Source organism: Hibiscus syriacus, unplaced genomic scaffold (assembly GCF_006381635.1).
Source record: "Hibiscus syriacus cultivar Baekdansim isolate YM2019G1 unplaced genomic scaffold, ASM638163v2 tig00004013_pilon, whole genome shotgun sequence".
NCBI lineage: Eukaryota > Viridiplantae > Streptophyta > Magnoliopsida > Malvales > Malvaceae > Hibiscus > Hibiscus syriacus.
In genome coordinates, this window is record NW_024061992.1 from 395,285 (window position 1) to 467,373 (window position 72,089).

Genomic DNA, 72,089 nt, shown 5'->3' on the forward strand with positions numbered 1-72,089 from the left:
GCTCGGAAGAGTGCTAGTAGTTCTTTTTTTCATAGGTGGAGTAATTCAGTTATGTGCCTTTTAACTTCTAGCTAAAGGAAGCGAAATGATTTTTTTTGTATGAGTACTACACATATGCCTCTTCCTAAAACATCCCATTCTAGTTCAAAAGTGTTACAAAAATCGGGAAGGTGAAGAATGGATGCAGAACATAACTTACGTTTGAGTAGGTGGAATGCATCTTGTTGTTGTGGAACCTATTTGAATTCAATTGATTTTTTTTATTATTTCCACTAATAGTGCGACAATAGTGGAAAATCCTTGACAAAACGGTGCTAGAAGCTTGATAAGCCATTGAAGGATCTTACGGTCGACACTCGTTTTTCGTCTCGCTTTTATTATTATATTATTAATTATTATTAATATTTTTATTTTTTATTTCTCTTGCAGGCTTTACAACGACCCGTATCCAGACCCGGTTATAACACTACAACCGAGCTGCCTACGTGAAATCTACAACAAATCCACAAAAGTCAAAAAATCATTCATCCACCGAAAGTTTAAGCAATTTTCAAAGTCAAAAGCAAAATACCTAATCCATTACCTACCCTCACTATTCCTACCTAATGATGCAACAAATGAAGAAAAAAGGAGAAAAGACAAGATGGCATTCAATGATAAAATGAAGAGGAAATTATGATGGTGAAGGGGGGGAAAGATCAGATCACAGGGGAATCCTATTCGAAGGACTGGTAACAAAGAGAGGGGTGTTTATTTTTTCTTGAAGAAAATAACTGTAATAGGGGAAATATTTCATCTCTCCATTCGAAAGCAATAAAATCATTTTTGAGGTAATCCTAGTTTGGTTTTCAATTTCTAGTATATGTTCTTTATTTGTTTTTTATTTCGAACCCAAATCAACAGTAGAACAATATGTTCTCTATGTTTGTAATTATTTTCATATTCCATTAACTAACCCAAAGAAATCAATGCATGATTCGATCATAAGCAAAATAGTTAGGTTGATATAAAAATCATAATAAAACAAAGATGTTTTGGGATGGATTTACCTGAGTCGTTCAAATTCTAGTCGGTAATTCCATGCTATGGTCGTTCGGGTCCAGTTGCCAAAGAAGAAAATAAGGTGAGATGGTGTTTGGAAGAGGATAAGCGACGCATAGAGTGGAGAAAAGTTTAGGTTTCACGTGGTTTTGTTTTTAAATTAAAATATTAGTCTTTAGTTGGTACATCAAAACAACAGTGTTTAGTCTAGGAGAGTTTGATTATTTGCGTATGGGTTATCTATTTTAGGGGCCATCCAAATTTTCAGTTTCACGCGTTTTGATCCTTAAATCATTGTTTTTTTGTTCCAATTATGTCTCCATATTTTATCCGTATTCAATTCCAGTCCCGTGTATCATTATATTTAATTATGGTTGTTTTAGACATTTAACTTTTAATTTTCTGCATGTTTCTTTTTAGTCCTACATATTTAAGGTTATTTTGATGTTAGTCCCTTAGAATGGTATTTTGTTTTGTTTAAGTTCCATTTTTATTTATAGTATAATATTTTTTTTATTATTTTGTTTACATTTAAGACAGTAAGTTGTATTTAGTCCTTATTTTAATAAGTACAATTATTTTCTAAGATTTATAATTTGAGATGTTATGTTTTTATTTGGTATGTTTAAGTCACATTTATTTATTACATATTGATATATCTAGTTTATAATTTAGAGTATAATTAAAATATGTGTATAATTTTTATATTAAAATGTCACATTATATGATAATTTTAATATAAATACTTGTTTAATTAATTTTGGCATGACATCCCTTTTGTACAATTTGTATGTTACCCTCATGTACATAATTCAACTTGATCACATAATCGGATTAAGGGTAATATTTTTTAAAATTTAAAATTGTTGGAATATCATTTCTTAACTTACAGGAAAGTTGTTCTTGACGATTTTAAATTACAAGTGTATCCCGTCATTGTCACTAAAAAATTTGACTCTCCACTTTAAAATTTGGGAGTGAAAGAAAAAGAAATGATCGGCTATTTAAATTTGTTGAGAAAAGGTCGTTAGAACTAACCTAAAGATCTAGTCTCAATATTTTTAAATAATCGAATATTCTTTATCTTTCCAATGGCTTGGTAATTTTAATTTAACATATTTCGTTGCTTTTGAATGTTATAAAATTCACATTCTTGTTGTTTTAAGGGATCAAAAATTAAATTAAAAATTCGAACTTATGAAATTCGTTGCAAAGACATTAATTAATCGGCTAGGTACCGATTTATGGCGTTGTGGGGGTGCTAATCCTTCCCCACACGTAACTGACTCCCGAACCCATTTTCTGGTAACACAAACCTCAATTTATTTTTTTAATTAAAATTATTTATTATTTTAAAATTATTTTTTATTTAAAATGACAATTTTTTGGGTGCCCAATCACACCCTAATCAAATATTGGTGGCGACTTCTCGAACCATATGTTTTTTTATCGTAAAGGAATTTCTAAATTTTTGAAATGAGAGGTTTTCTAAAATCACATTGTTTTTAATTAAAAATTAATCACAAAGAGACTAATTAAAAATGAGGTGTTTTTTTAAAATCTCGCACCCCCACTTAAAAATCGTTTCGACAGCTTGGCAACTCCGCTAGAGACTTTTTTTAGAGAGTTAGGCTGATAGTCGATTAATTAATTGTCCTTGCAAATGAAAGTTATAAGTTCATTTTAATTTGATTTTTGTTTCCTTGTTTGTTTGAAATTTTCTGTTTGCATTCTAAGTTGTGGTTTGATTAAAGAATAAATAGTTGTACTAACGTGTGATTTACATGTTTCAGTTTTTTGACCTTCATTTTGGTTTGTTGTGTTTCTTGGATCGAGGCAAAGGATTATGGGTTTCCCCTTACTGTCGCTATAACCATTCGATATTAAGAGCCTTCTAACTATGTTCTGTCCCGTTAGGTAGGGGTGAACGCTACGCTTACGTGAGAAAAATTATTTTTCTCCGCATGGGCTTTAGCAAGTAACCTCTGGGGTATATGCCTTATGTTTACGAGTGAAACATTGAGTTTCCTTGCATGGACATAGGGAAATGTATCCTCTCTAATTGAACTTTATCCGTTTTAAGCCTATAATGGGTGAGGATCGAGGGTCTGGCAAGCCCAAGGGCACACCAGTAAAGGACAATTTGAGGACCCTTTTAGTGATACCGAAACTCTGCCCATATTGTGTTGAATCTATGTCCGTAGACACAAAGGGGAAACTCATTCTAATCTTTCCCTCGAATTTATTTTTGCAATAAGTATGAAAACTAGAAAAGCATGCGGTTTAGGTTTTATATTTTCATACAAAGCATGTGAATTAGATACCATGCGATTAAGATTTTTTGTTAATGACAAAGCATGTGGGTAGATATCATGTTGGGTAGGATCTACTAAAGCATGATTGGGTAGCCAGCATGTGAGGGTAGGTTTTATTTGATGTTTCGGTATCCACTATCTTATTGTTTATCTTATGTGCACTAACCCATTTTTGTTCTATGTCTATTTTATTGTGATTTTATTGCATTTGCATCCTCATGTCATCAAGGGGTGTTAATTCGCAAGTGATTGACTAACAAGAAGGTTGAGCATATTGAGGCAAGAAATTCTCCACCATGTAGTCAAAACCAGGAGATCCAGAGATGTTCAAACGATCCATGAAGAAGGACGCCCGATGAATGAAGAGATCTGAAGCTGATTGAAGAATTCCTTTAAAAGTGAAAATGTGAAGATGTTGACTCAAAGGATAGATACAGTCATACCAAGGACGAGAAGACCATTCGTAAAGATGAGAAGACCATTCATAAAGACATGAAGACCACTTTGCATTGGAGGTAAGAATGAAGATTTCAAGATTCAATTTAAGGACATCCGACTTCATCAAAGGTGATGGAATGCGCCGACGATTTTGGAGGTGCAATACCAGATCCCATGAAGAGTACGACTCAAGGAAATGAAGAGATGAAGAGTCACATATGTATTTTGACTACATGGTGTACTTACTGAATTCTAGTTGTCTAAGTGAACTGTTGTTCTATAAGTGGTCACTTTCAGAATTAACACCTCGTGCATTTGCATCTGCAATTGCATTCTTATTTTTTGCATTTACTTATTAATTTATTTTTCTATTGTTGCTTTTTGTCATTTTGTTACCTTATTTGTACTGAACTTTTCTTACGTTGTCTGCATTGCATGATCATGACATAATCAAAATGTGCCGATTTGTGAGTGGTCAGTATAGTATAAGGTTTTCATAACGGAAAAGGGGTTTTGTGATCAAGCAGACTATAACACATATGAGAAATGGCATCTTAAGAAAGCTTCCAGAATAGTGGAAAGATCTGCACCAGAAGATCGCATGGCTAAGGAAGAACAAAAGGAGATAAGAGAGATAAAAAAGATGTACAGGATGATGGATAGGATAGATGCTTTGTCCAAAGGAAGAGAGACTTCTACGACAGAGCTCGATAGAAGTAACCTTGAGGTGTCAAAGATGCAAGAGACTACTTTAGAGCCTGCTGATTATAGCCAGTATGAGAGGCCACACACAATCATTGTTCGTATGTTTGGAACACCAAAAAATAGTGGCAACTATAGAAATTCAGAAGATGAAAAAAAGCCATGCAACCAGAACTCGGTGGTATTTGATAGTTTACTCCAGACATCGGGGGAAGTAAAACTTGAAACTGCAGTTCAACCCAAGCTGAAATGTTGCTCTCATTTTAATTCTATCCCAATATCATATAAAGAGTTGTATGATGCATTGTTAGAAGCCCAAGAAGTGGCCTCGTATTATGTGAAGCCTTTGCAGCCTCTGTATCCAAATCGGTATGACGTCAGTGTTCATTGTGAATATCATGTTGGGGTTCAAGGAAATTCCATTAAGAATTGCACCACCTTCAAACATCGAGTCCAACATCTTCTGGATCATGGAGTATTGGAATTTGAATTGAAAGGACAACACACTTCAGTAGCAGCTTATCCTATTGAGTCTGAACCAAAAGTGACGAAAGGTAGGGTATCATTGAGGACATCCAAGAAGAATATAGTTTGCCAAGATATGAAGCTCAGATTTGTCATTTAAGGAGCGAAAATGATAGATTGAGAAGAGAGATGGAAGCCATGCGAGATAGTTTTCAAAGGATCAGCCAAGCCTTTAAATTTTTTGGCATAGGGAGTGTCCCAGAGGAGTGGATAGCAGGGGTCGCTAAACTGAAAAATGACGCTGAACAGTGGAAAAAGAATTGCAAGATGCACGAAGGTCAAGCCGAGAAGTTTTATCATGATCTACAGATTGTAGAGAAAACATGTGATACAACTATCAATGATTTGGGTAGATATCAGGTTGAAAATCAGACGTTGAACATGTCCATTTCCAATATGGAAATTTCATATCAACGCCATAAGTGGGAGACTGACACTGAGCTAGAAGTCACTAGAGCCAAAAACAAGAAGTTGAAGAAGATGGTGGATGACTGTAGTGGTCTTATGAAGGAGTTTCATAACCACAATGATTTTATTACAAGGAAAAATCAACAGCAGTGTTTGCAACTCCGAGAATTGACGCTCAAGATAGAGAAAAGGGACAAAGTCATGAAAGAAGTTATGACCCAAGCAAGCAATGTGGCTCACAAATGAGTTGATTTAGCTGGCTTTGCAAGAGAATTGAAGCAGATCGACAACTCAACCCCCGAACATGAGTGGAAGTTACTTTGTCTTTCGAATGAGATAGAAAAGTTAGGAGTGAAAGCCATTCTTTATTTGTAAAGTTTGTTGATGTACCGAGACCTTTGTGCTCAATGAAGTTGTTTTAAAGATGGTCACTCTGGAATGACACCTTTGTAATTGCATTTAGCATTTGCATTTGCATTGCATATATTATTTAAGCATTTATATGCATTAATTATGAAAATATGGAAATAACTTATGGAAGATTATATGACTGTAATAACAAGATCATTCATTCATACTACTTCATCATCATCATGGACAAACAAATGGAAGCAATGGAGCAATTTAATAAGGAATCGCAAGATCAGTTGGTCGGGTTACAACAAGGTACGAGGAATCAAGTATCGGGTTCTCTGCAAGGTGCATCGAATTAAATGATCCAGGTGTCGGCACCACGAGCTTGGGAAAGAAAAATTTGGATGATAAAAGAAATCAATGTCAGCATACAAATGCGTCAAGAGTGATAATTTGCCCGAACCATCTAACTCAAACCAAGGGAAGAGTCTCATCAATTTTGAGCAATTTAAAGACGAATTCAAGTGGTTGAATGAAGCCATTAATGATGAAGGTTGTTAATGCCTCCCAAAAGGAGTTAGAAGCTAGGAACTCGGTATGGTTCCTGATTTGGTCATCCCACATGAATTAGGGTGCCTAGCTTTGAAAATATGATGGCACTAGTTGTCCCCTAATACATTTGAGGATGTTTTGTAGAAAGATGGAAGGGTACTTAAATAATGATAACTTGATGATTCATTTTTTCCATGATAGTCTTGCTGGTCCAGCTATAGTATGGTATAACTGGTTGAACAGAGAACAGATCAAGACATGGGTCAACCTAGTGATGCTTTCTGGGCAATATCAATATGTTAAAGGCTTAGCCCCAAAACGTCATGACCTTCAAAGGATAAGGATGAAAGCTACTGAGAGCTTTAAAGAATATGCCCTAAGATGGAGAGGGGTGGCAGCACAAGTTCAACCTCCTTTGTTAGAAGAAGAAATATCATGTATGTTTCATGATTCTCTCCCAGCTCCTTACTTTGAGTTAATGTGGGAATTTCGATGATTGGCTTCAATGATCTTATGGTGGCTGGAGAATCAATTGAAGATGCAATCAACAAAGGAAACTTGAAGGTCACTTCCAAACGTCCAACCGGCCAAGAGGGAAAAGTTGATGAGGTGAATTAATGTCACATCCAGAGCTCCCACAACGTAAAAGAAAAGGGGCAGCAAGTTACTCGAGTAGTCCAAAGAAAGTCCCAAGATCAAAAAATACTTTGAAAGTGTTCCAAACTTCTATCTCGGATTTGTATCCCCATTTGGTTAAAGGTCAATACCTTACACCGAGGCCAGTGAAAGTGAAACCAACCCTTATTCTCACAGCTATGATCGAGATAATGCCTGTGATTTTCACTTGGGGTATTGGGGCATTCTACTGGAAATTGTAGGCCGCTGTTAAAGGAGATAGAGATGCCTGTGGAAAATGGGACATTGACACAAGAATTGGTGAAAATGGATGACGAGCTCAAGTGGGGCACCAAAGCACAATGTGTAGCACCTGATTAAATCAAACCACTGCATCAGAAGAATAATGGGGCCTATGACTGCGCAGAAATCATTTTGTTATCATGAAATTTTTATCATTTGCAACATCTTGTTTGAACATGTTTTTTTTTTGGACTTTCTCATCAGTTTTTGTGATATTTTAAATGATTCATGTTACTTTAAGATGGTGAGCATCGAATAATGACTTGAAATTCTTTGAATATCAATTGAATTAAAAGTTCTTTAATAATGATGAGTTATAAATCTTGACAAGATGACAAGGTGAAACCTGATAAACAAGGACCCGGACCTTACCCCCAGAAGATACACTCGAACACCATGCCTTTATTGCAGGGACCGATATAGCCTTCTCTTATCATAAAGGATGAACCATAGGCTTGGTATTTAGGTATGCATAGGAGTGGATAACATGAGGCATCTTTAGTATGACATCACAAAACTCTCTAGACCATACTTTTTGACGACGTTTAATGATGATTATCTTTACGGATGTAATAGTCGAGTAGATGAATCTAGTTTAGGTCAATGCTTGGAAATTGAGCTCTAACGATGAGATTTCTGACTTTCCAACACTTAGACTATGACAGGTTCTTCTTGACTTGCTTAAGAAATTGAATCCACATACCCAACAAAATATATATATGTATAATATATGTGTATACAATAAAGCTGAGCTATTCCACTAAGGCAATTGGTTATAGAGGAAACTCGAAAGCCCTGGCTTTATGAATAGATTATATTCAAACCATGACCTTGAGGGTACCTGGCAATTCGTGTATGCTCACTGTGATTGTCAAGTCAAAGACTTTGTGATGAGATGAACCCTTCAGCTAGCCCGATAAAGGTAAAATTACAATAAAGCTGATTCCAGCTAGCCAAAAAATGGCAAATTAAATCATTTTATGAATAAGGAGTTTCGGTAAAGATGGACTAAGCGAGTTAAGGAACACCTGTTATAGTCAATTTCACACAACACTCAGAAATTTTTTTTAGAACGATATTTCTGCAGTGCCTTGGTTAGAAAAGTCTACGAAGCTTGAAACTGGAAGATTTCAGAGAATTAAATAGAAGTGTTCTAGAGAGTCTAGTAAGGATTATGCTAGTTGCGTCATTTTGTCTGCATCCGATTAAAATACCAAGCCAAGAAGAATGGCATGTTGCGATATTCATAATGATCAAAAGAAATGACATTCTGGTGGTCGAAACCTTAGAAAATGGAAGCCAACCTCTCAATTTTGATACTTGTCAAAGAGCTATAACCCTGAAAACATTAAAGAGTTATTAATTCTTTTGATATTTTGTGAACTCATGTTATGATTTGATTTGATTGAGCCTGAGTTAGGGAGCATTTTTATAAAATTCTTTCATTCGTTGATCCTTAAAATAAGAGATAGGGGAAAACATTTTTAAATAGGACTGTTCAAATGTGAAAAGTCCTGAAGCTGGTGAGGCTCATTGTGCCTCCATTGGAGAGAGGAATAAGCAATTCCAGAATATGAAGCATTATGCAATCTTGAAGTAGACGATCCAAGAGATTAGAACGGGAAGGATAGAACTGGCAACATTTCCTTGTTACGTTGTCAGTAACCCACCAAGAAGGAGATGACCTCATGGTTCAGAAGGGACATATTACAACTTGTATAAAATGCAAGACATTTGGTTAGAAAAATGGATAACTCTTAAGTGTTTGTGGCAACATGAAGAGAAGCCTCAAGATATTTGGCAATACTGCTGTGAAGTAACACCAGAATGAGAACATTCAAGTTAGGATATGTTGGGGCATGGTTGAAGCCACATGTTGATATGACCAAATTCAAAACAAGTAGGCATTGAGAATAAGCCTTACAATTTGAGGTGATGGGGAATTTTGAAGGTCCGTACCAGTATAAGATAATGTTGGGGCACGACTGAACCCACATCATGTTGAGATGACAAGATTCAGACCAAGAAGTTATTGAGAATGAGTCTCGCAAACTTGAAGTGTCAGCGGCAGACCGTGAATTTGAGCAGAGTTTACCTTGTAAACAAATCAATTGAGCATCGTCAATGGAGTCCTGGAAGAGGAACTCTGAAAACGTAATTGAACTAAGGGCAGAAATGGGCAGCACAATCATACTTGACTATAGCAAGAAGTTGAGAGAGAAAACACTTCTCCGAAACAAAGATGAAAAGAAGATAGAACAAGATCAGAGGGATCTTCCAAAATGAAAATTGAAAATTATGAGTCGTTGCAGATATGTAGAACAAACCTTGGAAAATAATGATCAAATGGAAGAAGATCAAGCTCACTATACTGTAGCCAAGTGAAGATTGATTTAACATTTATGCATTCATGAAATATCATTTGCATAAATAAAATGCATACACTGGTACATTGAATTACATTCGTGTTTCTTGCATAAATACATGATTTTTGCAGGTCCAACGAAAAGAGAGGATGCAGAATGTTAAAATACCGATAATTAAAAGGAAGATTTAAAACCCCAAACACAAAGAGTTATATTTAAAGAGGCATACCCTAAAAATAGAGAGGTCTAATCCACAGAAGAAACATTGTTCTGAAGTGAAGACCATCAGATGTAGAAGAAAAAACAAAGATTTTTGTGTATGAAGAAGTGAATCGATCATTTGGAAGGACTTGCACACTGAAATTGGGGCAAGTCAATCTTAAGCCTTCACTGAAGAGTAGTGAAGCAAACCATCTTAAGCCTTCACTAGAGGTAGTGAAGTAAACTCATCTATAAGCCTTTAGGTCAAGATGATAAGTCCTTCGGGCCATCCATAAACCTTCGGGTAGGATGTTTTCACATGAATTTGAAAATGAAAAATGATGTTTTATGAAGATGGAATTTTGAAAACTAAGAATGCGATTTTCAAAATTTCACAATTTATAAGTCTTCGGGCATCAGTAAGTCTTCGAGCATGATGCTTAAACCCTTCGGGTCATCTGTAAGCCTTTAAGGAAAGATGATAAGTCCTTCGGGCCATCCATAAGACCTTCGGGTAGGATGTTTTCACATGAATTTGAGAATGAAAAATGACGTTTTATGAAGATGGAATTTTGAAAATAGAATGCGATTTCAAAATTTCACTATTAATAAGTCCTTCGGGCCATCAGGTCATCTGTAAGCCTTTTGAGCAATGACAAGTCTTGCGAGCCATCCATAAAACCTTCGGGTAGGATGTTTTCACATGAATTTGAAAATGAAAAAGTGATGTTTTAAGAAGATGGAATTTTTGAAAATGAAGAATACGATTTTCAAAATTTTACAATTTATAAGTCCTTCGGGCTATTAGTAAGTCTTTCGAGCATGATGCTTAAACTCTTCGGGTCATCTGTAAGCCTTTTGAGCAAGATGATAAATCTTTGGGCCATCCATAAAACCTTCAGGTAGGATTTTTTCACATGAATTTGAAAATGAAAAAAGTGATGTTTTAAGAAGATGGAATTTTTGAAAATGAAGAATGAGATTTTCAAAATTTCACAATTTATAAGTCCTTCGGGCCACTAAGTCTTTGTGCATGATGATGAAATCCTTCGGGTCATGTAAGTCTTTAGAGCAAGATGATAAGTCCTTCGGGCCATTTAACCTCCTTGAAAGGAATAGGGACCGAACCCATTTCAGAAGATTTCTTGAGTTCTATACTCTCTGAAAGGAATATGGAGCAAACCCGTTTTAAGAAAATTTCTGAGTTCTATACTCCATGAAAGGAACAGGGAGCACGTTTGCTGAAGATTATTCTAGTCTTATACTCTCTGAATGAATAGGGAGCAGACACGATTGTTAAAGATAGTTTGAGTTTCTACTCCTTGAAGGAATAGGGTGTGAATGTTTCCGAAGATTTCTCAAGTTTCACTTACCCCAGAGGAGGAGTCGAACAAATCTCGTATCATATCTCAAACTTTGAAGATTCACTGGTCGACACTCGTTTTTCGTCTCACTTATTATTATATTATTAATATTTTTATTTTTATTCTCTTGCAGGCTTTACAACGACCCTAATCCAGACCAGGTTATAACACCACAACCGAGCTGCCTACGTGAATCTGCAACAAATCCACCAAGTTAAAAAATCATTCATCCACCGAAAGTTTAAGCAATTTTCCAAGTCAAAAGCAAAATACCTAATCCATTACCTACCCTCACTTCCTACCTAATGATGCAACAAATGAAGAAAAAAGGGAAAAAGACAAGATGGCATTCAATGATAAAATGAAGAGGCAATTATGATGGTGAAGTGGGGAAAGATCATCACAGGGGAATCCTATTCGAAGGACTGGTAACAAAGAGGGGTGTTTATTTTTTCTTGAAGAAAACAACTGTAACAGGGGAAATATTTCATCTCTCCATTCGAAAGCAATAAAATCATTTTTGAGGTAATCCTAGTTTGGTTTTCAATTTCCAGTATATGTTCTTTATTTGTTTTTTATTTCGAACCCAAATCAGCAGTAGAACAATCTGTTCTCTATGTTTGTATTATTTTCATATTCCATTAACTAACCCAAAGAAATCAATGCATGATTCGATCATAAGCAAAATAATTAGGTCGATATAAAAAATAATAAAACAAAGATGATCTGGGATGGATTTACCTGAGTCTTTTAAATTCCAGTCTGTAATTCCATGCTATTGTCGTTCGAGTCCAGTTTCCAAAGAAGAAAATAAGGTAAGTGGTGTTTGGAAGAGGATAAGCGGCGCATATAGCGGAGAAAAGTTTAGTTGCACGTGGTTTTGTTTTTAAGTTAAAATATTAGCTTTAGTGATTTCACGTGGTTTTGTTTTAAGTTAAAATATTAGTCTTTAGTTGGTACATCAAAACAACAGTTTTAGTCTAATGGAGTTTGATTATTTGCGTATGGGTTATCTATTTTAGGGGCCATCCAAATTTTCAGTTTCACACGTTTTGATCCTTAAACATTGTTTTCGTGTTCCAATGTCTCCATATTTTACCCGTATTCAATTAGTCATGTATATATATTTAATTATGCTGTTTTAGACATTAACTTTTAATTTCTGCATGTTTCTTTTAGTCCTACATATTTAAGGTTATTTGATGTTAGTCCCTTAGAATGGTATTTTTTTTGTTTAAGTTCCATTTATTAATAGTATAAATTTATTTTTTATTATTTTGTTTACATTTAAGTTAGTAAAGTTGTATTTAGTCCTTATTTAATAAGTACAATTATTTTCTAAGATTTATAATTTGAGATGTTATGTTTTTATTTGGTATGTTTAAGTCACATTTATTTATTACATATTAATATATCTAGTTATAATTTATAGTATAATTAAAATATGTGTATAATTTTTGTATTAAAATGTCACATTATATGATAATTTAATAAATACTTGTTTAATTAATTTTGGCATGACATCCCTTTTGTACAATTTGTGTTACCCTCATGTACATAATTCAACTTGATACATAATCGGATTAAGGGTAATATTTTTTTAATTTAAAATTGTTGGAATAGCATTTCTTAACATACAGGAAAGTTGTTCTTGACGATTTTAAAATACAAGTATATCCCGTCATTGTTACTAAAAATTTGACTCTTCACTTTAAATTTGGAAGTGAAAGAAAAGAAATGTTCGGCTATTTAAATTTGTTGAGAAAAGGTCGTTAGAACTGTAAAGATCTAGTTTCAATATTTTTAAATATCGAATATTCTTATCTTTCTAATGGCTTGGTAATTTTAATTTAACATATTTCGTTGCTTTTGAATGTTATAAAATTCACATTCTTGTTGTTTTAAGGGATCAAAAATTAAATTAAAATTTGACTTATGAAATTCGTTGCAAAGATATTAATTAATCGACTAGGTACCGATTTAGGGCGTTGGGGGTGCTAATCCTTCCCACGTGTAACCGGTTCCCGAACCCATTTTTTGGTAATGCAAACCTCAATTTGTTGGTTTAATTAAAATTAATTTTATTTTAAAATTAATTTTTATTTAAAATGATAATGTTTGGGTGCCTAATCAGCCTAATCAAAGATTGGTGGTGACTCCGAACCATATTTTTTTATTGTAAAGGAATTTACAAATTTTTGAAATGATATTTTCTAAAATCACATTGTTAATTAAAAATCAATCACAAAGAGAATAATTAAAATGATGTGGTTTTTTAAAATCTCGCACCCCACTTAAAATTGTTTGACACTTACCTTGGTGGGAAGATGGTGTGGGTCATTCTTGGATTGGCTTCATGATGTAGGGTAGATTACCTGTTGATTGGGATCTAGGAAGGAATCAAACAACCTGAAAAAGTAAGTGAATGGATTCTAATCAGAATGGCTTGGATGGTTGATGAAGTGTGATGTATGTTGTCTTGAAATGATAAAGTGAAGCACTAGTTTAATATTATGGTCGTGGGCATGGTATGAAGAAAAAGGAGTGATTGTGAAGGTAGTATCTTGATGAAAAGGCTCAAAAAGAACCTATAGTAAGGAGTATAGACCCAACCTTTATATGCTCTTTTCAAGGGGTGGTAAATAAGGACTTGGATCACTAGATATAAGATCTAGGAACCACAAGTATGAATAAAAATGAAAGAAGGATGACCCCAATATTGCTACTTGATAAGTTGATAAAGTCAAATGACTAAGGAAAAAATGTTGACCTCTCAACTGTATTAATGTTCAAAGATGGATGCCTTACAAATCCAAGGCATTGGATATTTATAAAAATAAAGAGACCGAATTTGTATGGATTCAACAAGGGTACTTTCTATGGAAGTACATTTTTACATAATTAGTTACAACCTTGGTGATGAATAGGTAAGGTAATAGTTCGGCTGGCCTTTCACAAGCCTTAGGACTCTTCTTGGTTGAATAGATAGCATGGTTTGACCTTGGGACGCTTGAATGGGGTGTACTTTGCTTGGGTGAATAGGCTTGTTCCTCTTCATCCTAGGCACCCAAATGTGGTTGTAAGTTCTTGTCCGAATGGTTATAACTCCATTGAGAATGACTCCTAGTTTGAATTCAAAAGTAAGACACATGTTTTTAATGAAGTACATGTCTCCTTCTTGATGTGCTCATCCACGCCTCGCTTATGGTGTTCCTCTGCCACATACTTCTCACATGGTATGTGCGCATAAAATTTTAAATAAAGATCAAATGCTTGCTATTTCTCTTTGTGACCTTCATCTTCATGATTAAAAACATGTCTCTCCCTCGAACCATGTTCTTTCACTCGTGCCTCCTCAAATAGGCATTATTCAAAAGGTGACTTTTTGTTTGGAAAATCTTACCAACAGGTACCTTTTTGAAAATATCTTCTTCAAATGACATGCCTCTTGAAAGTGGCCCTTCATGTAATTCAACTTGAAAAATGAAAGACACGGTTTGTTGAGTTTAAAGGGTACTTACCTTTTGGAGTTTTGGATTTGAATCATCTTGAGTATTCACTTCAAATAATATCCTTTGGCTCCAATTGTCACATTTTCACAAAGGTTCTAACTTCTTCACCTTCTTCTAATGAATCAAAACATCCTTGTGAAGATGTTAGACTTTGTGACTTGATCAATATTTGGTTGGGATCATGTTGATTCCTCCTCATGGCCTACACGCTTTTCTTTATATGTATTTGATCATGTTGCACTTCTATGGGCGTCATTGGTACTAGTGTGATCTTATGTCCTTCATTAAAAGTGTATTGATTGGTGTAACAATCATGAATGGTCTTCTTGTCATATTGTCATGGTCTCCCATGTAGAATATTATTTTGTGCATAGGGACCACTTCACATAATACCTCATACTTGTATCTTCTAATTCAGAATGAAACTAGGACTTGCTTGATTACAATCAACTCTGCCTTCATAAAGCCATTATAGCCTGTATGGAATTGGATGCTTAAGAGTTCCATTCCAAGTTTATCCATAATGGAACTTGCTACATTCATACAACTTCCTACATCTATGATGATATATACCTTTTCATTGACATGGCACCTAGTGTGGAAAATGTTTTCTTGTTGTAACTCTTAATTGGCCATTTGGTGTTAAGGTACTTTTTCATGACATGGTTCTCTCCACGAACATAAATTTTCTCTTAAACTATTTCTTCTATTCTTTTTCTTGAATATTTTTTTCAGTCATAAGCAACTTCCTCTTTTCAAAAGCATCATAGTGTTTCGATTTGTACATTGGCTAGCAGCATCACCTTTAATGCATTTAAAGCATTTTATGTCTCTTGACCAATCAAAAGTGTTGGTTTGCTTCTCTTTGCCTCAGTTGTTCCATATCTGTTTTGGCTTTGAACTTTCTATATTCTCCTTAATTTGCACTGGATTTTTTCCTAAAGTTGCTTTCTTGTCTCCACTTTATTGAAGTAGTGTTGCCTCGGTTTATAGATCTCCTTTTAAGTTTTCTTCAATCTTCATGGCCGTGAAACATTCTTCAATCTCCACATAGTGTTGCAATTCAACTAAGTTAGAAATTAGGATTTAAACCGTATATTGCCATTGTTGTTTCTCTTTCTTCTTCAACATTGGTTCTAATAATGGGTATCAATTTCCTTGAAGTAGTCTTCAATAGTTTTCTCCCTTGTTTAAGATTCTGGAGTTTGTGGAATAGGTTCTGTGATAATAGACTGGTATGAACGTCCATCTCATGATGGCCTTCATGTCATTCTAATTGTTGTCCATTTCTTCTAGTACTCACCAATTAATTCCACCAAACAAGAGCATAATCAATGAACTCCATGACTACCATCCAAACTGATGTGATCCTGACTATGCGCCTTACATCATTTTCTACAATCTCCTTGAGACCATTTGATTGAGGCAAGTTGTTTACATTTGAGAAGCTTCAAGAAGCTTATTCGAACTTAATATGGTAATTTTAAACCACTTTCATACTTTTAGAAGCCTTTTTCTATCCAAAAGAAGAACCTCCACCATCATACTCAAGGTTGGAACATGAAGAAGGAACAACCAAGTTTAAGGGAGGATTTCATCTTTTACTTGTGCACGAATTTACATGACATTAAATTGCATAAATTAATAAGCATGCTGCTTTATTTAAGCATATATTTCATTTAAGAAAGAGTTCATTAAAGTGTGTAGGCTATTTTGAAAGCTACTTCATTAAGTATATTGCTTCATTCCATAAAGCTTGTTCACTAATTAAACTAGTTCATTCATTAAACTAGTTCATTAATTAAACTATATCATTTATGTTTTACATGGAATGTTTTTATTTATTTATTTTTAGCATGAACATTTGCTTGTTTTGTGTCAAGGTGCATGAAGTTAGATGAACAGTCACAACACATGAAATAATTTCACTTAGTTTGATTTTAATTTCTTGATTCGATACATACGTGTTTGGTTCCTAAAATAAATTGAAAATTATTCCTCTATCTCTTATCTTTCTAACACTTTTTGAATCACCTCAATCCGATAATGGGAGCTTGAGTATGATCGATTTACCGAAGATAGTGCAGGCTAGAATTTTTATTACGGGAATTATATGCATGGATGATTTGGATGAGTTTGAGACAAGGAAGAGACCTTTTCAACGTCATCCAAGATACAAGACATTGAAGGCCTTATTAATTCACACATTCATGGCATTCAAGGCTCAATTATCATCCATTTTCAAGGGCTGTTCAAATTCTTCTCGAGACATGCAATAACAAGCCTTCAAACCATGCATTCAAGGCCATGTTTATCATCTTTTGAAGGATATTCATGTTCTAACAAGGAGACAAACAATTAAGGCTGATTTTAATTCACTAATTAACATATTCAAGTATGAAAATATCATGGAATACGAAGGGACACAACAACGTGGACGAAAAGGGTGTCTACATTCATGCAAAGTCCATATTCATCCCCCTTTTGTTCATAAACAAGTAAAGCAAGGCAGCCCAAGAGCCTATCACCCCTTGGACTAAAATAATGATAAATTCATCATGAAATTGTATAGATTCATTCCCAAAATGATCTAGAATATTGAACCAATATTAAAGATAAGAAAGGCAAAGCATTTAATTAAATTCAAGTGCATTAAGATGAGCATTCATCCTTCTTTTGTAAACCTTTCATATGGTGTCTATCAACATTATAAATAGGGACCTCCATTGTATTTGTAATTAGAACCTTTTGGCATATATAGAAATCATTTGAGAATATTTACTTCATTCTAGTTCTTTGAGAACATTATCGGCTTCAAGTTGATCTTCTTGTCTTCATCCATTCCATTTGTTATAGCGTTGGTTCCTAGCTCTCTTATAGCTAGTGGTTCAAGTTCATATATCTACCACTTTGATTCCATATCATTATATTTTTGGTTCCTAACTACATATAGTTATAGGTTCACAATATTCTCTTTTAAAAACCACCACACTTCACGCCTACACCATTCATCCTTCACCAATATCCTTTCATCCTTCATTACCACAACACCCATCACTCATCCAACATCCCTAAACCAGTTCATCAACATCCATATCCTTCAATTTCGTTCTTTATATATTTATTTCTTACTTACAACATTATTTGTGCAATTTTAGAACTCTATCAAAAGCACTGCGGAGTTTCTTACTATAATAACGATCGAGCAATCTCATATATGACTGAGAACATAAATCTGGGATCATATCATGAACCTTCTTCTACTATGAGTAATTATGACATTAAAAAACGTGTTCCACCTTAGTTTCCCAATCAAGATAAGATTTTGGATCCATCTTTCCTTGGAATGGAGGGATGTTTGCTCTAATGTTTTTTAGGTTGTCATCAAAGAAATAACAGCCTCCCTATTCCCTCGAATGATTCCTCCTCGATGGAAATGAGATTTGGTCAAATTCAGCATTGTCTACATCTTCAACTTCTTCTTAATATTGTCTTTGTTGGGGATGCCTCCCTGGAATGCCAAAAGATGCTTCTATTTGATTAATCCACTCATGAATAGGTTTAATCTCCAATCTAATTAATATTTTCATCTCTTGCATGATTTCTTGTGTTTTTAAGTTTGGTTCATCTCAACGGGGTGACTAACATGATTCTCGAGACACGGTTAGTGAAATAAGAAAAATATTTGTGTATAAAGACCTTACCAAAAAGCACTCTCACAAAGCCTCACGAGGATACTCCAATAATTTGAAATGTCACTCAATCCACTCATGTTTACACTCTATGACTCAATGTCTTTTACACATCCTCTTTTGATCTCACATATTCAAGACTTTTTCCACTCGATCTCTTCTTTCCAAGGTTCTTTGTAGACTTACTCAAAACTTCTCAAGTAGTTTTCACTTATTGTGTATCGGCTGTGAAAGGGTTAGTAGGAATGGAAAAACAAATAAATTTATAGGGTGGTTTAGAAATAGAAAGAAAAGGTTACTTACAAAGGAAGTTACTTACAACCCCACTATCACTAAAATCAAGTCTTCAAATGATTCTTACTTGGATTGATGGTTGAATTTGATGTTCCTTGTGCCTTTCACCCTTATGTGTGCTTTCCTTTTGAAGTTTCTTTTATTTGAAATCTTGAACTCCTTTTTTTGTTTATGGAGTTTCATATACTTGAACTTCACTTTTCTGCACTTTCTTTTTGTATTTTATTCTTTTGATTGATATATAGGGCTTCAATTGTTATTGTTGTTGTTGGTATTTGCTTCTTCTACCATTACTCTGAATACCACTTCATCTAAGGTCTACTACCTCTTGATATTAGATATAGGAAGGAAGCAAACAACCTACAAAAGTAAGTAAATGGATGCTAATCAAAGTGGCTTGGATAGTTGATGAAGGGTGATGAGGATGGGCTTGAGATGATGAAATGAATGGTTGGTTTTGATGTTATGGTCGTGGGGTATGGTTTTGAAGAAAAAAAAGTGAAAGTGAAGGTGAGTGTATTACATTAAAGAAAGGCTCAAAGAATAACCTATACTAAAGAGTATTCTCTCTTTAAGGGGTGCTAAATAAGGGCTTAGACCCACTAGATATAAGATCTAGGAACCAAAAGTATCAATGAAAATGATAGAGGGATAAAGCCACAAGTATTGTTACTTGATAAGTCGATAGAGTCACAAAAGAATAAGGAAAAATAACTAAACTCTCAATTGTATTAATTCAAAGATGGATGCCTTACAAAGTCAATACATTCGCTATTTATAAAAAATGAAAAGACTAGGCCGAATGGTTATGTATGGATTCGACAAGGGTGCTTTCTATAGAAGTATATGTTTATTTCATGAATAATTACAACCTTTGGTGATGAATAGGTAAGGTGATAGATATGCTAGCCTTTCATAAGCCTTAAAACTCTTCTTGGTCGAATAGATAACATGGTTCGACCCTTGGGAAGCTTGAATGAGAAGTGTGCTTTGCTTGGCCTGTAATACCCAAAAATTTTGGTTAGTAACTATAATGTAAATTTTTAAATTTTTGGTAGCCAAAGTAGAAAATTGGGAAATGTTTAAGGACTTAAGTTTTAATTTTTCCAAAAGTAATTTTTATTCCATAAATGCATTGTTTACTCTTGAGAATGGGGTTTTATTGAAATTATATTTTTGATCTTGAAATTGTGTTAAAAACTAGAAAATGTTAAAGTCCGATAAAAATTCGGTAAATAAAATTGAATAGAAAATTTGAGAAAATTTTAAGCATGATAAATTAAGCTTAGAAATATTATTTCCACATGTTAAATGATGGAAAATAATATGGACCATTGGATTTGAGAAATTTATTTCCACGTTCAATTTGGATCATTGGATGAAAAATGTTAAGATTGAAATTTTGGAAGGATTGCATGGGTAAACTTGTAAATGGTGAAATATTTTGTTCATCTTTCATTTTGGAAAGATGATAAGGTTATATGACTTGGTATTATTGTAAATATCAAGTTTCATTAATGGTAAAATGAACATTTCACATTAAATGGTTTTTTAATTCACATAAGCTTAATATAAGGTAAATTAACATGAAATTAATTAGAAATTTTATGAAAACTTAGTCATTTTCAGCTCCATTTCGTGCTCCCGTGACCAAGGTAAAAGAAATTTTATTTTTCATTTTTGAGCAATTTTATTTGGATTTTGGATCATGCCGTGAAATAGAAAATTATTCTATTCGAAAAACACTATCTTTTGGTACCATTATTGCTTGCTAATTTGGTTTGTGTTCAAAGATCCCAAATTATAGGGTTTATGTTCATATTAGGATTTATGGAATTGATGTTGAATTTTGATGTTATTAATGTTGTAGAATCATTTCCAATCATGACTAATGATTAAATTCAATTTTAATCGAATCACCATTCGCCAAGGTAAGAATATGAAATGGATTTGATTGATCATTAATAAGCAATGACACATGAAAACATTGTAGATCTTGTCCATTTCGGGAGACAAAAGCTAACTGATAAAATCTATCAAGGATCAATACTTCTCGAACTCTATCCAAACCGTAATACTTCCTTACAACGCGATACTTTCAGAAACACTTTATCTCTTTGTTGCTACTCAACTACTTTTCTCTTTAGTATTTCAAAAATCTCTTGGCCCTTTTTCGTTTTACAAAAAGAAACATCTCTTTAAAACATGATTAGTAGCAAAGCTAACGTCGAAAAGTTTTTCACTAACCTTCTATAGTAAACAACAAGCCACAAAGAAATCCAAACTTCAAGATTATTCTTTGGGAGTTCCCAATTTACTACAACATGAGTTTTTCTTAAGATCTACTCTTATACCTTATGCTGAAACAACATGGTCAAAGAAAACCATCTCTGCTAAACAAAATTTCACATTTGAATAGTTAGGAAACCAAGTTTTCTTTCGAAGAGTCTTATTTAACTATAAAAAATCTATGTATAACCACATAGATTTCTTTCTTTCACTAATAACACACATACTTCCCAAGATGAAATACTCGAGTTGATAAAACTTTGATAAATCAAATCTTATAATTTATTCTTTAATTCTCTTTACTCGCTTAAGTCATTTAATACTAAATCACAAAACATGTTCAATACCTTAATAACTATTAACCTTGAATTCCACCTTTCGATATGGAGGTAACTCAATAAATTTACCTGAGAAGAGACTATAAATTCCCAAATTTTTATGAAATTATCCAACAATTATACTTAATTATTTAAGTATATATCACATTAACCACAAAAGATATATATATATATATCTGACATCATTCCTCACAATCATTATCGATATCACCTTGAACGATGATTTACTTTCATTATAAACTATAATTTCCATAACCTCTACATCTTTCTGAAATAATCGTCTCTGAAGACAAAAAACTTATATTCAATATGATTTTAACTCATCAAATGATAATTTCATCAGGTTCACCGGGAATAGCCCTGGAATCTTTATCAATTGTTTATTGTTCAATTCATCTCTACATCATGACCATTAGGGTTTACTACTATCATATCATTCGAGATTAAGTTACTTTTATTTTAAAATCTTTCATTTCCTTCTTGAGAAATCGTATAACTTTCCATATCCTTTAAAATATTTTCGAGCAATGGAAACATTTTCTCTTCAACTATGAAAGTTAATTATCCACATCATTAAGTAAAAGGAATTGAATACTTTGTAGCAATAACCTCATAGCAGTTAAAGCAAAAATTAGACTAGTAACCAAATTTACTCTTAAAGAAATTCTAATCATTTAATCCTAATAATTCATCTTTCTATAGGCTTTAGTCATGTATTTACCGTTACTCCTTTCCTCTTACTCAAATTAACAACACTTTGAACAATTTAATGTTTCACTTAAATATTTCTCCATTAATTAAGCTTACCTGAAGATATCTCGGAATCATCACTAGATTCAGAAATCTTCTCTGAATCCTTGTCCAATTCAACTTCTCTTGTAAACCGTTCAAACTTTTTAATAGATTCCTCAATTGCAGAATCATTTTAAACACTGGGGCATTCTTCCACTAAATGGAAGAAAATCCCAAACAACTTCTACCCTTTTTCGGCATGATTCTAAAATCATGTAAAATTCTTGGGTTGATTTTGATATCAACCTTTTTTTCAATACCATCATCTACTTTCTTACCTTTATCATCGGTTTCCGACATCTATTAGGACATCAATAAGAATAACACTCAAGTTAATAATGAATGACATCAATCACCCTCTAATTGACACCATATCAGTAACTTTGACAGTCTTAGTGGTGTGTAATCCTTTTTACATTAAAATACATTCGAATTTGGCTAATAATCGGCTAAACCTATAGCTTAGATGCCAATAAATGTAGCACATATATCTCGTATACCTTTTTGTACACGAAATACAAATGTCACGTTACTTTTCAAATTTTTCCTCTTTTAAAAACCCGTAAAATTTTGTTTCCAGATTTTCTTAAAACATAACATTTTTAATATAAAGCAAAACATTAACTGGAATATGAAAAGTGGTTCTTCTTAATTACAATTCAGAGCATTTTTCATACTTTAATTACATGCCAACTAAAGCTTTCCAAAAACAAACCAGAATTTGCTATAGTTAGTGACGAGTCAACCTTAATGGATGATATCCGTTGCTACTGCTGCACTCCTTATTTGATTTGTCTCTTCTTTACATACACGTGGAGGCAACACACGTTAAGAATTTACTTAGTGAGACATAATATTGTAAAGAAATCCATATGTATACATAAGTATGTCATATTTATTTAGTTCGTACTAAATCGTATATTCTTTAAGGATCCTATAATCCTCCTCAGTTAGACCATATTTCATTCATCATTATCTTAATTATTTTTATTATGCCTATAATACCTATCATTCTTTATATTTTTCTTTCATTTTTTATCCCTTTAGTCATTTTTTTTTATTTTCAGTAAGAACATTCCTTCATACTTACAATACACCATTATGCATTTTCATTTATACCATTTTTTCATGCCAATAATGCACCAATATGTATTTCAATTATGGCATCTTTTTATGCCGATAATGCACCCTTATGTATTTCCTTTATGGAATCCTTTCATGCCGATAATGCACCCATATGCATTTCATTTATGGCATCCTTTCATGCCGATAATGCACCCATATCCATTTTCTTTATGGCATCATTTCATGCAGATAATGCACCTATATGTATTTCATTAATGGAATCCTTTCATGACAATAATGCACTCGTATGCATATTTCATTAATGGTATCCTTTCATGACGATAATGCACTTGTATGCATTTCATTTATGGAATCCTTTCATGCCGATAATGCACCCATATTCATTTCATTTATGGCATCCTTTCATGCTGATAATACACCTATATGCATTTCATTTATGTCATCCTTCTATGCCTTTTACACTACTATACATTTATTTATGCCTTTATTTGCCTTTTATACACTATTATACATTTCATTTATGGCATTCTTTCATCTAACTGAAACGATTGATACCTTTCATTCAAATGCATAGCTAGGCCACAAAGGCACATAGTCTTTCATCTAACTGGCATTATTGACACCTTTCTGTCAAATGCACAGCTAGGACTCAAAGGAACCTAACCTTTCATCTAACTGGCATAATTGACACCTTTCTGTCAACTGCACACCATGGCATCAGAGGTACTTAGCCTTTCATCTAACTGACATAATTGACACATTTCTATAAAATGCATAGCTAGGCCTCAAAGGCACTTGGCCTTTTATCTAACTGGCATAGTTGACACCTTTCTATCAAATGCACAACGAGGCCATTAATCTGTTATTTTAGCACAGTTTCTACTATCATAATTATTCATAATATCAATTAACTCTTTCAAATCGTTATACACTCTATGGTTTATCTCTATAGTGCCAATGCAATAATTCCACAATATTCTTATAATTTACGTAGGTTGCACCCACAATACCAATAAAGTAATTCATATAATTTATTAGTTTTTGCACATAAAGTTATTATACAAAAATTCATAAACAAATTATTAATTTCTTAACTTTTTGCACCCGAAGTGCCCATACTGAAATTCATAAACAAATTATAAATTTCTTAACTTTTTGCACACAAAGTTCCCATACGGAAATTCATAAACAAATTATAAATTTCTTAACTTTTTACACACAAAGTGCCCATTCGAAAATTCATAAACAAATTATAAATTTATTAACTTTTAGTACACAAAGTGCCCATACGAAAATTCATAAACAAATTATGAATTTCCTAACTTTTTGTACACTTAGTACCATTATGTAATCACCATACATATATCAGTCACTTATACATCTATGACTACCGTAACATATACATACATACCAAATATACTTACCTGGATTGTCTCGCTAATGTATCCAAAACGCAACGTTGATTACTCATGAACTTTTCCTTTAGTTTTGCTTGACTTGGGAGTTTGATTTCGATCAACTCAAGCATCCAACAAAGACATGTACAAATTTAATTGTAAGTATATTTCCTAATAATTATACTTAAACATTACTCAATAGTATATATTATTCTATTTTCTTTAACAATCTTAGTTTATCTTCACAATTATGGCTCAATAGTTTCGATACCCTTACCATGGTATCGATATTACTATAATATGTTATCGATACCCTATTATGGTACCGATGCCATTTATGCATTATGTTAACAATGGTATCGATACCATCTTCACAGTGTCGATACTCCTGTCTTGGCATCGATACCACTTGAATCAGTATTGATACTACTTATTGAATTATCGGTTGTGTTCTATCTGTACCTTTACCCATATTTTACATTTTTTAGCCCGAAAGTTACCCAATTTTAGTCAAATTCCCTATGTTTACCCTTAACAATACTATTAAACTCCTCTTTACTTAACCCTACTAACTTTCCTTCATTTGGCTTCTTAAAACATCTAAAATACATCAAGCTCACTTAAATCTAAGAATCACACCATATTTTCTAACTTATTTTTAAACTCATCAAATGTTTCTAATCTCTTATTTACTTCATTGACAAGTCAAATCTACTAGTAAACATCAACAAACACTCGTGTTATAACATATCATTACAAAACCCCTTATTTTAAATCTCCCATATTTCATCCATCTTTTAGGTTTACTCCTATTTAATCCTTCCTTAAGCCTCTATAATAGTCAATGATTTAAAAACCAACCAAAAATGGAAGAAGAAACTATCCAAATAAATCCTCACATTTGATATGGGGGATAACTTGTTCACAGGTAGGAGAATAAAAGAGAAATAGCTTTTTGGCTATCTTCCTTTCATATTTACCTTACTTCAATACCCTATTAAGGAAAATTAATTTAAAATTTATTTTACTTTAAAGGACCAAAATGCCCTCTTTATCCTCTATTTATACAATTTAGTCTAACACTATTCCAAATCATTTCCTCATCTTTTACCATTTATTCAATTAAAATTCAAATCTGTTTAATACAGTCCCTGACCTAATACTTTGGGTATTACAATTCTCCCCTTAAGTGAAATTTGTCCTCGAATTTAAAGAATTTATGTGTTTACCATAATACTTCAACTACATAAATCGTTTTGTTATGCATTTTCTGGATTTCTCTAGTCCAAATATGTTTTGGTTCTTTTTCATAATTCAATTTTAATCGAATCTCCATTTTGCCAAGTAAGAATACGCAATGGATTTATTGATCATTAATAAGCAATGACAGATGAAAACATTGTAGGTCTTGTCCAATTCGGGAGACAAAAGGTAACTGATAAAATCTATCAAGGATCAATACTTCTCGAACTCAATCCAAACCACAATACTTCCTTCAAACGCGATACTTTCAGAAAAACTTTATCACATTCTTGCTACTCAACTACTTTTCTCTTTAGTATTTAAAAAATCTCTTGACCCTTTTTCGTTCTACAAAAAGAAACAACTCTCTTTAAAACTTGGTTAGTAGCAAAGCTAACGTCGAAAAGTTTTTCACTAACCTTCTATAGTAAACAAAAAGCCACAAAGAAATCCAAATTTGGGAGTTCCCAATTTACTACAACATGAGTTTTTCTTAAGATCTACTCTTATACCTTATGCCGAAACAACATGGTCAAAGAAAACCATCTCTGCTAACAAAAATTTCACATTTGAATAGTTTGACAAACAAATTATTCTCTCAAAGACTGTTTTTTAACTATAAAAATATATGTATAACCACATAGATTTATCGTTCTTTTCGCTAATAACACACATACTTCCCAAGATGAAATACTCGAGTTGATAAAACTTTGATCAATCAACTCTTATAATTTAGTCTTTAATTCTCTTTGCTCGCTTAAGTCATTTAATACTAAATCATAGAAACATGTTCAATACCTTAATAACTATTAACCTTGAATTCCACCTTTCGATATAGAGGTAACTTAATAAATTTACCTGAGAAGACAACGATAAATTCCCAAATTTTTGTGAAATTATCCAACAATTCTACTTTAATTATTTGAGTATCTATCACATTAACCACAAAAGCTATATATATATATATATATATATATATATATCTGACATCATTCCTCATAATCATTATCGATATCACCTTGAATGATGATTTTAATTTCTCACTAAAAACTATAATTTCCATAACCTCTGCATCTTTCTGAAATAATCGTCTCTGAAGACAAAAAACTTATATTCAATATGATTTTAACTCATCAAATGATAATTTCATCATGTTCACCGGAAACATAGTCCTTGGAATCTTTATCAATTGTTTATTACTTGTTCAACTCATCTCTACATCATGAACTATTAGGGTTTACTACTATCATCTCACTCGAGATTAAGTTACTTTTATTTTAAAATCTTTCATTTCCTTCTTGAGGAAATACGTATAACTTTCCATATCCTTATAAAATATTTTCGAGCAATGGAAACATTTTCTCTCTCAACTATGAAAGTCTAATTATCCACATCATTAAATAAAAGGAATTGACAACTTTGTAGCAATAACCTCATAGCAGTTAATGCAAAAATTACACTAGTAACCAAATTTACTCATAAAGAATTCTTAATCACTTAATTCGCTAATAATTCATCTTTCTATAGGCTTTTAGCGGTCATGTATTTACCGTTTACTCCTTTCCTTTTACTCAAATTAACAACACCTTGAACAATTTAATGTTTCACTTAAATATTTCTCCATTAATTAAGCTTACCTGAAGATATCTCGGAATCATCACTAGATTTAGAAATCTTCTCTGAATCCTTGTCCAATTCAATTTCTCTCGTAAACCGTTCAAACTTTTTAATAGATTCCTCAATTGCAGAATCATTGTTAAACACTGGGGCATTCATTCCACAGAATGGAGGAAAATCCCTAACAACTTCTACCCTTTTTCGGCATGATTCTAAAATCATGTCAAATTCTCTTGGGTTGATTTTGATATCGACCTTCTTTTCAATACCATCATCTACTTTCTTACCTTTATCATTGGTTTCCGACATCTATTAGGACATCAATAAGAATAACACTCAATTAATGAGTGACATCAATCACCCTTTAATTGATACCATATCAATAACTTTGAAAATCTTAGTGGCGTGTAATCCTTTTTACATTAAAATACATTCGATTTCGGCCAAGAATCGGCTAAGTCTGTAGCTCTGATACCAATAAATGTAACACATATATCTCGTATACCTTTTCGTACACGAAATACAATGTCACGCCACTTTTAAATTTTTTCCTTTTTTAAAAACCCGTAAATTTTTGTTTCCAGATTTTCTTAAAACATAACATTTTTAATATAAAGAAAAACATTAACTGAAATATGAAAAGAGGTTATACTTAATTACAATTTAGAGCATTTTCATACTTTAATTACATACCAACTAAATCTTTCCAAAAAGAAACCAGATTATCCTACAGTTACTGACGAGATAACCTTAATGGATATATTCGTTGCTACGGATGCACTCTTTATTTGATTTGTCTCTTCTTTACCTACAGGTGGAGGCAACACATGTTAAGTATTTACTTATTGAGACATAATACTATAAAGAAATCCATATGTATACATAAGTATGTCATATTTATTTAGTTCCTACTAAATAGTGAATTCTTTAAGGATCCTATAATCCTCCTAAGTTAGACCATATTTCATTTACCATTATCTTAATTATTTTAAGTATGCCTAGCATACCTATCTTTTTATCTTTTTATTTTATTTTATTATCTCTTTAGTCATTCTTCTTTATTTTCAGAAAGAGCATTCCTTCATACTTATAATGCACCATTCTGCATTTTCATTTATGCCATTTTTTCATCCCAATAATGCACCCATATGCATTTCAATTATGGCATCCTTTCATATCGATAATGCACGCATATTCATGTCTTATATGGCAACTTTTCATACCGATAATGTTATCATATGCATTTCATTTATGGCATCATTTCATGCCGATAATGCATCCATATGTATTTCATTTATGGCATCCTTTCATGCCGATTATGCACCCATATGCATTTCATTTATGGTATCCTTTCATGCCGATAATGCACCCATATGCATTTCATTTATGGCATCCTTTCATGCCGATAATGCACCCATACGCATTTCATTTATCGAATCCTTTCATGCAGATAATGCACCCATTTGCATTTCATTTATGGTATCCTATCACGCCGATAATGCACCCATATTCATTTCATTTATGGCATCCTTTCATGCCGATAATGCACCCATATTCATTTCATTTATGGCATCATTTCATGTCGATAATGCACCAATATGGTTTTCATTTATGGCATCCTTTCATGCCTATAATGCACCCACATTCATTTCATTTGGCATCCTTTCATGCCGATAATGCACCCATATGCATTACATTTATGGCATCCTTTCATGCCTTTAATACACTACTATACATTTCATTTATAGCACCCTTTCATGCCTTTTACACACTATTATACATTTCATTTATGGAATCCTTTAAACTAATTGGCATAATTGACACCTCTTTGTCAAATACACAGCTAGGCCTCAAAGGCAGTTTGTCTTTAATATATCTGGCATAATTGACACCTTTTTGTTAAATGCATAACTAGGCCTCGAAGGCACGTAGCCTTTCATCTAACAGGTATAATTGACACCTTTCTGTCAAATGCACAGCTAGGCCTCAAAGGCAATTAGCCTTTCATCTAACTGGCATAATTGTCACCTTTCTGTCAAATGCATAGCTAGGCCTCAAAGGCACCTAGCCTTTCATCTAACTGGCATAATTGACACATTTCTTTCAAATGCACAACTAGGCCATTAATCTTTTATTTTAGCACTGTTACTTCTATAATAATCGATCATAATATCAATTAACACTTTGAAATCATTATACACTCTATGGTTTATCTCTATTTTGCCAATACAAGAATTCCATAATATTTCTATAATTTTTGGCTTGCACCCATAATACCAATAAAGTAATTCATATAATTTCTTAGTTTTTGCACATAAAGTTCTTATACGGAAATTCATAAACAAATTATGAATTTCTTAACTTTTTGCACCCAAAGTGCCCATACAGAAATTCATAAACAAATTATAAATTTCTTAACTTTTTGCACACAAAGTGCCCATACGGAAATTCATAAACAAATTATAAATTTCTTAACTTTTTGCACACAATATGCCCATATGGAAATTTATAAACAAATTATGGATTTCCTAACTTTATGTACACTCAATACCGTTATGCAATCACCAGACATATATCAATCACTCATACATCTGTGACTATCGTAACATATATGTACATACTAAATCTACTCACCTGGATTGTCTCGCTAATGTTATCCAAAATGCAATGTTGATTACTGAGGTATTCTTCCTTTAGTTTTGCTTGACTCGGGAGTTTGATTTCGATCTACTCAAGCATCCAACAAAGACATGTACAACATTAATTGATAGTATATTTCCTAACAATTATACTTAAACATTATTCAATAGTACATATTATTATATTTTCTATAATAATCTTAGTTTATCTTTACATTTCTGGCTCAATAGCATCGATACCATTACCATGGTATCGATACTACTATACTATGGTACATATACCCTATTATGGAATCGATATCATTTTGTATTCTGTTAACAATGGTATCGATACCATCTTCATTGTATCAATACTCCCCTCTTGGTATTGATACCACTTGAATCGGTATCGATACTACTCAGTGAATTCTACGAATTTTAAGCCTATAGTATCGGTATTGTTCTATCAGTACCGATACCATTTCCTATATTTTACATTTTTATGCCCAAAACTTACCCAAGTTTGGTCAAATTTCCTTATATTTACCCCAACAATACTATTAAACTCTTCTCTACTTAACCCTACTAACTTTCCTTCATTTAGCTTCTTAAAACATCTAAAATCCCTCAAGCTCACTTAATCTAAGAATCACACCATATTTTCTAACTTATTTTTAATCTCATCCAATTCTTCTAATCTCTTATTTACTTTATTGACAAGTTAAATCCACTAGTAAACTTCAATAAACACTCATATCATAATATATCATTACGAAACCCATTTCTTTAAATCTCTTATATTTCATTTATGTTTTAGGTTGCTCCTATTCAATCCTTCCTTAAGCCTCTATAATAGTCAATGCTTCAAAAACAAACCAAAAATGGAAGAATAAACTATCCACATAAAACCTCACATTTGTTATAAGGGAGAGCTTGTTCCACAGAAAGAGGAAAGAAAAGAGAAATAGCTTTTTTGGCTATCTTCCTTTGCCTTTTCCCTTACTTTAATAACATATTAAAGAAAATAAATTTAAAATTCATTTTCTTTTAAAGACCAAAATGCTCTCTTTGTCCATTATTGGTACAATTTAGTCTAACACTATTCCAAAGCATTTCCTCATCTTTTACCATTTATTCAATTAAATTTCAAATCTGCTCAATACATTCCATGACCTAATGTTTTGGGTATTACAGAATGCATATAAGAAACAAACACCTTTGCAAAAGAAGGAGAATGCAGACACTTCAAAGTTAAAGCAAACTGTCGTGGAAGGAAAAGGCAAAGAGAAGCAAACATCAAGTTCCGAGATATCCAGAGATATTAAATGCTTTAAATGCCTATGGATAGGGCACGTTGCAAACCAGTACCTCAACCGCAATACTATGTTACTACTTGACTATAGAGATGCTACATCCAACCTTAAAAAATACAATAATGAAGACAACATTGAGGAGGAGGAGGAAGAATCCGAAGATGCTCAAGGGAGAGAACTCTTAGTAGTTAAAAGACTTTTGAATGCCCAGTTAGCAGAGGATGAACAACAATGATATAACATCTTTCACACCAGATGAAAAGTGGAAAGAAATGTATTCCTAATGATCATTGATAGTGGCAGTTGTAGTAACATTGCTAGTTCTATCATGGTTGAGAAATTAAGGTTGAAGACTAAAAAACATCTTAATCGTTACAAGTTGCAATGATTGAAAAATGGAAATAAATCAGAGTCACTCAACAAGTGATTTTCCTATTTTTAATAAGCAAGTACAAGGATGAGGTCCTATACGACGTGGTACCGATGCATTCCAGCCACATATTGCTTGGAAGACCATATCAATACAACAAAAGAACTGTGCATGATTGTTATACTAACTAGTAAATAGTCAAATATAAATGAATATAAATCATCTTGAAGCCTATGTCACCAAAGAAGGTGCTTATGGATAAAAAAAACATGAAGGAATCATTCAAGGAGGCCCCATCAATATCCAAAATCGAGGAGAGTATTGAGAAGACCAACCTATTGGCACATAAGTTTATTGAACGAGAGTTACCAATTGAAGAAATGTATTTTTTCCAAGGACAATGATAATTCAATTCAAGAATAAAGCACCCTTTTGAAGTATCACAACTTTTTAATATGATACACCTTATTTTGTGAAAAGATGTGATTATACAATTAAAAGACATGATGTTTTAAGGGAGGGACAATAAGAGATTTGTCCTATCATCAAGAAACACAGTGATATCAAATAGACACTTTCAAGAGTTTGTATGTATCAATGCGAACAAAATGTTTCACCAAATAATTACATGTTCATTCACTTAGAGAAACTCGAAAAACATTTCCCTTAATCTTGAAGGACACCACGGTTCATGAAAAGGTACGCACCTCTACTTTGCATTTATCGAAAGAATATCTAATAAAAAAAATTTAGAAGAGAACTCTTCATATAAGGTACCTTTTGGTAACATTGATTCCAAATAAAGGCCTTCAAAGAAGATAATCTTCTCAAATTATCATTTAGATGATATCATGCATGAAAAGAATATAAAAGAAGATTTTTATGTTATGAAGGTGGTATATTTGGCTCTCTCTATGAAGAACAAGTCCAAGATATAAATGAATCTCGATTTAAGGACAAACCATATTAAGAAAGGGGGATGATGTGATCCTACTTCTGCACCTTCTACTTTTTATCTTTCTTTCTTCTAGTGTGGAACTCATCAAGGACCAAGGCTTTTTTACTATCTTCTTCTTATATTTCTTTAAGTATTTTTTGTCCATATAACATGAACTCATACTATGCTTTGCATTCATATCTTAAAATGTTAAACATATTGTTAGAATACTTTAATATGATATTCATACCTAATATATTCATCTTATCACATACTTAGTTGAATTCATAACTCTTATACTTTATATATTGAGATATAGAGACTAGCATACTTTACTTAGCATTAAATATGAATTTCACATCTTTACTTAGTCTATTTTATGATTATGCATAATATCTTAGCTCATGTCATTCATACACATTGTATTCTAGCTCATCTTATGTGTTTGAAGTCATTTCTAGCTCATACCTAGGTAATCATATGCATAACATTCATTTACATATATTTCACAACACATTCTTGTGTTTTCATTACCTTTGTAGGTTCTAAGGGCGTTTGGGAACCTTTTGCTAGCTCATTGGAATCTCACCCATATTTTGGTAGCTTACACCAGCTCAACATGGACTTAAAGAAGATCATTATAGCTCACATTATCTCACTTTAGCTCGTGGAACCAAGAAGGTAACTGACACTAGCTGGAAGGTAGCTGAACAGTAGCTGGATGGTAGCTGAGGACTCAAGGCAGCTGAAGGAAGTTGAAGTGACAGTAGGTGCCTAGCTAAACACCCATTCACCTAGCTAGCTTACTTTACTAGCCACTTATGCCATCTTAAAGTAACCACATGCATCATGTGCTAGTCATGTGGCTGATGATGCACCATAGCAAGGTATGGAGGAGCATATTCAATCGGGGTCATGCGTTTTCATTAAAAAGGCACGTGACTTCCTTTTGAATTCTAACAAGGTATCCCATACCAGTAATTTTGGCAGAAACTATGAAGAGAAACATAACCATTCGGCCAAGGCTCCTACACCACTCATTTAAACACCCCAATGCTAAAAATCATCACCATTTGGCTAGAAAATGGACCAAGGCTAACCAAACCAATACCAGGCTTATTCATTGCCTAGGATTATAATTTTTAATTCTAACATTATGTACATTCATAGGAAATGCTTTTGCCAAAACATCACTTGTATTTTTGTCCAAAACCCTTTATTTCCTATAAACTTTCAATGTCATGGAATTTGTAAGGCATCTCTCTTTGGACATCAAATATACTTGTGAGGTTTTCCTCTTTTCTTAAGTTATTTTGAACTTTTATCGGCTTATCAAGTTCCTTGGGATCTTGTGGCATCAACCCCTACTTCCATTAATAATTTAGGTCATTTTGATTCAAAATATAAAAGTGGTCAATATCCTTTACTATCACACCTTGTTCAACTTATAAGGTTTGGTGTAGGCTTTGATATAACCTAGTTTCTACCTTAGTTGCTCAAGATACTTTCCATCTATCACCACACCCAGACACTTACGTGATCCTCTCACTTTATATTCATCACAAATAGCCCATCATTTAACCCTTACATTAACTACCAAGCCTTCCATTTGAGCCTATATTCTTGTAAAAACTTGATCTTTCACTAGATCCACAATCAAAGGCAAAAGTGCCTTACATCACTTTGTATCCATGTCTTAACCTGTTAAACATACTGATAGAATTCTTCAACATGAAATTTATGCCCAGTATAATTAATCTTATCACATACTAGTATGTTGAATTCATAACTATTATGCATTATATATTGAAATTTAGAGATTAATATACTTTAGTTAGCATTAAACATGTATTTCACATCTTTACTTAGTTTATTTCATGATTATGCATCATATCTTAGCTCATTTTGTAACTCCCCAAAACCTGGGTTAGGAGTCTCGGGTTAAATCGTTAGGGTCTTTGAATGAACAAACTATGTTAAGGGAAACCTTGGTCCAAAATTGAGTTGATTTGGGCTTGGTCAATGCCCAAATTGAAATAAAAAGGGTGTTTTTAAACTTAGTAGAGAAATGGAAGGACCAAATGAGTAATTAGACTCTTTTTCAAAATAAAAATTGAATCCCCTTAATTAAAGATGATCTCACGTCTGCACTTCACCCTCTTTTTCACCTCTTTGTTTATTTCATCTTCCTTACTCTTCATATTCTTCCTTCACCTTCAAGGCTAACAAAGTTAAAAGCTTTAGGAGTCTTAAACACCCATTGAAATTACAAAGGAAATAATCTTAACCTCCATCTTCCTAACTTAAAATTGAGCCCCTAAGTGCAAATTTTGGTCATGGTTTAATAAACTTGAGTTTTAGTGGGAGTTTCTGTAATCCAATGTTTTGGCCCACTTTTAGTAGATCTAAATATTGGAAAGTGTTTATAACTTCAATATAAGCCTTTACATGGGTTCGTAACTCATTTTTTAGTTTTATTAGAGAAAGAAGTTGGTGAGTGTTCAAAAGCTAAAGGAAAGGAAAAATTCCTTCTGGGTAAATTCAGGGAGTATCCAGCAACTAGGAAACCAAGGTAACACATTTACAACCCTTGCATACCCTTAGTGGACCTTAGAGATGCATATAGCTTCTATGTTGAGTTTTCAAGCTTGTATATACATTCATGGTAGATTCCACATTTTGATGTTTTAGCATGCTTTAAACCTTGTTTATGACCCCTATAACTCACATAAAACTTTAATAACAATTGGGAACCTCAATATGATGATTATAATAATATATTTTATTTACTGATTTTATTGAATAAAGGCATTGTCACTATTATTTTCATCTATATATGTGTGTTTAACATAAACTGAAAGATAATAAAGTCGATATAAGAATATAATTATTATTATTAAAAGATCCCTAGTCAAGTATTATTATGGGCATAAATAATAATAATACGCTTAAGACTAACATGTTATTGATTGATAACAATGAGTTGTCAGTGACATAGAGATGTCAAGATTGATACATGATTATATTGTTATAGAACAATGTATTGGATTGACCCACCATGAGCATATGTTTTGGATTATTATGTGACGGTCGTAACATTTCTCATGGTGATGACAATATGTATGATCGTTAGTCTTGAGATCAATGCTATCCCAACATATATTGTTGTATATTTGGATACAGTTAAACATGCTCTATAACTAGTTGCACTATAAAGACTGTTATTGAATATATCTCGATATATGTAGTGGGGTGTGTATGATTAAGATAGGATTTGTCCTTCCTATATGATAGGATATATATCACAAGCCACTTGATTGAGTGAGACTAGAAATGCATGGCCATGCTCGAATATGTTGATATGAGATATCACAAATTAATTGTTAATTATAGTATACTCTAGATATAAAGAAACAATATATGGGCTATACAAGTGTGACTATTCCAAGACTTGTTCCTATTCTAGATATAAAGGACAAAATAATGTAATACATAAAAGAGTTAATCACGAAGATGATATTTCGAATCATAATTTCTTGTAACTTAGGTAACAATGCTATATTGCTAGATGTCACTCATTGTATATAATATTATAATTGTTCTAATAATTACTACTAAGGTTACAAGAACCTAAAGGGTCACACCCTAGGATTGAAATGAGCAAAGATGTACAATTTGTTGTATGTTACTAGAATATATATAGAGTTAATATATGTATATTTGATATACATATGATTTTAATTATCCTGAATGTTGTAAGTAAACATTAAAAGAATGTAATTCTGATTACAACTCTTTTAATGGATATTTGATTCGAAATAATTAAATAAGAGTTTAAATAATCGTTATATAGTGTAATTTGGATAATAAGTCTTTATTTGATATTTATTTTGAATTAATTAAATAGGAATTTAATTAATTCGAAATAAAAAAAATCCCTAGTAACTCGAATATTTAAAGTTATGTAAGGTATAGCTGCCGTTTTTCTCAAAACTGTTTTTAGGAAAAGTAAATTTTTGCACTCAATCGGGTGAATTGAGTAGAGGCCGAGACATGTTTTTGTGGAGGCTTAAGATTCGAACTGTTTGTGATCACCTTTAGCCACATTTGTCTTTGTTGTTTTTCAAGGAACCCACTATAAGTATTTGCGTCCTTTCCTCCTGATTTTAATTTTTTTCGTATTTAGATTGCTGGCGAGACCGTTGAGTTTTGTTTTCGCTGCGGCATGGGGTGCGACAACTGTCCCAACAATTTTTTGCCTTGGTAAGGCATTTATGGCCCGAGTATCGATACTAGAAAAATAATATCGATATTGTTCTTCAAGTATAATAACAAAGGGGTTTTACTAAGTGAAGTATCGATACCTATCGATAGTTGCAGGGTGGTATCGATACCGTGCAAACTTAGCAAAACTCCAACAATCTATTTTGGTACCGATCGCTAGGGTGGTATTGATATTAGTACTGATAATGCCCATAGAAGTATCGATACTCAACTATTTATCAAAACATCAAATCATATTTTAGTACCGATACTCGATGAAGTATCGATACCCGATATCGATATTGGTATGATAGTTTCAATACTCGACCTTGAAAATTATACCGATTTTTAAGCTAGATATATTGGTACTCAAGGGTGAGTACCGATACCCATGTACAGTTTTAGGCAAGAAGCTTAAATGAATTAGAATCATAGCTGAGGGACCCAAGACTGCTCGGTTATACTTAATTAAGACTTAAAGTTAGAACCATCATTATGATTCAAGTACAACTAGAAGCGATATCAAATAGGATGTTATAATACTAGCCTTGATTGACACTTGGGAAAATGACCAGGACACTTGAGTTACTTTAGCAGTTGTTGATAGTTACGACGTATAGATTGTCCGAATATCCTTAGGGAATGCACAAGGCACTTAAGACTAGCCATGGCACAAGGCCTCAACACTTACAAGGGGTGGGTTTGGTGGGTGTTGAATCCGATGCAGTAATTCTGAATTCACATCCCCCGTAGGCTAAAGGGGCGTGCGAGCTCCGAGATGCAGTAATCCCTTAGTCATACCATGATGTCTACCCTAGATAATGTGAGTGTGTGTGCATACTCACTTCAGTTATCTTATGTTAGCATGGGCATTTGTGAACACTATTAGTATGGTATTATTGTTAGTGTGGCACTGACCTAGTGAGCTCAACATTCACAATTTAGTTTTCGTTCGCATGTCTTTAGGTGGAGCACGCTAGGAGCCGATCATTTTGCAGATGTTCCAAACAGCCGAGTAGTTACAGTTCGTCTTGAGTCTAATTATTTATAGGGCATGTATAATTTATAGACCTTCTTGTACTTGATTCGTAACTGTCTTTGAATACCTTGTGTACTTTTGATATTTATTTTGGGAGCTCTCCAGTATTGTAGACTTATGACTATTTGTATGGTTTAATTATTTTTTAAATGGTTGTTAATTATTATATTACGAGTGTTTTGAAATAAATTTTTAGGTTGTCGCTTCGGCAGTTCCATGTGACGTTTTAATAAGTCTACTTTGTGTCGTGCCGGTTTAGGGTGTTACATTAATGGTATCAGAGCGTTAGGTTTAGTCGGTTCTAGGACCCGTGGGTTGAGCCAGTAACAATCTATAATTATACATGCATCTAGCAAGTCAAGAGTACGAATATGTTTGGAACAACAATAATGACTTCTCGTTTTGCCATAATTTTAGAATTCATCCATGAGTGACCACACATATTATAGCCACGACGGTAGTGTTGAGAGCATAGCTTCTTTAGTGGGTGACTCCGGGATGACTTCACCCCGGATACTGAGTTTGGGAGCCAAAGGGATGCAAGGGTCAGCGAATTGACCTTCATTAGAGACTTGACTACGACCCTCAAGTGCATAACATGAGCTTTACACAGGAAACCTACAGTACCACCTATAGCACCAGCACCACCAGCCCCTCCCGTTGTGACTCACCAAGAGTCCCTGGTGGAGCGACTCTATAAATATCGGACGAAATACTTCTTTGGGTCAGGAGACGATGATCCCATAGATGCGAACCAATGGTTAAGGTAGACTCTAATGACTATTCACCGGCTACACCTTACCCTTGAGGGTAATGTTAAGTGTTGTGAGTAGTATAAAATTTATACACAAATAATGAGCAAGTATACTCAATCGCTCAAGTAATATAATAATGATCGAGCATCGTCTCCATGGGGATTGTGGAAATTACAAAGTTTAACCAAAACAAAGCACAACTCTATCTAATTATAGTTAGTAATGGTATGTACCAATGAAAAATGTCAAGTCAATACGGATTTAGTGGGGATGGAATGATAGTGTGATGTGGCAACAAATGAAGATGCCGAGGCAAAATAGATGTAAATGTCGTTGCAAAACAATTTATGTGTAGTGAAATAAAGTGAAAATATAACAACAAAACAAAATATATAAAAAACTGGATACAATGAAATGACTTGATAATTCTCGCACAACAAGCTAATACATGAATGAATGGTAGGAGTCACTAGGAAACTTAAGTCTAACCTCTCAAGATGATCGCATTTCTATGTTTTACTTGCCTAAATGAGTTTACTAAAAATGCCCTATGCTAGCTATAGTCAAGATACTCGACAGATTAAGAATGCCATGGCGATACTTATTGGCTTTAGTAGGTGTAGATATCCTATCAGTCTAACAGAATATGTCACAACAGTACCATTCAATATTCGCACTAACATTTATCCCCTCGACTGAGCTCTACTCCTTTTAGTCGATTGAAATCATAGCCTTGTTTAAAGATGGATTAGGCTTAGATACTATCTAAAACCCGTTGTTTATGCGGATCCTTCTTAGTTTCTTTCGAACACTAAATATGAGCTCCTACAACCTTAAGACACTATTCACCATAAACAAAACAAATAAAATTATAGAAAATATAATCATCCATTGAAATAAAAACTTAAACATCCATCGTGAACTCCCACCAAATAAAGCTATTTCATGGTACGGTTCATATCATCCATGAAGTAATTCATAAAAATCATTCGTTCCATTCAACCCAAATCAAATGAAAAATAACAGCAAATGGGAAGGCGCAAAAAGCCTTCAACGTGCGCTGTAGGAGCTATCCTCGACCACCATAAACCTTTTTAGCTCACTAGCTAATCTCGAATGCCTAGCACTAAACTCCTCAGAGTTCGTTAATGGAGGAACACCACTAGAAAAATGGAGGGAAAATAACGGTGAAGAAGATGAAGGAAATGGAGAATTTTTCCACTTTAGTGTGTAACTTCTCTCATCTCTCTTATGAGGTGTCATTTAATGATAATAATATCTAAGGGTATTAATCAGATTTTGCACTCAAAATACCCATTATACCCCTAGAGTCACTCCTTAGGCGTGCTGCCTATCATTACAGGTGACAGTGGTCCAAAGCAGGTGGTTATAACTATCACATGCATGCCTTCTTGGCTATCCTTGCCAGCTGTCATTTTGTTAAAAACATCTTTTTATCCTTTTCTACGCCAGAAATGACAATACATTTCTATCTGCTTTAGCAACATGTGATATAATGACATTACCTACTATCTCACCCTTTTACTTGTATCACGCCCCTAGAGATTATGCCCAAGACATGTGTTCTTGAGATTGGGATAGAGGTTCTCAAGAAGGTATTAGGTATGAATAGTCTATCAGATTTGGCCCAAAACGTAGAAAGTGCAAAAGAGCTCGAGCATGTTCACGCTGATCGTGAAAACAAGGAAAGTAGCAGCTTATCAAATTATGTCCACATAGGCCGCTCAAATATGGAAAGGGTCAACAAATCAGAAGATATTATGGAGGAATCTTACCATATCAAGTGTGATAAGCCATCCAAAGAAGGAATCCAACTAATTTATATGATGAGATGGTGGTTTGTGTACCTTCCCTTAAATATGGGATTTGATTAGATGATGATTGATAGAGTTTCCTTAGATACAAAGATTTTTAATTAATAGGGTTTATCTTAGCCATTGATTTAGAGTGATCTTAGTCGTACACTGTAAGGGGATTGAACTATAAATAGAGGTCTTCCCCACAACATTTGTACTTACTTCACTTTTCATTTAATTTGGTGGAATACGAAGAGCGTTCACCAAAACTACATCTCTTGTTTGTGTGAGCAATCTCATTTCTAAGTTCTGTTGTACTTCTGGGTTGTACTAAGCCTATTAGCTTAGTTTGTTTCAGGCTTACTTAGGTGTAAAATGCCCAAGAGTGATTACGAAGCATCTAAGGTTGTACGTTCCCAAGTTTAAGCCTCCAAGGGCTTGACAAGTGGTATCAAAGCGAGTTCTTTACGGTAAACGATAAGTTTTCAAGTTAGTTTTAAGAGAGATGGTGACACAAAACCCAAAGGAGGTCCCAGTTTCTGTTATGAGAGTCGAGACTCGTGCTGCTATTGAGATAAAGCGAGGAAAATCTAAGAATGCTCTTTCATCCTTGGAGAAAAGGGTCACCATGTTGGAGGAACTGGAAAGCCAGATCCGATGAGAGGTGCAAAAGCTTCTCAACTAGTTTAGTGATAAGATGGTTCATGAATGTGAGTCAATTACGGCCGAGGTGGAGACTCTAAGGCAAGAGATAAGTGAAGTTAAGAGCACCATGGAGGTTATGTCTTAACACATCCTAAGGTTTGAGGATGCCGAGGAGGGACTCGGTGCGAAAACTAAAGAAGTCATAAATGACATGGCTAAATGGTTATGAGCGGACCAAGGGTCTCGAGAGCATGTTCTTGGCCATGAAAGCGGACATGATGCGAGAGATGAAGAAAATCCAGAGTGTGGTGCTGGTTTACAAGGCTCCCATGATGAATGGGGTACTAGGAGAAACACATACGACAGAACACATGATTGATGTTCCCAAGCAAAAGAATTTCAGGGGAACCCGCTTGGCACATGAAGTAGAGAACTTCATTTGGAGTATGGAGCAATACTTTCAGGGCATGTGTGTCGAGGATAAAGCCACTAAGATAATTACGACTTCTAATTACTTAACTGATGTTGCTTTGTTATGGTGGTGACGCAGATGCTCGGAGGGGACAAACAAAGGGATGCCAATAAAGAAATGGGAGGTGTTGAAAGAAGTGTTTAACAAACAGTTCTACCCTAAGAATGTCGAATGTGAGGCACGGAAAAAGTTACAACAATTGAAGCATGATGGTTCCATCCCGGAGTATGTGAAACGATGAATATAACTCAAACTGTAAATCCTGACCATGAATGAGAATGAGGGATTCCTTCATGGTCAGACTACAATGATGGGCCGAGATGGAGATCCAACGGAGGGATGTCCACGACCTTTCTAAAGCGCTAACCCATAGCACGTTTGAGACTGTGAAGAGTGAGCCAAACCCGAGATACAAGGGAAATAGTGGGGGAGATAGAGATAATTTATCCAAAGATGAAGCGGAATAGAATCAAAAGGGAGAGGGAAGGCCAAGGAATGGAGGATCCGAATGACTCCATATAAAAGGAAAATTTTGGTCATCTGGGGACAGAGACCAAGAGAGAAACAAAGAATATCTCAAGTGCTTCCTTTGTGGGGACAAGCAGATTGTAAGGGATTGCCCAAAGAGGAATAAGTTGGCTACCATCTTGAGTCAGGAGAATGAGCTAGAAGCAGCCACACTTGGCACAATTAGAAGCATCAAGGCAACCAAGCCGAAGGGAGAAGTGGAGCAATCGAGGTACCACCAATGCGAGGGGTTACATGGTTGCGGGGATCGAGCCAAAGGATCCAATGAGGTGGGCGAGCCTACAAGTAACACCCGTTTCTCGGATACATTTCTGTACACAAGTCATAGTTGTCATTTACTTTTATAAAAAATTAAACTAATAATAACAAAACGCTCGTTGTAACATATTACAAAAATTATAACTTTAATACATTCCAGAGCATTTTCATAAGTTCAAATACATACCATCTAATTATCAAAAGTAGACATAAATGTCCTACAGCTACTGATGAGGCAACGTCTGATTGATGATGTCCACTGCACTCCTTACCCGCTAGTCTTTGTTATTTCCTACATGTGAAATCAACACATGCTAAGTATTTACTTAGTGAGGCATAAAAATAAAATGAAGTGTAATTCATACTCAAGTACATCATGACTATCAAAATACGAGCTAAATCGTATAATTTATAAGAATAATTAAAACTATTATGGTAATCCAAGTTTCTATTTATATAGTCATCGAAACTATTTTTATATGCCCAACATACCTATCTATCGGTATTTTTCAAATTATCATTTAATGCGTAATGTATGCCCAATGAGAATGCAATATACATGCATTACACCGAAGTGTCAAAATGGAAATTCACATACATATTATGAATTCCATGGATGCACTCATAGTGCCAAAAGTACAAGTAGTACATAATTGTATATCGAAATGGTAATTCATAAACGCATTACGAATACTATGATTGCACATCTAGTGTCGAAAGTACACATATTACTAATACGAAAATGCACCATTATGTATTAATCAAAATTGATTGATAACTATCGTACACGAAGTATGTCGAAATGCACCTATAACTCTCAATGCATATACAATGGCCTGTTAAGTCAAATTCAAAGATTTAAACATTTATTTCTGAAACATCGATAACCATTGAACAACATAAGCTTTCATCTATTCATTTTAGAGTTGTTCATACTCTAAATGTTATTCGTAATATCATTCCCATGAACATTATGAGAACTTATCAAAGTACTATAAAACATACTTTATCAAAACATTCAAGGTTGACTCGTCGCAAGTCTCCCTCATTTCATAGAAGTACAATAAATACACTCACCTGATATGCCTCACTAGCATGCTTTAAGGATGTCCAACTATTCAATAACTTTATCGTTATACTTTTTCTTGCTTGACTCTTGAGCGTGGTTATGATATACAATACAAATGTTAGTATACTTTCTAACATTTATACTTTTAATAATACTCAAAAGTACAATTATTTTCAATTTTGTTAAAATTCATCATATCTTAAAAGTTCCAGGCTTAATAGTATCGATACCTCTACTATGGTATCGATACTTTTATACTATGGTACCAATACTCCCTTCAGTATCGATACCTTCCTCTTATTATCAATACCTACAGCCGTATCGATACTACTTGCATCAATATTGTTACTGTTCATTATGTTTCCTTTGAATTTAACCCTGTAGTATCAGTATTGTTCTTCCAGTACCGATACCCTTACCCAGATTTTTCATATTTCATTTCGACATTACCCATAATTTCATTTAAATCCTTTCCTTTTATCGCCAACTATACCATTAAACTCATATTCACCTAACCCAACTAACTTTCCTCCATTAATATTCTTATAACATCTAAAATCTCCAAAGAACAGTCCAAACTAAGAATCACACTAATTTTTCATACATGTTTTTAATCACTTTCAAGGCTTGTAATCTCTTATCTACTTCTTTGACAAGTCAAATTTACTTGTAAACTTCAATAAAAACTCATATTTCATCATATCAATCAAAAACTCATTTTCCTAAATCTCAAATAATTCACTAATCACTTAGTTTTAATCATCCTTGAACTTTCCTTAAGCCTCTATATCACTTAAGGTTTCAAAACCAGCCCATAAGCTAAAGGAAAACCAACTTGAAGAAATCTTACATTTGGATATGGGGATAGCATAGGACGAGAAGAATAAGAAGAACAAGATAACTTAGCTTATCCAATTTTCCCCTTTTTAACTCTTAAATATCCCTAGTAAAAATAAATTTTAAATCCATTCCCTCTAAATGACCAAAATACCCTTATATTTTTCTATTCTTAATATTTAGTCTTAAACACAACTTCCTAAATCATTCCTTATACTTATCAATTTACTGAATTTAACCCAAAAATATTTAAATCCTTTCACTATGGACACTGACCTAATATTTGGGGTATTACAATTCCCCCTTAAGAAAATTAGTCCTCGAATTTTATGACGTACTTGATGCGAAGAGGTGTGGAAACTACTTCCTCATGTCATCCTCTCTTTCCCAAGTAGCTTCCTCAACTTTATGATTTGGCCAAAGTAATTTAGCTAGAGGAAACTTCTTGCTATGTAGTTCTTTGTTTTCTCGTTCTAAGAATTGTATTGGTTATTCCTCGAAAATCAAATCTAGTCAGATCTCTATTTCTTCTAGTGTGATGATATATGATGTATCTGATTGGTACTTCCTGAGCATCGAAACGTGAATATTTTTTTGGATCTTGTCCATATCGGGAGGAAAAACTAACAGATAAGATACTGGTCTGACCCTTTTTAGAATTTCATATGGTTCAATAAATCTCGGGCTCAGCTTTCCTTTGCGCCTAAACTGCAATACTTTCTTCCAGGACAAAACTTTCAGAAATACCTTATCTCCCACTTGATATTCAATCTCTTTTCTCTTTAGATCAACATAAGATTTATGTCGATCAGAGGCTATCTAAATATTATCCTGGATAACTTTCACTTTCTCCTCTATTTATTTCATCAAATCTCGGCCAACAAGGTTTCAATCGTTTAGCTCAACCAATTTAAGGGTTTTTTGTACTTTCTCCCATACAAGGCATCATATGGAGCCATCTTACTACTCGATTGGTAACTGTTATTATTAGTAAATTACACTAAAGGAAAATACCTTTCCCATGATCCTTTGAACTTAATCACACATGCCCTTAGCATATCCTCCAATATCCTCCTCATACAACACCTTAACAAAATAAAATAGCACAACCACCAAAAATGCAACTATATACAACTACATGCATAAAAAATGACCTAAATGAACCTTTAAACAAACAAGAACTTAAGTGAAAAAATTCTTAAAAGTAGCCTTTTTACGGAGTTATCAGGTAACCTAGAGTGCGTGAATGTTCTGTTAAAGGGTGACGCTATATATTTGTGGTAGACCATCGAGAGAGCTATAGAGTTAGAGAGGCCGACGTGGGAGCTCTTCCTGTCTGAGTTTAGGGAGAAGTATATTGGAGAGGCTCACACGGATGAGTTGAGGTGTAACACCTATGACCCGTATACTTATACCAATATAGGTTATAAATGTTACCTTAGTTACTCAAAATATTTTCCAACTCAAAAATGATTTAAAATTTTGTTTCTTTTAATTTATAAATTGTAGTTATTATTTTAAAATATTAAATCATATAAAACCGTAACATAATATTTAAAACATATATTAATATAAATTACACAACTTTATAATAATAATAGTAGTTAATACTAACTATAGTAAAACACATTAGAGCAGTTTAGTCTAACCAATACAACATAGTTCTCAAACAGTTTTACAGAGCAACTAGTTCAATTAATGGTACATGACACTAAGTCAAAATCACATCAAAGAATGTCTTACTAATATTGTAAAAATACTCCCTAATGCTTGAAGTTTCTCAGTACTCCTTACTTCTACGATTGCTTTTTACCTACACGTGCAATTAAAATAATAAACAGTGCAATACAACATATGCATGAAATCAAATGTCATTTCCCAATGCAATAAGATCATCTTACCCGTATATCCAATATTTAACCATATTCAACATGATAATGTTACCATTATAATCATTCTTACCAATAACCATAGCCCAAACATAAACCTATGAAGACCTGGGTATTCGAGTCCAATAAGCCATGAATGTCCTTACACACTACAGATTTACACCAAGTGTTCTTACACACTAGAGTGTAGATACACATAAGGTCGTGCCTACCATATGCACTTAGTGCTCTTACACACTATAGTGTTGCTCTAAATGTCCTTACACACTAGAGCTGATATAAAACTGTAGCTGTTGTACTCTTTGGCTTGCCAACTATACGCTGTCCTTCAACAACATACTTAGGAATATAGTATAATTTATTTCATCCATTGCATAGTATATCCATATAATTAACATTGGCCCAGTTCATACCCAAAATAACATTCATGGAAAAATATCATATTTATCAGTGATCAATGCATTATAATTTCAGACCCGGACATATTAAGGTCATGCTAATATAATGATAAATGACATAATATCATGCTGATGTAAACTAGGTAAACTCATTGCAAGTCTTTTCGATAATGTATAAAACATCTATGTATAATGTCATGCATGCATTGCACTCACCTTGACACTTTATATATATAGCAAAATATTAGCCTCCCTAAGTTTCGGATTTGCTCCTCAGTCTCGATTTGCTTCGATCACGAATTCAATCATGGTCTAGACAAAGTCACAAATACATATTAAGAACATATTATAATATTGTACTAACAAAATTAATTTCCAAAATACCAATTCATAAGGTATACGTGAAACTTATTCGTTATAAAAATACTTCAACAGTTATGAAATCTTTTAATGTTGGCACCAACTTTTCCAATTACTCATATATGCATGCATCTCAAGTCGCATAACATTTTAGGAGTCACTCCTTACCATAATAACTCTCTCATTGTCTCATCGCAAGCCAATGTTTGTTCGATAACATAAGTACAAATTAAATTTGCACTCACTTAGTGTCCTTAGCTTTCAACATTCCTTGGAATTTCCTATATCATCCTTGAGCTTATCCTTAAATAATATTTGATCTTGAATTTAATAACTCAATCTCTAGATGAACATCATTGGCAAACATATACAAATTCAAACTAAATGATAGAATATTACTAACATAGGCATACTTTGGAAAATAAATTCCTAACAATTTTTCCGTTGCTTATTCGATATAATTTCCATGTCACAACATAAAGTTGACCTTAATGCTTCTGATTAACCTCTCAAGTTCCTTTTTATCCCAACTTCACATAACATTTTCACTTAAACTCCCAACATTTCCATATTGGTGAGTTAAACCTCAACTTTTACAAGTTTTCCAAAATATTCCCAATTTCACATCCTAACTTAAATTTTAACACTCAAATATTAATTTACATCATAGTACATCAACTGTTGAACAATTATACGACAATCCACAACTTTTCCAAAAAATTTTATTTGGTCTCCTAACATTTCAAAAATTACAAAATGGTCCCCCAAATTTTCTTAGGCTTTTAGAATACTTGTAAATCATTTCCAGTCCCTACATAATTTTCCATGATTTTTCTCATCCTTTATAGTCAAGGTTGAATTCTTTGTATGTTCAAGATTAGGGTTTTCATGATTTTACTCGATTTTAATTCGATTCAAGCATGAAATCAACTTTGCTTCAACCTTATAAAATCTCTAGAATGAAAATCCTAACTTAATTTCATCAACACACATCTTTCTACCAATATTAGGTTAGGCCAAAACTTCTTATGTTCATATAATCATGTACAAGTGATTTTAATCATCAATCAAGCTTGGAAAGGATTCTACAACCTCAATAACATCAAAATCCTTCATCAATTCCATAAACCCTAATATGAACATAAACCCTAGAATTTTGGATATTTGAACACAAACCAAATTAGCAAACAATAATGGTACCAAATGATAGCGTTTTTCAAATAGAATAATTTTCTATTTCACGACGTGATCCACAATTCAAAGGAAATTGCTCAAAAATTAAAAATAAAAATTCTCTTACCTTGTTCATGCGGAGCACGAAATATTGGATGGAAAAGGCTAAGTTTTAATGAAATTTCTAATGAATTTCATGTTAATTTAACCTTTATTTTATATTAAATGAATAAAATATTCTTTTAATGAGAAATGTCAATTTTGTCATTAATGAAACTTGATATTTACAATAATGAAACATAACCTTATAATCTTTACAAAGTCAAAAATGAACAAAATATTTTACCCTTTTCCAATTTCACCAAGCAACTTTCCAGAAATTGCAATATTACCACTTTAATCCAACGGTCCAAATTAAACATGAAAATAAATCTTCAAATCCAATGATCCATATTATTTTCCATCATTTTAAAATTTGGAAATAATATTTCTAAGCTTAATTTATCATCCTTCAAATTTTCTCAAAATTTATATTCGATCCAATCTACCGAATTTTTACCAGACTTTAACACTTTCTAGTTTTTAACACAATTTCCAGATCAAGAATCTGATTTAAATAAAACCCCACTCTCAAGATTAAACTATCCATTTAGGGAATATTTTTTGGGAAATTACCAATTAGGTCCTTGAACTTTTCCCAATTTTCTACTTTGCCTATTTAACTTTCAAAATTTGCATTTTAGTCACTAATCAAAATTCTGGGGTTATTATAATTCTTCCCCCTTAAGAAAATTCGTACTTGAATTTTCAATATGTACTTGATGTAAATATATAAGGATAATGTTTTTTCATATATGTTATTTTTTCAATTAGCTTTTTCAACCATTGATTTCTCTGTTAAACTTTAGTAAGTACTAGTTCTTTTTCATAAGTCAAATCTGGAAGAATCTCTATTTCCTCTAGGGTGATAATATGCGAACGATCTAACTCATACTTCCTAAGCAACGGCACATAAAAAACATTATGGATCTTGTCCATTTTCGGAGGCAATTCATACTGATAAGTCAATGATCCAACTTTTTTTTCTAAACTTAGCGTGAAAGTTTTATCCCAAATAGTTGGAAGAGCTATACAAAAACAGACATTGTAATCTTCCCTGGTCTTACAACAGATCACAATAACATCAATGAACACTACCACCAATTAATCCAAGTATAACTAGAATATCCGATTTATCCAATCCATGAGTGTCACAACAACATTTGTTAAACCCATCAAAATTATCACAAACTCATTGTGTTCATATCGAATTTTGAAAATTGCCTTAGGAAGATCTTATTCCTCATCTTTAGCTAATAATATCCTGATATGAGATTCGACTTTAAAGACAACAATGCACATTTTTAACTGATCAAAAGATTATCAATCCTTGGAATAGGATACTTGTTCTTCTTTGTTACCTTATTTAACGGATGATAATCCATACATAATTTCATAGACTCGTCTTTTTTTACAATAACCCTAGTGCGTCCCAAATGAAATGCTTAGTCTTGTAAATTCTCGTTCTTAACAATTCTACTAACCATGCCTTTAATTCTCTTAGACCAGTTGAATCCATTCGATGCAGGCTATAGAAATAAACGCAATACCGAGAAGCATCTCTATTTTACTTTCTACATCTCCATATAGAGATAATTCAGGTAACTCTTGCAGATACACAATTGGATACTCTTGAATAGTTAGAATATCTTCCAACTTAACTAAGAAAGTTTGAGTGTCCACCTCATATGCTAAAAAGACTTAACAACCTTATAACAATAACTCATAATAGTTACTACCAACATCCCAGTAGGGAACATGTTTACTCTCTTTCCAATCACTAATATCTCAAAACTTTTTGACTTTATTAAAATCAATCGCTTTAAGAGATAATTCATCATGCCATGGTAGGGGAAATCAATCCATTTTTTAAAAAAAATACATTTGAAGGGTAATTCTATCATGTCCATTAAAACTTAACACTTTGAATCCTTACTAGATTGTTACTATCTATAAATACTATTTACCCCCTCCTTCAAGCTTAAAGGGTTAGGCGCACATGTCACTTAAGATCAGTTCTTTCAAAATGATTAATTCTTTAATTCATACTATACTTATACATGAAGGAGGGGTTTTCTTAAACTTACATTAACACATCCTATTATGCAAAAGCATCAACTTATTTAGACTAAACAAGATAATGACGGTTAGCATCACTACTATAACTATTAGCTTATTTTTGAACCTCCTGCTCGATCAAGTTCTTCAAACCCTCGAATACACACATTTTTCTCATGTATTATATTTATTCATCTTTATAAGTAAGGAGTGGCATCAATCGAACTTTATAACCACCAAATCAGTAACAATGACATCCTAGTGGCATGTATACACTTTCTAACTCAAAAACAAGCATGGTTTAGTCCTAGAATCGGCTAAACCTGTAGCCATGATACCAATAAATGTAATACCCATAACCTGTATACTCGAACCAATACTAGTTACAAATGTCACATCAGAAATTCAAAAATTTTCTCTAAGTGAATTGAGTAAAATTTTGTTTCATTCAAACATCTCAAGTTTCATAACTTGAACAATTATTATAAAATAATTATTCGGAGAAAAATCATTATATAATATTGTTAGTTACCAATTCAAAACCAGTTTCAAGCAGTGATGCACAATTTTGTTCTGTTTCATAAAATAAATACGACTGTCCACCGCGTTTTATTTAAAACCCAAATTAATTTTATTTAAGCATAGTTTAATATCATAATATTTATTCATACTATCAATTATATTTAATACTAACTATATTAAGAAATTGCAAACATTTCATTCTCGTATACATGTTAGCTATAACTTTTAGAACATATCAGGATGTCATCATTGTTACCTATAAACATTTCCTTGGTGATTGATGCCAAGCTCAGCTCCTTACTCATTTTCTTCCTTTTTCCTATGCGTGAAAATCATCACACGCTAAGTATACACTTAGTAAGGCAATCATATAAATATTCAAAGCAATGCAACATATAAATATAAATGAGTAATAATAACCAATACAATGTTATCACTTTACCTGCATTCCAACCATGTTACCATAAATTAACATGATATAACCGGATATAAAGTTTCTTACCATAATATTTGTCATTTATACCACAAGCTCGTAAGGTTATTTGCATGTTTATCTTTTATTAACCAGTAAACCATAGCCCAAACATAATTCCATGAAGACCCTGGGTATTCGAGTCAAATATGCACTGAAGTGCTAATACAAATAAGGTCGTGTCCACCATAATACACATAAGGTCGTGCCCACCATAATACACATAAGGCGTGCCCACCATATGCACTTAGTCCCCATACACACTATAGTGCTGCACTAAATGTCCTTACACATTAGTGCTAATCCGATTATGCAGTTGCTAGACTCTATGGTATGCTAATTACACTTTGTCCTTCAATTACTTACTCGGGCATACAGTCTATTTTATTTGATCTATCCATGGAAAAGTGTATTATCATAATTTAACGTTGGGCAGTTCATACCCGAAATATCATTCATGTTAAATACCATATATGTTCATGATAAACATCATATGTAACGATCAATGATCAATACATTTTTTATTCAACCTTTGACATATTTAGAATATGTCAAATATATGATATATGACATAAATATCATACTAATATAAATAATGTAGACTTATCTCAAGTCCTACCCAATGATGTATAAAACATCCATGTATAATGTTATTTTGATATTATATACAAGTCAAAATATAAGCCTCACTAAGCTTTAACTTGATCATTTTCTTCTAATTCAGTAAAATCCAAAAATTTATCATAATTTCATATTCTGACAGTTTGCACTATCTTTAAAAAATATTATTTTGTATTAATATACACCTTTAAAAATTATTCCATTTATATAAATAGAAACTAGACTCAAATACAAATCTATATATATAAGTAAATTGTTCTAGTTCAACTTGTACAATTTATGGTAATTTTTCAAACTTGACCGACAGAATCTGTTTGAGTAGAATATGCTGCCCTATTTTCTGACCTATCCTCAGTTAAAAATTCATATATTTTTTTATATACCTCGAAATCGATTTAAATTTGTTTTAAACAAAGTTATACTGATATACTAATCCAATGGTATAAAAAGCTTCCTCTAATCATTTTTTTTAGAATTCATGGCATTTTCTAAACTTACTGTCCAGAACATAAATTCTAAGCAGATTTCACCAATTTTCATTTTCACCTTGTTCACTAATTCTATTAGCTAACCTAATGCACATATATGCATGAATCACAAATCACATAACATTTTTTGATTCACTCCTTACCATAGTAACTCCGTTACTAGCTCATCTCAACCCAATGTTTGTTCGATAACATAAGTACAAATTAAATTTGCACTCACCTGGTGTCCTTAACTTGCAACATTCCTTGGAATTTTCCATTTCATCCTTAAGCTTCTATTTAGCTTTAATAATATTTGATCTTGATTTCAAGCACTCAATCTCTAGATGACCATCATTACCAAACATATACAAATTCAAACCAAATGTTAGAATCTTACTAACATAGGCATAATTTGGAAAATAAATTCCTAACAATTTTCCAATGCTTATTCGATATAATTTCCATGTCACAACATAAATGTTAACCTTAATACTTCTAATTGAACACTCAAGTTCCTTTTTATCCCAACTTCACATAACATTTTCACTTAAGTTCCCAATCTTTCCATATTTGTGATTTAAACCTAAATTTTTACAAGCTTTCCAAAATAATCCCAATTTCACATCCTAACTTAAATTTCAACAATCAAACATTAATTTCCAGCATAGTAAATTTGGAAATAATATTTCTAAGCTTAATTTATCATCTTTCAAATTTTCTCAAAATTTTTATTCAATCTGATCTACCGAATTTTTACCAGACTTTAACAGTTTCTAGTTTTTAACACAATATCCAAATCAATAATCTGATTTCAATAAAACCCCACTCTCAAGCTTAAACTTTTCTTATTTTTCTATTTTGGCCATCAAACTTTTAAAATTTATATTTTAGTCACTAACCAAAATTTTGGGGTATTACAGAGTAAATGCTGAAGCTGTCTGAGTTTGTTTAGACTTCCCTCTAGAAAATCACTTTTTGCTTACAGATGCTGAAGAGCCATAACCTTTCTGTTGCTGACCCTTCTTGCGTTTCGAAGATGGTATAGAGAAGGATTTTCCAAACCTTTTGCTTGATTGAGCTTTTTTTGCCTCCAAATCATCAAGGCCAAATTTTTTCATGGTTTTATCCTTATTCACCGCTTCTTGAAAAGTAGTAAAATGGTGAGAAACCAGGATTCTTTTGTACTGAAGATCCAATCCAAAACTAAACCTATCAATTATGGTTTTCTCAATCGGAAGGAACTCCGATGCAAATCAGCTCAGTATGTGGAACTCACATTCATACTCATATATTGTTCTTCCAAACTACTTCAAATTAATGAATTGTTGCATCATCTCGTTGATGAACATGTCCCCAATATATTTTTCCTTGAATTCCCTCAGAAAAAATTCCCACGTAACTTGTTTAGGAGAGACTTGTGCGGTGATTGTATTCCACCACACACTGGCTTGTTCCCTCAGTAGAGATACAACCCCTTCTAACTTTCCCTGGTCGTCACAAGGAATCCTGTTCAGTTTATTCTTAACATCATTAAACCAGTAATCAACAGCTATCGGATCAACATCTGTATCGCCTCAAAATTCAGATGCCCTCATTTTCCTTAGTTCTTTCGACACTAACACAAGGGTTTGATGATTGATGATATTGTCTAATACCTGAATGAATAGTCCTCGATCTTGGATAGGCATATCGTGCTTATTTGGATTAGGCAGCTCTCTATCATGCTGAGCAATAGGTGGTTTCTGATTCACCTCATTATTCCCACTTTGTCCATGAGTACATGCTTGCCCTCCCTACTAGATTTCTAATGATCTGACATTTGAACACAGTCAAAATTATCTAACATTAGTAAGGAGTATCTTTACTAAACAATAAGCATCATAGCACATATACAACTATCAGTAAATTTGACATCCTAGTGGTATGTTTTCCATCTCAATTTAACTTAGACTCAATACATGTCCAGAAATGGCTAAACCTGTAGCTCTGATACCAATAAATGTAACACTTATGACTCGTATACTTATACCAATACAGGCTATATGTGTCATCTTAGTTACTTAAAATATTTTCCAACTCAAAAATGATTTAAATTTTTTTTCTTTTAATTTCTAAATTGTAGTTATTATTTTAAAATATTAAATCACATAAAACCATCGCATAATATTTGAAGCATATATTAATATAAATCACATCCCTTTATAATAATAATACTAGTTAATATTAACCATAGTAAACCAATTTAGTCTAGCCATTACAACACAGTTCTCAAACAATTTTACAGAGCAACTAATACAATTAATGATACATGCCACTAAGTCAAAACCACATCAAATGATGTCTTACTAATATTGTAAATATAATCCCTGATTATTGAAGTTGCTCAGTACTCCTTACTTATACGATTGCTTTTTACCTACGCATGAAAATCATCACACGCTAAGTATATACTTAGTTAGGCAATTAAAGTAATAAAGTGTAATACAACACATGCATGAAATCAAATGTCATTTCGCAATCCACTAATATCACCTTACCTGTATATCCAATATTTTACCATATTCAACATGATAATGATATCATGATAATCATTGTTACCAAAATCCATAACCCAAACGTAAACCTATGGAGACCTTGGGTATTCGAGTCCAATATGCCTCAAGTGTCCTTACACACTGCAGAGTTGCACCAAGTGTTCTTATAAACTAGAGTGCGAATACACATAAGGTCATGCCAACCATATGCACTTAGTGCCCTTACACACTATAGTGCTACACTAAATGTCCATACACACTAATGCTAATATAAACCTGCAGCTCCTATACTCTATGACATGCCAACTATACCCTGTTCTTCAATGACTTACTTGGGCATATAGTATAATTTATTTCATCCATGGCATAGTATATCTATATAATTAACATTGGGACAATTCATACCCAAAATAAAATTCATGGTAAAATATCATATTTATCAATGATCAATACATTATAATTTTAGACTCGAACATATTAAGGTCATGACAATATTATGATAAATGACATAATATCATGCTAATATAAACGAGGTAGACTCATGGAAAGTCTTCCTATCGATGTATAAAACATCTATGTATAGTGTTATGCATGCATTGCATTCACCTTGACACTTTATATATATAGCAATATATTAGCATAAATAAGTTTCGGATTTGCTCCTCGCTCTCGATTCGCTTCGATCACGAATTCAATCACGATCTAGACAAAGTCACAAATACATATTAAGAACATATATTAATATTATACTAACATAATTAATTTCCAAAAACAACAATTGATAAGGTATACTTGAAACTTATTCGCTATCAAAATACTTCAACAATTATGTATTCTTTTAATGTTGGCACCAACTTTTCCAATTTATATAAAATGGTCCTTCACCATTTAACCACTTATATTTTCAATACTAAAATTCCATAATTGAAGTAATTACCAACCAAGTACATTTCGAAAGGCATAATTACATTTAAACACCCCAAACTATTTTAATATTGCATAACTTTCCAAGCTTTCATAATGATCCAACATCACATTCTAACACCCATTTCAATTCCAAAACAGAAATTGCCAGCATAGTACATCAACTATTAAGCAATTAAACAACAACCCATAATTTTTTCAAAATTATCAATTTAGTCCCCTAACTTTTCAAAATTTACCAAATGGTCCCTATTTTTTTCTAAGGCTTGTAGAGTACTTCCTACACCATTTCAAGCCCCTTCATAATTTTTTCCAAATTTTTCTCAATCATTTAAGCCAAGCACGAATACTTCCAAGGTTCAAGGCTAGGATTTTTCATATTTTACTCGATTTTGATTCGATTCGAGCATGAAATCAACCTCAGTACAACCTTATAAAATCTCTACAATCAAATCCCTAATCAAATTATATTAAAACATAGAGTTCCCTAACTTTAGGGTTTGGTTAAAACTTAAACAAGTAATTTTAGGTGTATTGAATATGTTTTAATCATCAAACATTCTTGGAAATGAATATACAACCTCAAAAACATCAAGATTCATCATCAATTCCATAAACCCTAACATGAACATAAATACTAGAATTTGGGATCTTTGAAATCAAGCAAGATTAACAATTATAATTGGTACCAAAAGATAGCGTTTTTCGCGTAGAATAATTTTCTATTTCAGGTCATGATTCAAAATCCTAAAAAATTGCTAAAAATGAGAAAGAAATTTTCTCTTACCTTGGTTAGGGTTCACGGATTGAAAAGAGAAGATTAACAAGTTTACATGAAATTTTAGACTAATTTATCCTTAATTTAAGCCTAAATGAATATAAAATTCATTTAACTAGGAAAAGACCAATTTACCCTTAATAAAACTTCATATTTACCATTAAACCAAGCTACATCAACCTTATCATATTCCAAAAGTCAAATATAAACAAAATATTTCACCCTTTACCATTTTGTGCATGCAAGTTTCAAAAAATTATAATCTTGCCACTTTAATCCAATGGTCCAAATTTAACATGGAACTAAATCCTCAAATCCAATGGTTTATATTATTTTCCATCATTTTAAAATGTGGAAATAATATTTTCAAGCCTAATTTAGCATCCTTCAAATTTTCTCAAAATTTCTATTCAATCTAAATTACCGAATTTTTACCAAACATTAACCCTTTATAGTTTTTAACATAAATCTCGTATCAAGATTCTTATATCAATAAAACCCCACTCTCAAAAGTAAACTATCTATTTATGAAGTAAAAATTATTTTTGGGAAAATTACCACTTAGGTCTATGAACTTTTCGCACTTATATACTTTGCCACTAAAATTTCAAAACTTACAATTTGGTGACTAACTAAATTTTGGAATATTACATGAGGGATCAATTCATACACCTATGTGTGAGGGATCGTTCAATGATAGACTACGAGAGAGAGTTCCTTTGGTTGAGTCGGTATGCACCGAAGCTAGTGGGATCAGAGTATCACCGCTGTAGGAGGTTCAGAGAGGGCCTTCATCTTGACATTCTCACCCACTTAGTCGCAGACCCACCTAGGGTCTGTGTCGACCTAACTCGCCAAGCAAAGGTGTTAGAGATGGTTTTACGATGAGAGCCAAAGCTTCTGTTATCGCCTTAAGATAAGGATAGGGGATGGTTGAGTCTACAAGACCTACTCAGTCACAGGTCAAAAGGGTTAGAGATTCACAGGTATCATGGAGGACTCCAACTAGTTATATTAGGAGGATGACACAGAGCGTAAATCTAGGGGGTAGGTTTGGGTCTTGTAGGAGGCCACTATTATCAGCTTTTATGGCATGTGCCAGCGGATCTATGGGGATACCATACTTAACTTTCTCGATGTATGAAAAGAAGCATATTGAGACATGTCTTGCTAGGACACGAGGATGTTTTGGTTATGGCTCGACGGATTAATTCATTCAGGATTTCCCAAAGACTCAGACTAGTACTATAGATTGGAGCCAGAGATTAATTTAGTCAGCTTCTAGGTGCCGGGGATTTACTAGAGGTGGGAGCCATATTTTAGGATAGCGCAGTAGGGGTGCAAGTGGGTTAGTAGCAGGTTCTGAGCATAGACTGGCCTCCCGTCAGTATGTCATTAGATAGCAGAAGGAGTGCGACCCTGTAAATGTGATTTCAAGTACATTCATTGTGTTTTCTATTCCTTTCACAACACTAGTCGACCCAGGATCCACTCAGTCATACATATGTTACGATTTAGCCCTGAAGAGAAACCTTGTAGCCGAGGATATTGAAATATGAGTCATAGTGTCTAGTCTTATGGGGTTAGACGTCTTAGTAGATATAGTCCATCGTCTTTGTCCAATTGAGATTCAGGACAAAGTTTTCCCAATTGATCTGATATAATTACCCTTTAGAGAGTTTTATTTAATTTTAGGAATGGATTATCTCTCTAAGCGTGACGCTAGCCTGAGGTATAAGGCTAGACAGCTTAAACTCAGGAAGGTTGATGAAACCAAGGTGGTAATAACTAGTGACTACCTGAGATATAAAAGGAATATGTCAGCAATCAAGGCACAGTGACTGTTAGAGCAAGGTTGTGAGGCTTTCTTAGCTCTCGTAATCGACACTCAAGTCATGACCCAAATTTCGGGAGATGTTAGAACTTTGTGAGACTTCTTGGGCATGTTTCTAGAGGAATTACCTTGTCTCCCACCCAACAGTGAATTGGAGTTCCGTGTCAAAGTTTTATTAGGTTTTGGCCCGATGTCCATCGCTCTTTACCAAATGGCTCCGACAGAGCTAAATGAGCTGAAAGCCCAAATTCAATAGTTGTTGGAGAAAGGTATTATCCGACTAAGCATTTCTCCTTGGGGAGCACTGGTCCTTTTTGTTTAGATGAATAATGGTTCGATGAGGTTGTGTATTGGCTACCGACAACTGAATAAATTGACCAACAAGAATTACTACCCACTCCCTGAAATTGGTGACCTCTTCGACCAATTTAAAGAAGCTTGAGTGATCTCCAAAATAGACCTGAGATCAAGATACTACTAGTTGAAGGTTAAGGATATAGATATAGTAAAAAAGACATTTAGGACAAGATATGGCCACTATGAGTTCCTTGTGATGCCACTTGGACTTACCAACTCCCTGACGATATTTATGGACTTAATGAATCAAATATTGCACCCATACTTGGAATAATTTGTAGTAGTTTTCATAGATGACATATTGGTGTGCTGAAGATCAGATTATGAGCATGGTCGATACCTCCGTATAGTCTTGCAGACCATCAGAGAGCGACATATATTTGTCAACTTTGGGAAGTACGAGTTCTGGTTATCTTAGGTTGCATTTTAAGGACACGTAGTAGCAATGTATGGTATTTGGTTGATCCTCAGATAGTTCGAACCATGTTGGATTGGGAACCTCCTAAGAATGTTACCGAAGTACATAGTTTCTTATGCCTTATTAGGTCATCAGTTTGTAAAAGATTTCTCGATGATCGTTTCCCCAATGACTAAATTGCTTGAAAAAAGAAGTATCTTTTTCTTTGGATGAGAAACGATAGAAAAGTAATGAGCAGTTGAAAGCCACCCTAACGTAAGCCCCAATTTTAACTCAACCAAAGTCAGGTATGGACTTTACCATTTTAGTGATGCATTGTTGAATGATCTTAGGTGGGTTCTAATCCAAGAACAGAGAGTTGTAGCTTATAATTCCCGTCAATTTAAATGTCACGATCTATATACTACATGTTTGGTGAAAAGTGTCACATCTTCACAGACCACAAAAGCCTCAAGTACCTCTTGACGCAAAAAGAAACTAAATTTGAGACAACGTAGGTGGATTGAACTGTTAAAGGATTATGATTGTGTGATCGACTACCACCCAGGGAAATCAAATGTAGTTGTCGATGTTTTGAGCAGGATGACGATGTCAGAACTGAGGGCGTTACTAGCACATCTAAGGTTGTCTAGAGATGGTGACTTATTAGCCTAGTTGTGAGTATAACCCTAGCTGATAAGTAAGGTTAGGGAGTTGAAAGGTTCCGATAGTCTTCTTAAGGTTCGTATGGAGCAAGTCCGTAGAGGTGAGGCCTCGGTTTTAAGTTGCGAGATGGAAATATAATTTTCTTTAGAGACTGGTTATGTGTTCCCTCTGATGAGTAGTTGCATAACAAGATCCTCCATGAAGCCCATTGTATTATGTTTTTCGTTCATCTAGGTAGTAATAAGAAGTACCAAAAACTTCGATCCTTATGCTAGTGGTCAAGCCCGAAAAAGAAAGTGTTAGAATCCGTGGCTAAGTGCTTGATATGTCAGCAGGTCAAGGAGGAACACCATGTTTCTTCAGGATTACTTCAACCGATTCAGATAACATGGTGAAAATAGGATAGGGTGACGATGGATTTTATGACAGGGTTATCGATGACTAGACTGAGACATGATACAGTGTGGGTCATGGTTGACCGATTGACCAAGTATATTCAATTGTTACCGATTTTTATGGAATATACCCTTGAGAGGCTAGCCCAGCTCTATATCTTTGAGATCGTGAGATTACATGGGGTACCATCATTGATCATTTGATATAGATATCCCCGTTTAGCTTCCCATTTTAGAAAGCTCTGCATGAGGATCTAGGAACCAAACTCCACTTTAGCATTGCATTTCACCCTCAGACAGACGGCCAATCCGACCACGTTATCCAGATTCTTAAGTACATGCTTAGGTGTACTATCTTAGACCTTGAGGGTAGTTGGGAGGATTATTTACCACTAGTTGAGTTTGCATGCAATAACAATTACCATTCTAGGATCTAGATGGCTCCATACAAGGCTTTATATGGGTGCAAATGTAGGACACCACTTTTTTGGATTGAGCTTAGCGAGGGGAAGATAATGGGCCAAAAATTGATTAGACAAACTGAATAAAAAGTTTGATTGATTCAAGGAATATTAAAGGAAGCTTCTGATAGACAAAGGTCATACGTAGATTTGAAAAGTAAGGATATTGAGTTTGTCGTGGGAGATAAATTGTTCCTTAAGGTGTCTTCATGGAATAAAGTACTATGGTTTGGATGTAAGGGGAAGCTAACCACGTGTTTCATAGGGCCCTACGAGATACTCGAGAGAGTTGGACCATTGGCCTATTGGTTAGCGCTACCTCCGGAGTTGGATCATATTCATAATGTGTTCTACGTCTCAATAATTAGATGGTACCTGTCTGACACTTCCCACATTTTACCCTTAGAGTAAATTAAAGTGAGCCAAGATATGATTTATGAGGAATAGCCGATTAGAGTCCTAGCATGAGAAGTAAAAGAGTCAATGAACAAACAAAATCCTCTAGTAAAAGTCCTTTGGAGGAACGATAGAGTCGAATAAGTAACTTGGGAGACTAACGAAGACATGGAACTTCAGTTCCTTACCTCTTATACTCAAGTAAGTCTCATGGATGAAATTTCTTATAGGGGAGAGTTGTAACGCTCCAAACCCCAAGTGATAGAGATGCATCAGCGGAGGATGATCGTTTCTCTTTGTTGAGTAATCAAACCTAAAAAGCTCTAGACTCAATCAAAGAATGAGATGATGTATGAATGATGTGGGTGGCAACAAGATGTTTAGATTCTGGCTTTTGAAGAACATATTAAGACAAGAAGATTAGGTTAAGATAATAAGATAAAGATAATTTTATTCAAGGACAAAAAGGTAAATAAGATAATACAAGAAACATGTAATAAAAGAATTATGTTAACTTCCCTTATGGTGGGTGGAAAGGGGCTATTATGGATGAACTTTTATGGATAAATACTCGTTGGAAATATAACGAGATAAGGATCACAACGAACAAAACATATCAAAATTTTAACAGTTGGATCTTCGTAAAAGTTGATGGTGGCGTGATGATGGGGGAGGAAGATGATGAGATATAGAGATGGAATATAGATGGATATGTCCTACCGAAACCTCCTACTCACAATGAAAATGTAAACTCGGCAATACGACTTTAACATGTCCTCCTAATTGCAATAAGGTGGAAAACCGAAGTACAAAGATCTCTCTCTCAATAACATAAAGAACTTGAAGAAAAAGATGCTTTGAAGACACAAGGCAATCGACTCTTGCAAAAAAATACTCAACGTTGTATTATTATTCAAAGAAAAGATGTGTGAAACAATGAAGGGAAAGCCTCCTTTATATATGTGAGGAGGAATCCTTCTAAGAGCCTGAGTATAGAATAAAATAATAAAAAATATATCCTAATTGTACTAGAATGGGCAACATGAATGTTGGCAATTGATGAATTTATTGATCCAACAGTTATGATAAAATCAATCCTTTTGAATACATGATGAAACCTCTAGCTTGATGGACAGTCCTTATGAGCCTTCTAAAAGATGAAGAGGAAGCAATGCACGATGAAACAAGGGAGGTTCAGCTATGTGATAGAGGGTGGATATGATTGGTTTTTCTAGGGTTTTTTATTACAAACAATCACTATCTTTGGGCATGATCCTAATATAATATAGAAAACAACTTAAATACTAAAATATACTTAGAAAAAGTTATCCATGCTTTATATTATAACAATGGATACTCTATATTATATTATAGTATGAATCATTTTACCCTCCTTAGAAAGATACACCCACAAATCTAAAACATCAAAGGGAGATAAGCCAGAAATATTAAAAGATGCAATGATTTCTTGCTCACCTGAAAGATCAATGTGGTATGCATTGTCATTGATACGTTCAAGGACTTGGAAAGTTTCGTCGCCTTGTGGGTCAAGTTTAGATTTTCATTACTTTGGAAATTTTTCTTTCTACATGTGAACCCAAACAAAATCACCTGGTTCAAATTTGACAAATCGTCTACCTTTATTGACTCTTTGTGCCACCTCTTGGTATGTTTTCACCATCCTTTGCTTGGATTTCGCTTGAAGGTCCTTTACAATGGATGCCTTTTGTTCGCCATCCATGCAAGTAATATATTCCAGAGGTAAAGGAACAAGATCTAGAGTAGTTAGTAGATTAAATCCATAAACAATCTCGAATGGAGAATAACATGTAGTGGACTGGATCGATCTGTTGCAAGAAAACTCAACAAAAGGTAAACATTATTCCCAATTAAGTGTGTTTTTACCTACAAGACTTATAAGTGAGAAACATAGAATTTGATTGATTACCATAGTTTGTCCATTTGTTTGCAAATGACAAGTTGTCGAATAAATAAGTTTAGTATCGATTTTACCCCCACAATACCTTCTATAAGTGGCTTATGAACTTTGTATCATGATCGAACATAATTGTACGAGGAATTCCATGAAGTCAAACAACTTCCTTAAGAAAAGGTCAGTGATATGTGTTACATCATCAGTTTTGAGACATGGAATAAAATGTGCCATCTTGGAAAACCTGTTAAAACCACAAATATAATATCTCATCCTCTATTGGTATGAGGTAAGCCTAGGATGAAATCTTTAGATAAATCTATCCAAGGATTGGAAGAAATCGATAATGGGGTATATAAATCATTAGAATTTACCTTTGATTTGGTTTTCATGCAGGTGATGCATAAAGAACATACATTTGTTACGGTTTTCCTCAAGTGTATCCAAAAGAAGTGTTCCATTACCATGTCAAGAGTTTTGTTAACTCCAAAGTGTCCCGTTAGTCCTCTTACATGTCCTCAAGGACTAAGAATTCTCCCAACAAACCTTGCAGAATGCACAACCTATTTAATCAAAAAATTAATCCATCTACAAGATAAAACTTGTTAAAATACCTTTTGAACAATGGTTGTAAATATCAGAAAAGTCAAGATCAGAAGAGTAAAGTTCTTTAATGTGTGCGAATCCCATAATTGTAGCATGCATTTGAGTAATAAGTGTGTCCCTTGTGGATAATGGGTCAGCTACTATGTTATCTTTTCCTTGTTTATAGTGAAACACATAAGGAAAAGATTATGTGAATTCAACCCATCGAGCATGTCGTTTACTTAACTTACCATTACTGTTTAACCACTTTAGTGATTCATGATCCATATGTATGACAAAATTTTATGGAGAAGATAATGTTGCCATATTTCGAGTGCATGAACAAGTGCTAGGAGTTCTTTATCATGGCTAGAGTAGTTGAGTTGTGCTCCTTTCAACTTTTCACTAAAGTAAACGATCGGTTGTTTCTCCTGTATAAGTACTGCACTAATGCCTATGCCTAAAGCATGCATTCTAGCTCGAAAGTGTTAGAAAAATCAAGAAGACGAATGATAGGAGCATAACATAACTTACCTTTTAGAACATCAAAGGCTTGTTGATGTTGAGGTCCTCATTTGAATTCAACTGATTTCTTGATTATCTCAGTGAAGGATACGACAGTGGTGGAGAAGTACCTAACGAATCGTCAATAAAAACTTGCCAACCCGTGAAAGGATCGTACTTTAGTGATAGAAAATGGTGTGGGGCATTCATGGATTGCTCTCATTTTTTCTTCATCTACATGGATACCCTATGTATTTATGATAAAGCTTAAAAGATAAACTTTTCACTCTAGAACACACATTTTTCTAGGTTGGCAAATAATCGTTCTTCTCAGAGAACGTTGAGAATGGAATGAACGTGCCTGATATGAGGTTCAATAGAAGGTGAGTAAATAAGAATATCATCAAGGTAAACAACAACATACTTACCTATGAACTCTTTTAGAATATGGTTCATTAACCGCAAGAATGTACACGATGCATTGGTAATGCCTAAGGGCATGAGGAGCCATTCGTATAGTATGAACTTCATTTTGAAATTTATCTTCCACAAGCATTCTTATTTCATTATGATTTGGTGGTAACTGCTTTTCAAATATATCTTTGAGAAAATGCAAAAACCATGTAGCTCATCCAACAAATCATCAAGGCATTGAAAAAGGTGCCTATATTTGATTGTTTTCCTTATGATTGGTCTGCAATCTACACACATTCGGCATGTGCCATCTTTCTTTGGTACGAGGATAACTAAAATGACACATGGACTAAGGCTTTCATGAATGTAACCATTTTGTAGTAAAGCTTCAACTTGTCGTTCCAACTCCTTGGTTTCTTCAGGAATGCAACGATAAGCTGGTCAATTTGGAATAAATGATCCCAAGATGAGATCAATTTGATGTTCAATTCCTCTTTTAGGTGGTAAGCTATTTGGTGGGTCACTTAATATATCTGTGAATTCTTGCAAAAGAGAAACATGAACACTAGGAAAATTTGTGAGGTTAGTAGAACTGAAAAGATAATGTCTTTGAATCAGATAAGATGCAAGTCTTATGGTGGGAAAAGGTTTCTCTTAGGGTTTTTCAACTCACATAAATGTATTATGACACTCTTTTTTTGTCACAAATAGATTCACTCACCTCCCATGGGTCATTCTTATGGCTTTTATCAGTTTTGGCCTCTTCCCTATTTTTTGAAATTCCCAACCTTCTTACAAATTCTTTTATGATCTTGGAGAATGTCTTTTGGATGCATCGTTCGTAAACAATATGATTTACCATTGATGTTAAAAGAGTACTTATTTGCCTTACCATAGTATACGACATCATTTTCATATTGCCACGGTCATCCAAAAGAATATGAGATGCTCGCATTGGGAGTACATCACACCAAACATCATCACAATATTTACTCATCTTCAGATTAACGAGATAATGCCTTGTCAACTTTAGTTCAGAACTCTCATTAAGACATTTTAAAACATTATGGCTTAGGATGTCGTTGACTCGGCAAGTTAAGTGTATCCACCACATAACTACTAATCACATTAACACAACTTCCATTATCGATAATCAAAGAATAAGCTTTATCTTTTACTTGACATCTTGTATGAAATGTGTTTGTTCTTTGAATATTCGAGTCATTAACTATTTGAATGCTTAAGTTTTTCCTCACAACTAAGTATATGTCGTTAAACCCATAACTATCCGACTCATGTTTTGTCTCTTTTTCCATTTGATCTAGACAATCTATTTATGAGTAAGCCCAACTAGTATCCTCTTATCAGATTATCATTATTTTCAAATGTGAATTATCATGGTTATGTGTTGGTTCGACCAAGGGAATTTTATGGATGCATTTGGATGTTGTTTAGTGCCAAAATTGAAGATTAAAGAGCTTTTGGCTGAATAGGAAGCATCATTTGGTGTTTAACGCCTATTTGATGTCATTGTATTGCACATGTTTTTGAATGAACATGGCATCCTACATTAAGCATGATTCCATATTATGTAGTATTCTTCTTCACGCCATGGTAAGGTGAGGTCTAGACCTGGTAAGCTAACTAAAAGCTTAGCTAGCTAGATAGATCATGTAGGTAGCTTAGTGATAGAGAAGCAGTAATGGATGATGATCGTTTTTCTTCATCGAGGAATCAAACCTTGAAAGCTCTAGACTTGATCAAAGAATGAGAGGATGAAGGGGGAATTTGGGAGACAACAAGTAATTGAAATAGGGCTTTTGGTTATTGAATTTAAGACAAGAAGAATAAGTTAAGACAATAAAATCAAGGGTAATATAATTCTAATGAAATAAGGAAAAAAGTAAAACAAGGTAATGAAAACAAACTAACAGACAAAACATGTATTAAAATGAATTAACCTATCTTCCCTTATGATGGGCAATAAAAACCTGTTGTTGAGGGATTTTGATGGATAAATTCTCATTGGAAAGGTAACTAGATAAGCATTTCAACGAAGAATACAGATCAAAATTCTGACGATCATATCTTTGTAAAAAGTGAATTGAAAATTTACCCCCGGTAGGCATGAGGATAGCGCAAACCCTAGGGTTTTGATAACAGTGGTGGTGTGATAATGGAGGAATAAGATGATTGTTTATAAAGATGAAATATAGATGGATATGTCATATTGAACCCCCATGTTAGAATGAAAAGTTAAACTCGATAATACGGCTCTAACCAGCCATCCTAATCACAATGAGAAGGCAAACCAAAGTGTGAAGATCTTTCTCTCAAAAACTCGGAAGAACTTAAAGGAAAAGATGCTTCGAAGGAACAAGGCAATCAACTCTTGTAAAAATGTACTCATTTTGTATTATTATTCAAAGAGAAGATGATGTGTTTACAATGGTGGGAGGAGCCTCCTTTATATAGGTGAGGATGAATCCTTATTGTAACCTAACTATATAACAAAGAAAGATGTTCTAATAGCAGTAAATTAAAGATAATTGTTTTAAATTTATCTTAATTCCTAATAAAACAAAAAATTAAATCCTAAAAGATAATGCATCATCCTATATTAAATTATATTATAATAAATAAATAAAAATATTGAAAATTAGTAAAATTTATAAAATCTCGTATTAATCCCGTATAAGATTTTCTGCATGCATTGTCTTCAATAATATTGACATATCTTGAGTTCCCGATATCGTATTGATTCAATACAATAACTTTTGGAAAGGTAAGATACATATGTTGACCAAATAATATCAGATCCCATTCAAAAAGCAGTCACAAGTCTGTTGCTATGTTGTTCTTTTTTTCCAATACTTTGTCGTGTGGATCACTTAGAAGAGTTAGTCTATCTTTCTTTGATTTAAGCCTTGTGATACATATATCATCCTCTCTCTCTTCAAAAGGATTCAAAATCGAATCTGAAACATCAAAGGGAGAAACATTAGAGACTTCTAAAAATTCTCACACACTATCTTTACCGAGTATATGTACTTTGTATCTTCGAGACTTTGTTCCTCTAATAGGTTCAAGTAGAAACAATAGTCCAAAAAACATGCATTGTCATCATTATAGATTCTGATGCATATATCATTCCCCCTCTCTTTAAAAGGATTAGTCTATAAATCTAAAAATCCAAGAGAAAAATATTTAGATGTGTGGAAATAAAAAATTGTAAAATACTTACCTGGATAAATGTGATGTGTTTTTATGCGCTTTAGTATAGGTTTTCTCCTTTTTAGAATCAAATTCTTAATGTCTTGAAATCCTCTTATGAGCACAGGTCTTGAAAAGCAGTGTTTCGATTGAAATTTAGAATGGCACCAGCCGCTGCTAGTTTTCTTTGTGATTGCCTCATATGTCATTTCCATGGTTTTACTCTTGTTTGGCTAGAAAGAGTGTTTAAAAACATGATAAGTGGTTCATGAAAGTACTCCATGAAGTCTCCTAAGTGTTGTTCATGAATTTCAAATTCTCGTAATAAGCTTTGTGGAATTCATAATCTATTTAATTGAAACAAAAACCGATCTACAAAATAGAACTCATTAAAAGCACTTTTTATATATCATAAATATTCGAGTCATCATGATATGCACCTTTGAAATGTTCAATTCTAAGTACAGTAGTATGCATTTAGTAGGTAAGAGTGTACCTTTGGGATAGTGCATATTCTGTTATGCTTTTCTTACCTCAGTTTTTAACCACTTAAAAAATTTATGGTTAATGTGTATAAAAAACTTTGTAGGAAAAAGATATTGTTTCCATACTTCGAGTACACAAAATAATGCAAGAAGTTCTTTGTCATAGGTAGAGTAATTCAATTGTACAACTTTTTCTCGCTAAAGTATGAGATAGTGGTATTTCCTATATAAGAACTGTGCCTATGCCAATACATGAAGCATAATATTGTAGCTCAAAAGTTTTAGAACAATTAGGAAGCTAAAAAATAGGGGCAGAACATAACCTACATTTAATAAGTTTAAATGTTTCTTGTTGTTATGGTCCCCTTTTGAATTCAACCGAATTTTTAGTGATTTCCGTCAAAAGTGTGACAATGGTAGAGAACCCATCAAAGACCAGGGATTTTTTATTATCTTCTCCTTACATTTCTTTAAGTATTTTCATCCACTAAACATGAACTCATACTATACTTTGCATCTATGTCTTAACATGTTAAACATATTATTAGAATAATTCCATATGAGATTCATGCCTACTATAATTCATCTTATTGCATACTTAGTTGAATTCATTACTCTTATACTTTATATACTGATATATAGAGACTAGAATACTTTACTTAACATTTAACACGTATTTCACATCTTTACTTAGTCTATTTTATGATTGTGCATCATATCTTAGCTCATGTCATTCATACACATTGAATCCTAGCTCATTTTATGTATTTGAAGTCATTACTAGCTCATACCTAGGTAATCACATGCATAACATTCATTTACATATGATTTACAACTCATTCTTTTGTTTTTATTACCTTTGTACGTGCTAAGGAAATTTGAAAACCTTCTGCCAGTACATTAGAAGCTCACTCATCTTTTGGCAACTCACACCACTCAACATGAAGTTAAGGCAGCTCACTGCAGCTCACTACAGAGCTCAAGGAACCAAGAAGTTAGCTGACACTAGTTGGAAGGTCGATGAGGTAGTTGAACTGTAGCTAGATAGTGGTTGAAGACTCAAGGCAGCTGAAGGTAGCTTGAGTGACATTAGGTGCCTAGCTAAGCTAGTCACTCACCTAGCTAGCTTACTAAGGTTCTAGATTGCTTCACTAGCCACATATGCTATCTTAAAGCAACCATACGCATCATATACAAGTTATGTGGTCGAGGATGCATCATATTAAGGCATGGAAGAGCATATTCAATCAAGGTCATGTGTTTTCATCGAAAAGGCATGTGACTTCTTTTTGTATTCAAACAAGGCATCCTACAACCACTAATTTAGGTGGAAACTATGAAGAGAAACATAACCATTCGGCCAAGGCTCCTAGAGCACTTATTTAAACACTCTAAGGTCGAAACATCATCACCATTCCATTGAAAAAGGGATCAATGCGGGCCAAACCAACAGAATCACTAAAGGACATCTTTATTTGTAATTTAAACATATATTTTCATAAGGGGCACAAGCAAGGGTAAACCAAAAGATGTTGATTTGGACATATCCCTTCATTGTCTATAGCTTGTCAATGCCTTGGTATTTGTAAGGCATCTCTCTTTGCATTATCAAATGCACTTGTGTGGTTTTTCCTCTTTTCTTAAGTTCTGTTGAACTTTTATCAAATTATCAAGTTCCTTTGAATCTTGTGGTGTCAAAGTCCTTTACTATCACCCTTTGCTCAGTTCATAAAGATTGGTGTTAGGATTTAATACAGCCTAGTTTCTTCTTTAATTATCCAAGATACCTTTTAACCCTTCCATCTCCATTATTAAGCCCATCACCACGCCCCAAACACTTCCGTAACCATTCTTTCTTATATTCATCACAAATAGCCCACCATTTTCACCTTAGCATCTATCAATCCCTCCATTTGAGCCCATCTTCTTACAGGTACTTACTAAGCCTTTAGTATCGGTGTTGAACCTTGAGTATCGATACTGACCCGAGAGTATCGATACCATTTTTATCTTCGATATTTTGATAATTGACTGAGTATCGATACCCCTATTGAGAGTATCAATACTAGTATCGGTACCAAAATTACATATTGTAACTTGCTAAGAGATCTCGATATCGATACCACCCCATGGGTATTGAGATCGACCTTGAAGTATCGATACTCCATGAATGGGTATCGACACTCCTTGTTTGATTTACCCTTTGTTTTACTAACAGTATTGGTATTATTCTTTAGTACCAATACCATCACTCGAAAATACCCTGTTTGGGCACAAAAATGCAACGTTTTCATTTTAAAAAGCCCTACTAAGGGTCCCAACTATTTTTGAAGTCTTATGTATGATTATGGGGCTTATAAAGGTCTATAAACATGCTGAAAAAATTAATTTTTTATTTCTACCTTGAAAATGTCACTTAACTCATGCAACCTACAAAACACATTTAATTGACCCACATATGGTATAATTGAGTCTGAAATGAGTCACCTTTGATTCCTAAACTACTGGAAGTACTCAAGGTTTAACCCAAGGTAAGCTTCTCCTTTCACTTAGCTTGAGAGGTCTCTCCCACTTCTCTCATTAAACAATAATCAAACACTTGTGTTACTAACTTGTTCTAGAAGCTTATAAGAGATTACAAACCATTTCTATGACTTGAAATCCTCTATAATGGATTGATTTCACAAGATTTCTAAAACCCCCCATTAAACCCACATTTGGAAGCCAAGTGGAATGAAGAGATTGTGGGCTTATATTGAAGCTATGGAGGTGGCGATTCTGAAGCTTACCTTTAGAAATCTCAACTAAGGTTGTAAGGTCACCAAACTAACACCTTTTATTTATTTTCTAGAGAAAGAGATGAGAGCTTAGGATAATAAGATAAGGTGAGTGATGAAAATGAGAAGAAGGAAAAGGGACAACGTGATATCACTGTGTAATTAAAGGTTTTCTACTTTTGTTTTGAAAAATGGTTTATTTACCCTTTTGGTCACTCTACTTATGGTCAACTCCCATAATATTCCTTTTTACCAACTATTGCACTCAATCCCAAGCCCAACTCCATTCAAATTGGATCAATGCCTTCCATAGCATAAAACGTTTATTCAAGGACCATCTTAGGTTAGCCTGAATCTACTAACTCGAATTTTAGGGAGTTACATGCACAACCCCAGTTTCAAATGTCGAAATTTTTGTGAAACCTAAGTTCACAATCTCACCATTCAAAGGAGACAATAATATGGATGACAAAAAATTTGGAAGGAAAAATCGACCTCATGTTTTCCTACCACGACAGACCCATTATCAAATAGGTATCACTTGTCACTATTGAATTTGTGGGTTATGCTCACACTTGGTGGATGCAGGCTAGAAAAGTAATTCAATATAACCAAATCCAATACATTGCATCACATGAAGCATTGAAACAAGTCATAAGAAATTGTTTTCGTTTGACACACTACATGAGGGAAGTCAAACAATGACTTCACCAACTTTGACAAGGGAAGAATTCAGTTTAAGACTATTACAAAGAAATGTAGTCCCTCATAAACCGAGCAGACATCACTGAAGATGAAGAAGATACAGTTTCACGTTTAATTTTTGGCTTAAACAACAAGAATATTTGATCTTCTTGACTTACATGGCTATGAAAGTTTAGAATACACATTAAAGAAAGTAATAAAAATTGAAGCACAACTTCAAAGAATGATCCAATTTAGAGAAAATTGCCAAGGTATGACATCCTCTTACCAAAGTAATTCATCTAATATCACTTCATCTTCTGCTC